General features: G+C 44.1%; 1 protein-coding gene across 3 annotated transcripts; it reads right to left on the bottom strand.

Moving 5' to 3' along the window:
* Positions 1–36,026: 36,026 nt before the first annotated feature.
* Positions 36,027–46,162, bottom strand: LOC120739220 (cell wall protein RTB1-like). Of its 3 annotated transcripts, XM_040040913.1 has the most exons (7): positions 46,070–46,162; positions 43,916–44,020; positions 43,519–43,602; positions 41,777–41,905; positions 41,320–41,448; positions 38,863–38,991; positions 36,027–37,978 (listed from the first exon to the last, which is right to left on the bottom strand). In XM_040040913.1, the coding sequence occupies exons 1-7, from the start codon at positions 46,101–46,103 to the stop codon at positions 37,629–37,631; spliced, it is 960 nt and encodes a 319-aa protein (XP_039896847.1). In that variant the 5' UTR covers positions 46,104–46,162; the 3' UTR covers positions 36,027–37,628. The 3 variants fall into 3 exon arrangements, with proteins under 3 accessions (XP_039896847.1, XP_039896846.1, XP_039896848.1); XM_040040912.1 differs by lacking the exon at positions 46,070–46,162 and having other exon boundaries at positions 43,916–44,462; XM_040040914.1 differs by lacking the exons at positions 38,863–38,991; positions 46,070–46,162 and having other exon boundaries at positions 43,916–44,472.
* Between the last annotated feature and the right edge of the window lie 25,927 nt (positions 46,163–72,089).

The following is a 72,089-nucleotide window of genomic DNA, read 5'->3' as shown; positions in this document are numbered from 1 at the left end:
CAAGGACAGCATGCCGGTGGACAAGCCCCTCCGAACCCATGGCCGCACAAAGGGTAATATTACCCCCCCCGTTGGCCAGGGACCTCAGTGATGGCTCTTTGGCCAATGATGTTACGGCCTCTTTGCCTTCGTGTCTGCAGGTTGAAGCCAGCCTCATCCAGGAAGAGGTAGTCATTGCGTCCAACTGTAATATCCTCTGTGACAATGTGAAAGTGCACAGGTGTTCAGAACAACAGTCAATCAGGTAGCACAGGATTGTCCAGAAGTAATGTAGGCCACTGAGCAACACAGTATGTCCACTGACTGTACTGTGAACATGTATACTTACTTGCACATACTCGTAACGCAGGTCTTTGTGTCGCGCAGAGTGGCGCTCAAAGGGAACCCTATAGACCTGTTTCATCCGCGTCTTTTGGCGCCGGAGAACTCGGTCTATTGTGGCCAAGCTGACATCAACAGTGCTCTCAAAGTTAACATTATCGGCAATGACTCTGTCTCTGATCTCCTGGAGTCTGATGAGGTTGTTCCCACGAACCGTATCCACAATGAGGGTTTCTTTAAATATGGCAACCCTCCCACCTCTATGTGGCTTTCTTTCAACTCTAAAGAAAGAAACATGTGTTGTCACATGTGTTACAATACAGTCACAACTGATTTGAAACCAATAGCCTACTTTCACAGGTTTGTAAAACTGTATTGTGACAAAGAAAGCAATCGAGTACCTGTTGTGTTGTCTGAATGCCCTGATAGTGGTGGCAGCGGTGACCCTACTCAGGTTTGGACGGACTCTGAGTCCTGCTTCAGCCTTTGTCATGCCACGGACGATGACACGGTCAATGACTGTTGCTCGCATCTCGTCCGTTTTATATTTAAACAAAATTAGGTGTGTGTGTGTGTGTGTTTGTGTGTGTGTGTGTGAGAGAGAGACTATTCAATGCAGAAATGAGAGGAGACATGGACAGACAAATAAATAATGATGACAAAAAGATGATGAAGAAAAAAAGAATAAAAACAGTAAATGAAAGGAAACAAACAAATAATAAAAACATGCATAATAGAGTGAAGATGGGGGGGGTCATTAGATCAGTGATGCAGAGAGCAGGTGGATCTCTGAGGGGAGGAGGGGGTCTGGTGCTGTGGTGGGTAACAGAGCCGTTTCTTTCTGCATGAAGGCGCACTGAGTTTGTCCACGGGAAATGTGGACCCGTATAAATTACGGCAGTAATTAGTGTGTTTGTTTTGAATCATGGCCTGCCAATATGGTGCCACGCTCCCATAATGCACTGCGACGTTACGTCAACTCCAAAGTCCTGTAGCTCTCAGGAAGGAGGGAAGAAGCAGGAAGCAGTGTTTAGGTGACACTGAGGAGGAGGAGAGAGAGATAAAGCTTGCAAACTCTCCCTGTGGGGGTTCAAAGATGAGCTGTGCCTTTTGTTCTGACCTGTATTTACAGAAGTGCTGTGCTGTTCATCTTTAGACACTGAGCACCAGCTGAAGGTCCTCTCTCTGTGCATGAGTATAAAGGTGTTGACTACCGCTGACCGTGTCTGCAGACTTTGTTAATTATATTTCCACGACACTGTGAAGGATTTTGCCGTGAGGTGAGCTTTTCCTCCTGACATTTCACACCATGTGTGTGCCCACTCGTCTGTGTTAGTGTCACACAGAACGACACCAGTCAGGACGGGTTCACAGCCATCATCGCACAAGGTCACCGCGATCCCCGCCTCCATCTGTCACTGCCGTCACGCACACTCGTGCACGGGACATTATTCAGCCCATGACTCCAACGCCCAGCACCCGTTTCCCACACGCACACGCGCACACACACACACACACACACACACACACACACACACACACACACACACACACACACACACACACACACACACACACAGTTTCCAGCATGCACAAACAGATGCAGCCTGCCACTTTACGTCCATCTATCTTTGTCAGATCAGACCTCCAGTGATGAGGTGACATCCGAGGGCCATCACAGAGGAAAGAAAGCTCCCTCCACCTCATACAGCATGTGTGTGTGTGTCTGTGTGTGTGTGTGTGTGTGTGTGTGTGTGGGTGCACTGATGTGCTCACACTGGCACATTGTGGGCACTCAGCACAACCTTTGCAAGAAGTGACAGACAGGCTGAGGATGGAGAGAAATGCACGACACATTTTTAGAATTAAGGCAGACGTGCAGGTGTGTAAATCCAACGCTCCCTTTAAATTGTGTAGTGAAATAAGAGCATGCCATTTTTACAGCTTTTTCATTTCTTTGCAAAGTAACTGAACCCAGGTACGAGTAGCAGGTAGAGCCAGTGTGTAGTGTGTTTAAAGTGAGGAGCAGACATAAGAAATGTTTTAAGAGCTGCTGGCTTGTTTGTCAAGGACGCCACTGCCTCGTTCATAAAAGAAACAAGAGAAAGTAGATCCAGAGCAACATGCCTGAGGGAATTAGGAGTAGTGCAGGGATTTGTAGAACGATCTTATGTGTGGAAAGGCCTCCGGTATGTTTCAGAGGTTTTCTACATTCATCATAAAGTCTTTATGAGAGTCAGGAGTTTGAGTTTTTTCACTATGAAGGGCTTGAATCTGAGCCGGCTGGATTTTCATGTATGACCTCATGAACAGCTTACAGATCATTTTGGGTTAAAACTTCTTTTTCATTTGAGCGTTTCGGGTGGAGGGGTAGATCCAGGCGGAGGTTTCAGTGGTGTTATCCTCAAGCTGTGAGGGAAGTGAATCTTTACTGGATAAAACAAGCTGGTGTGCTTCCATCAGCGCTGCTCTCTGTGTTACGTCCTGTGTGATCTTATGAAGCATGCTCCAACAAGCAGCTGGATCAGGGTGGGGTTGGACATCATTGTTTCCCTTCTTTTCAGGTGGGGGCACTGATGATGTGCTCTGGCTTCTCTGCTTGTAACAGCATTTCCTCATTTGTTTCTATATCTGGGTGAGCTTGCTCTGTGTCTGTGTCTTGCTCGGTGAAGGGTCTGTGTCGCCTGATCCTTTCAGTCTGTGTTGTCCTGCGATCTATGAGTTTCTGCCTTTCTGCTCAGTAACGGTGCTGACTTTGTTCTTTTGTGAGCGATCAGCATTAAAACTCTCGCTGCTTCCTCGACAGGACAGGCGAGTGCAGCAGGACACTGACTACAGAAGGTTTCAGAGCTCCTGCTGAGTCGTGTCGTGGAGCAGCTGTGCTGTTCCAGTGTCTAAAGCCTGACTGATTCAAATCCATATAAATCAGAGACTTCAGAGTTTAACTTCAGAGTTTGGAGAACAGTAAACTCGTTCCAGATGAAATGAGCGAAAGTGTCTCACATCATCAGAAGACCAACAGCGTTCATCCTCAGGAGCTCTGCTGCCGACTGCAGAGCATCCAGCCGTCGTTTAGGTCTCCGAGCGTGGATCAAACAGAGCGAGCCGGTCGGTTAGTGAGCTTCAAATAAATGTAACACGCTTTCTTCTGTTCCTCTTCTGTGGCTGATGCTCACCCCCAGGGCCCGTGTGTGTATCAGCACCTGAACAGGTGAAAGAGGTTAAACGTAGAAGTGGAAACACCTCAGGGGCCTGCAGGAGAACATTTGTTTTGTTCTGCTCCAAAGCAACGCGAGTCTTTGAACTGTCACAGCTTCACTGTACAGCAGCAGATAAACGGCGGTCTGACTGCAGCAGCAGTTTGAATATGAGGAGGAACAACGAGGCAGCGATGGCTGGAAATGTGTTAGAAGACTGGAGAAGTGGGGAAATGCTGCCTTCGAGGCGAGCTTTCATGCTTTTGTGTGTCTGTGTGTGAAAGCCTCTTTATGTAGAGCTATGTGTGTCGGCGTCATGTACAGCTGAGGTCTTATGAGGGTTTATATTACAGCTATTAATCAGGCTGAGCAGTCGAGGGCGTTTTTGCAGTCTGTGCTTCTCCATCTCCTCGTTTCTCTGGTTCTTGACAGCCCACCACAGGCTCTCAGAAAACACCTTCAGTGTCCACCTCGGCCACACTATCCCGTCTCTGTGAGCTCCACGTGTGAACACTGGCTGCAGCTCAGCTAACGTCTGACTCTTTGAAAAGTTTAGCAGTCATGACTCAGATATTTTAATAAAAAAACATTTTCTCTTCTCGTTGCTCTGCAGGATTATCAACAAACCAAAAACTAGAAGCCATGTTTTTACTTTCAGTTTCTAATGTCACAGAGCAGAGGTGTGTGTGTGTGTGTGTGTGTGTGTGTGTGTGTGTGTGTGTGTGTGTGTGTGTGTGTGTGTGTGTGTGTGTGTGTGTGGTGTTTGCTACAGAATATGATGAACTTACCCTAAAACATCAACCCTTGTCCATTTATTAACATTCGAGTGCGGATATGAAAAATAGTGACTGAGAGCTGAGCTGATGGGAACCAGGAGACAACCACAGGTGACCTCTGAAGGAAAATGTATTTCTCTCCGTTTCAGCCTGACCTGGCTAATATTATTATTTTGGCGATGCAGCTGATGGCGCCATCACACTGGAGTCAAAATGGGATGGCAACATTTTGCCACAAGGAGAAACTGGTGGTTACCTGTGATTGTATTGAATTGTATTTGCAAGCACTTGCAGCGAGCAGTGATTGGTTCACACAGGTCGCCTGATGTCACCTGACATCTGAGCTGGACTGACCGCCATCGCTGTCAGTCAGGCTCGCAAACACCTGCAGTATAATTTCTGAAGACTGCTCGTTGCAGCATGATGACAGTCTGCGTCTCTGCAGAAGGTTGCCTGCTGCTTCCTCATGAAAACCTCTGCTGCCTTTGTCAGCGTGCTTTTACATTTCTGTCCTGCAGCAACTACGACGTGATGATCAGGAATAATGACTGTATTATCACAAACACAGCTGCGATAACTTGCCGCCTCCAAACTCTGGGGAGGCCCTTTGGCACACTGTTAAAGGTACTGGAACCAGAGGCAGCAGAAGAGCATATCTCAGATTGTTTGTTTCAGATGAGACGATGGAAACGAGGCGAGCACACGGAAACCTGCAGTTGTTAAAAGACATGGAAAAGGATGCGTCCTGAAAGGCTTCACGCCCTCTGTGCCAAAAAGTTGGAAAAGTGTTTTTTTTATGTTTATGATATTTACATGATTTGGGGCTTAAAACCATCAATAAACAAACCAGCTTCAACATGAAGGAACAGGATGTTTCAGGAATCCTTCTCGCAGCAGGTGAACACAGCCGTGGACATCTCCGGCCTCCACCCAGTCACTGCTGCACCCACTCACACGGTTAGTTGACTGCTGCAGCTTTTGGTCCTGAATCTCTTCTAGTGTAGCGTTGCTCTGGCTTGCAGATCTAACAGGTCTGCCTCTACGCTTTGCTCTTTCTGGTTTATTTAAACTTCATTTTTTTCCTCACTAACTGGGCTATTGTGGCTAATGCTGCACTCCTTACCGCTGTCGTAGAGATTCTAGGAACAAAGGAGCTGAACAAATGTGGCAGATTCATCCAATCATGAGTCCGTGTCGATATCGTGGCGCAGGAGCCTGAATGAGCTCTGATGGACGGCGGAGAAAGTGCCGCAGATTGTTGTTAATTTGCTTTCCTCATGTCGTCCGCGTGTTTCCGCCGTGTGTCAGCTTCTCTAATCTTCCCTCTCAGAATGAATGCAAATCCAACAAAGTGAAAATCCTTTTTCTAAAAGCTGCTTTAATGCTTTCACTAAATTGGCCTGAATTTCAAGTGGAATATCTGAAACCTGCATTATTCTGGATGAGCACAGGACCACGTTATAAAGTCAAGGAAAGAATGTCCTAATAGAGATTAACTCTGACATGTGACTAATGTAAAACAGCTAAAGCGAAGAGACCAGTCCCATTTTTCCAGTGCTTAGCAGGTTCATAGCATGTAACAGGCTGATATTAGAGGCTCTCAGCAGTGTGTGAGGAACAAACGGCTTGATTACAGTCGTTGTCGATTCGACTGAATAAAATCGACTCGAGACTCTTTTATGTTCTTTTAAAGATCAGAGGAAATGAAAGAAACGATTTCCTCGCCTGCTCTCTCTGTGATCTGACTTTGTGCTCTTTTGTTATATTTTTACAGTTTTTCCTCTCAGTTTGCATCGTCTCTTTGCAGTCTTTACTTTTTACATCTACTGCAGGTCAGTTCATTAATCAGATGTGCGTTTTGTGATGTCAGACAGTCCCATCTGAGTAACAGACTGTCTGATTGGCTAATCAGAAACTTGTATATTTCATTGCCTTGGCTGCACAGACAGTCTCACACCATCCCTGTGAAGGTTGTAAGTTCAGTGAAACATCTGCTTAATTTGTTAAGTATGAAGTGATGACAACTAACTGAAAAAAACAGAGAAATGCTGTGGAAGTAAAATCATCTTCATTAGAAGCTCACGTCTGCTCATCTGTTCAGACAACCACAGACAGCTGACGGCCAAACAGAGCATCAAACATGGATCACGCTTTTAGCTGTGAGGATCTTTCAGATTGGAACATTTAGAGACTCGGCCGGTGATTCTGATTACTTGAGAAGTCTCTTCAAACACTATATGATTTCTGGGCGCGGCGCTCAGCCATGTGAAGCAGGAAATGTCACTGTGTCCCGGCAAACATCACTGCAGCTGCTGTCAGAGCGTCCCAGTACAGAAACTTGCACGTTATCAGGTCAGTGTGGATTCTGCATCAGAGCTTTTTGTGAGGTTCCTCGAGGTTTTTCAAAGTTTCCTGTTTAATACCGACTCTAATGTTAGGAATCAGCCTCTCTCGCTTCGAGTCTACAGCCCTGCTTTGGGGAGACAAAGCTCCAAACCTTTGCTTAGATCTTAATTTATAACAAGTCTGTTTGAATTTGCTTTATCAGCAGTTCCACAACAGAAGGTTGAACAATGGTTTTCTTGGTGGATGGACTTACATGCAATCGGTCTGCTAATGTACCCATAAAACATGCAGACACAGGCAGCGGTCAGGCTGGTGGGGAAACAGGGAGCTTTGAATTGGACTCTTCAAGTAATACAAAGCATTGCAGAGTGTGACAGGAAAGCCCGACAACCAAATAATAAAACAGATTAACAGCAGAAGAAACCTGGGAGAAGCTGAGGACCATGGTCTCAGACTAAGAGGTGCTGATTCTCATTCCCACACTGCCCCACACCTCTGAGGGTGAGGCGGAGGAACCACCTGAACTAAACAGAACTACATCATCTGCAAGAAGCAGACATGAGATCCTGATACGGTCAAATGCTTTCAACACATCCCAGAGAGGATGAAGAGCTGGAGTTCAGCAACCAGGACAGAAACCACAGTGTTCCTCCTGAATCTGAGGTCGGGGCAGCAGGCGGACGCTCCTCTCCAGCACCCCGCGAGGCTGAGGAGTGTGATCTCTTCCACTGGGATCGCTCCCTGGTTCTCCTTCATAAAGGCTGGACTCAGCACACAGATTTAGCTGTTCTCTTCCTTGAGGAGACAAAGTGTGGCTGAACTGTGAATAATGCAGAGTTATCCTGTTGGAGAATCAAACTACAGAGCTGCAAACGCACAAAGTCCAGCTTTTTGACAAGTTTCTTTCATTTTCTGTGGTTAACACTGAAAACATCTCTCTGTTGAGTGAAAATGAGTGCAGTTTAATTCAGCAGTTAGTTCTAATTGGACTCATTTATTCTTTCAGCACCATGTTTCTGTGCAGCGCAACGCAGCATCGTTTACAAAGGCAAACATGAGGCGTGCGCCATGAATAAGGAATTAATTGCTTGAACTGAATTAAACATTTAGATCACAGAAAGATCTGTTTGTGTAAACTCAATCACACCACTGGAGGTTAGCGAGCCTCGTGCTTTGGTGAAAAGTGCCGAACGAAACATCAAAGTAAAAGCAGGAGGAAGACGGGCCCACGTCAGCTGATACCTGTCTACACAGGGGACTGGGGAACCTCATACAGTGTGCACCTTCTGCAAGCCACTCTGCAACCCAGCTCCTCCCCTGCCCCTCCTCTGATGGAATCTGTCCAGGCTGATGCCTGCTCGGCTCTTTGATGCTCTCGTGCTTCCAGAACTGTCAAATATAAATAAGTGCACGTGTGCAGGTGCGGCTCACTCAGGCTGCCTCATTAAACAGAACAAACAGAAATGTTTTGGCTCGTAACGTGGAATTGGTTGACTTTTAAGAGGAGCTTGCTTTGAAAGAAGCAGGAACAAAACTACCTGGATCCAGACACAGAAGAAACAAAAGCATGAAAGAGCCAACACACACTCGTGTTTAAGAAACAACCAAAATAGAAAGGCGCTCTCCTCGCCCTGCCCCGCCTCGGGCTGTGAAACTCCCTCACACAACTTCTTTCAGCTGCCATCTCTCCCGATGCCGCCGCCGCCTCGACATGAAACGGGAGGAAGAGTACGCAAATCATCCCGAATTCTGTTTGAAGCGTGACGTCAGTGGGAGGATGACGCCGGGAAACATCAGCCACGCAGCAGGAGAAGAGCAGTGAAGAAAATTTAAGAGGAGACTGAGACACAGAAACAGCAAAACTGAATAAACCAAATCTGGATGTTTGCTCAGGAGAGCTGCTTCTGCCCAAACAGGCCCGGAGATCTTCTGAAGGCACCATGAATATTTCAGCAGCTTGGAGATCAGGGTCAGACATCAAGGAGGAAGATGCCTGCACTGGGATAAAAGTCGCCGTCCCTCATACGTCCCCGGCTTCGACTTTCAGCCGCGTGCCAACACTCCAGGCGTTTGCGCTCGGCTGTGTTTACTGCTGTCGTCCACACGAAATGTCTCCACGTTTATCACTGTGATTGACTTTATTCAGCTCCTACCGGACAGGCCTCGTACCCGTGTTCTACCCCGACATTAACAGGCTGCTGAAGACCTGGTGGACGTTAAACTGCACGTTTCTGTTGAAAAATGTTTCTGCCTTTCAGAACCAGAAAGCGTCCCTGTGAGACGTGACCGAGGGCTTCAGATGTTTTATTAAAAAAAGGAAAACTGTTGAAGGAAAACAAAACGGCTCATGAAGAAGAACAAACAGCAACAGGAAGACATCCAGACACTCAGAGAGTCCATCACTGTGTGTGTGTGTGTGTGTGTGTGTGTGTGTGTGTGTGTGTGTGTGTGTGTGTGTGTGTGTGTGTGTGAGAGAGAGAGAGATAATAAGACAGACAGACTGACCTAAGGCATAAACAACATAAATGCACAATGATTGTCTTTAAATGTGTGATTATGAGAAAAGAGCATCACGGCCTGTGATACGGTCAGTGAATAAGTTTGGTAAACACGCACCTGTATTATGCAGGAAGCCACACACACACACACACACACTGTTCTGAAGCGGAGTAAAGGGCGGAGCTACCTGGCAAACAGGGGGGTAGCCCGGCCCCTAAACCATGCCCTGCTCTCTGTTCAGAGACGTGGAAACAGAGACTGAGAAAAAGAGTTCAGTGACCTCTTCCCGGTCTGCTCCTCTTAAATGTTCACCCCCAGGTGGTCATCGGAAAGAATCCAGAGACTTTTCAGTTCTGGAAGCTACGTCAGGTGTGCAGGTTGCTGAATACGTAAACCTGATGAAAGCAAATCTGTAGCATCAAAGAGCTCTTCAACGTCTGTCCTAAAGTCCAGCTAACGGACCTTTAACCGCCTTCACCCACAGAGAAAACTCCTCCACACGTGCACGCTCAAATTGATCTTCACCAATTCCTCAAGTTTCAGTTCATAATTAATAGAAACTTCACACAGTCACTCTGTGCGTCTTCCTCCTCCCGGTGTGTTTGATTTTTCCAGGACGTTCCCAGCTTTTCCCTCCATCTCTGTAATCCATCTCTTCTGCAGCAGCACGGATCGGATATTTATTATCTGTGGGCTCAAAAGAATCTGCCTACAAGGTCTGACAAAGAGGGGAGGGAGGGTGGGACGGAGGTCGGGGAGGGGGGCAAATTAGATTTTGGCAGGTATTATCCATTTCCGAGACATATGAATGTCCAAGGACATCGCTTCCAGGGTAAACAATGGCACGCGAGGAGGCTGGATAAATAAAAACGGCAGCAGATAAACTGCGGTGATGATTGTGGACTCGGTGAGGAATGAGCTCTGATATGGAGCCAGTGGCTGAGGGTGGGGAGGAGGTGTCGAGCGGTTGGTTTTGTTAATGATGGAGGTTCATTAGGAGGAGTTCTGGTCGTTAGTTTGGGGATAGTTTTTCTTTGCAGTGTTGTGTATTAACCTTCAAGTTGTACCGACTTTGGCCTTATTTGCAGCTGCTGTCTGTCTAAGAGTAATTACTGCAAAACTTTTGGAAATGTTTTGGTCGAGTATGTGAGACAGCAAGCAGCACAAACAAGCCCCGAGCTCGGCGTTAGAGGTAATGGAGAAACGAGCTGATGCAGAGCACAGCAGAGCTCCAATCTGCAGAACAACCTGGAGAGAAATGTCCCAATACGACCGTCGACGCCCTCCGAATAAACGAGCTAATCACACAACGAGAGGTCAGCTCGCACGTCAGCGTCTCTGTCTGTGGTTAACGTTCACATTTGATGTGTTTTGTAGTTAACTTAGATCTGCCTGAAATGACTGAGAGCACAAAGACACAGGATAATGCTTTGTTCAAATGTGTGAGTGATGATATTAAAGCTTCGATGACTTTGGAAGAGAGAGGAGGAAAAGCTTATTTAAACACGGCTGACAAAGAAGAAGCTTTTTCTGATGCAGACACATTTTTATTTTGGCCCTTCAAATGAAGAATGAATCACCAAGATGCAAACAGCATCAAAAACACTCATGCAAACGAGACCGAAACAATGACGGTGACAGACAGCCGATGAGACGGAGAGGAAGACGAGCAAGGGCGAAGACGAAGGAGTGAAGGCCACCGAACTGCCAGCTGGACCTCTGCAGACCCCACACCCCACAGACTCCCACTGTCATGCTTCCATCACTCATGTCCTGCTCACTCACCACAGCCTGCTCATGAAGACTGACGGGGACTTCCAGATTTCCACCAACAGGATGATAAAGTCTGAAGCCATTGTTGCCACAGTAATAATAACTGTAATTCATGAGAGGCACCGACACTTGTAGACCTTCATCCATGTTTTATATACAGAGGGAAACCTGTATTCCTTCCACTGGCCAGCAGGGGGCGACTCCTCTGACTGTAAAACTACAGAGAGCGTCTGCTGATCTGAGCTCGGTGAACTTCAGGTCAGACTGAAGAAAACATTTTGAAATTTTGTTCCCGTCAGTCAGAAAGACTGAGAGTGTTGGTAAAGGTGGGACCTTGTTAATGACAAGTCTCCATCATATGCCCGAGCGCTGCCCCTTACTTTACACTCAAACCCTCGCTCCATACATCCTGTTTCAGAACATCATTAAGCTCCACTCAGCTCCAGACATGAAAGCCTTTACATGAAGCAGCACCCTCAGAAGGAGACCCGAGAGAAGAGCACCAGTTTACTCTTCCATCTCCAACGAGCCTTCAGACCTTTGAAAGGGAGCACGAATTCTGAAAACGCTCACAGTGCAGCTGCTGGAGCCTTCAGATCCAGATTTAAAGCTCAAGACTTTCTAGAGAGAAAATGGCTTCAACCTCGAGCTGCTTCAGACGTACTGACTTCAACCTAACTTCTGATAAGACTCTCATTTCCTAACACGAGTAACTTCAGTGCACATTCAGATAGCAGAGACGGCGTGCAGATCTCTGGATGTCTCAGGGATGCCTGTTTAAAACGGCTCAACATTAACCTTCAGTACGAGTCTGAGCTGAGCCTGCAATCCATCCTCAGCCCTAAACTGTGACGTCTTTACTGGTGAGCAGCCTCCGCCGTGATGTTTATGAACTGTATATGCCGCCGTAAAATCCTGCAGGCTTTGATGAAGTGCTGATGTTCACTCTCAGACTCTTTCACTGAGCTAATAAACAAGCAGCTCGGATTATTTTAGTCTTGATATTAAAGTTATACTGTGTGGAGTTGCTGGGGACAAATGTACAAATATGCACAGACTGATAAAGAGACACTGAGCCTGGAGTCATGAATCAGCTTAGATCATCTCGTGAGTTATTACAATTCACTTTTATTGATTTTTTCACATCATGAACTCTAACCCCAACATTTCAGACTTCAACAAAATAAAAGATGAAAATCTTCACTTGTAGTGTGTCACGATGAAATGATGAGAACACAAAATGTATAGATATTTATGGCCAATAAAAGCATGTCTTATTTTCTGGGCTTCATATGGACATTTTTCCACTTGTGTCAGTTTATTGTGATGCCCGATGATAAAAATGTAACGATTGCAAACACCGAATTCTATTTATCTTACAGTTTTTTCTGATTGCTTAAGCACATTTTTTGTAACTATTGGCTAATTTTGCAAAACTCTACACACAAATAAAAAAACCTGTCACCCAATTATCAAAACATTGTAGTTCTCTTGCAAAAGCGAACACAGCTAGATTAACCCTTCACACCTTTGTAAAAATGGTGTTTTCGTATCAAACAGTACACACAAGCCATCATCTACTAAGCACACAATGCGCCAACTGCACACTGATGGTATGAATACAAAACACATCTGGCTTTTGCTTTCTCTGTGTACAGATGTCAATTTGAGGTCACACCTTTGTCATAGTGTCATGTAAACATACAAGGATCCAAACGTCAAGTATTGGTGTTTATTCACACTCATCAAAACCAAGACAAAGTCAGAACACAAAATAGGAATTTCACAAAAAAAAGGGAACAAAAAGACAATCAGCCTACATCATGTCGTCTTTCTGGGTCCGGCCACAAAATTTCGTCCACATCGCATGCGATATCCTCCAGTCCAAGGCACCGGGGAAAATATCTCCTTGAATGCCGTATCCAGGCCTGACATGATGCCTGGTCAATATCTCCACATGCCTCCTCCATTGCCTGTAAAAGGGCTACCTGTTGATGAGGATGACGGTCATACACTTTCCAGCACCAGGTAGGGCCTCGATGGGATTCAAGAATGGAGAGTATGGAGGGAGGTTGAGTGCCATGAAGGATGGGTGGTCTGTAAACCAGTTGCGGACCAAAGCAGCCCTATGGAAACCAACATTGTCCCATATGATGACATATCGGGTCTGCTCTGGTCTCTGAACAGTGAGCATGTCATGCAAGGTGTCCAGGAATGCAATAATGTGTGCAGTGTTGTATGGGCCTATGGTTGCATGATGGTGAACAACACCATTTTGGCTTATAGCTGCACACATGGTTATGTTACCACCACGTTATCCTGGGACATTGATCCTGGTTTTACTGAGGTTACAGTTTTTTACAGACGCTAGGACACATTTCTCAATACTTAGGTCACGTTTGCAAAACTCCTCACACAGTGAGCACAACAGAAGTCTATGTGGGCTAAACTGAGGATCAGTTATCATTGTTTTGGCACAAAATGCATTCAATGACTACATCTCTCAAATTTCATGAATTATCTTCTCACTCAGACACAACAACTGCCAAAAATCTTTGTACGGACAGGACATTTTGCATGTGCTTACATACTGTTTTCAAAACTGTTAAACTTATGGCCAAAACAATAACACAATGCAAAACTTGAAAAGACAGCAAAATGCAACAGCAATATTTTATTGAAACATATTTCCAATCTAAAAATGCAGTTTAACCAGCCACAGCTGATTCCCATTGTCTACACAGGTGTTACACCTTCAATTTCATTACAAAAGGAGACAACTGCTGAATAGGTTTTTTTGTGATGTAAACATGGACCCAGCCAGAAATGGAGAAGACCGAGTAGATTAGCATTACTATTGTATGTGTATCAGTGGATGGTGTGTATACAAATTCTTGTATTTTGGGATAACTTAGTGCAAAAAAATAAATATACATAAACAAATATTAACGAATTCTGCATGATGTCTGATTCATTCCAGTAACATATATTGAAATTATAAACAGAGATGTGTCCTTGTTTTACACAAGAAAACACTGTGTAATGCTACATGTTGTTAGTGTTTTTTAGGTCATTGTTTTGTGAGTGACAAAGTGTGTTTGTCGGCTGTCAACCTTTGCTAGTGTTCTGGAAGAATGAGTTTATTTGAGACCTGGATGAAGTGTTTTGGTAGTTGTAGTGCATTTTGAATGTGAAATGAACTGCTTTGCCAAGCTGACGGTCAGTTAGGAGGATTGTGTGAAGAGTTTTGCAAAAGTGACCTAAGTATTGAGAAATGTGTCCTAGCGTCTGTAAAAAACTGTAAAACCGGCCTCATCTACAAAAAGTAGCTCATGTCCCATTGCATCTGCTTCTAGTTCCATCACTCTCTGGACAAGACAAAACAAATGCAACACATCAGGCCCATGCACAGCACTACAGTATGCACTTCCAAATTCAGAACCAATGACACTAGCTTACCTGCACATAGTCATATCGCAGTTGCTTTACACGTTCTGTGTTTCTCTCGAAGGGAACTCTGTAAATTTGCTTCATTCTTATTCTGTGGCGCGCAAGCACATGACTTAGTGCAGAAATGCTTGCATTGTGTATAATTTTGAAAGATGGTGTCATTATCAATTATGCGCTGCTGTATTTCACGCAGTCTTATTGCATTATTGGCAATCACCATGTTCACTATATGGGTCTCTTGCTCTGGAGTGAACATTCTGCCTCTGCCCCCAACATCTGGACGTCTAGCAATTCTGTAAAGTAACAATTTCAGTATTTTTGCATGTATGGTACTGTTGTGTTTCTCATTAGAGTATGGCAGTGCTACATAGTACTAACCGATTCTCATTTCAAAATGTCCTAATGATGCTTGCCACAGTGTAGCGGCTCAGTTTAGGCTGAACACGTTGGCCAGCTTCCCTCAGGGTCATCCCGTGGTTGATGACATGGTCCACTATTGTAGCTCTGATGTCATCAGTTATTCTGTTTCTTACTCTTCTTACCCTTCCTCTTTCCCCTCCTCGTCCTCTTCTTGCTCCTCCACGTCCTCTTCCTCCAACTTCTTCACCTCCACGTCCTCTCCCTCGGCCTCCTCTGATTCTCACTCTTCTCACTCTTACTGCTCCTTCCATTGTACTCCACATAGACAGCTTACCTGTGGCCTGTTTATAGTGCTTAGGCTGATTGCAAAGTGAACTAATTATCTAAAACAGTTTTCACATGTGAAAGTGTGCCAGACAGTTGGCAAATTAGTGTTAATGATAGCCATACATGTGTATACTTTTGCTAGGAGTGTGTTGGAAATTTGGTAATTGGGTGTTGTGCAGTGAATTGTGCCTACAGTTTTGCAAAGTGTGTGTTACAAAATTGCAAACTGAGTGCAAAGCAGTTTTTGTGCTTTTAGTTTTGCAAACTCAGTGAGTGGTTTTGCTATAAGTCTGAATAGTTTTAGAAATTGTGCTACAGGAATCACAGTTAGGGTTTAAGCATTCAGAAAAAACTGTAATAAACTCACAGATGTTCTAAAACTTCCAACCTAAAGAAAGAAAATAGCCACCAGCAACCAAAGTTCTTCCAGCTCTTCAGGTTTCGGTCTCTGATCTTTCCAACATACTGTGGCTACTGTGCAGGAATCTCGCAGCCTGCGCGGTGGCAGCCAAACTGTGAAATATTAAATATTACATAAAGGGGTAGAACTTCAGCACCATGGACAGCGCTGTTTTTGGTGGGGAATGTACACAAATTCAGCTGTGTGCACTTTGATAACACACACACTCTCACACACACACAGAGCTGAGACACCTGATGCATCTACAGCTGAAGGAGTGTGGCGGTGGAGTGGAGGCGGGGTCGAGTGTCTGGCTTCAGAGGACTGCCTGAGGTGGAGAGAGCGAGGAAGCGAGAGAGAGAGAGGAAACAGGGATCCTTGGAGGCGGGGTCACACACCGCCATGCTGGGCTGAGAAGGATGTTAGAAACTCTACTTTACTCAAACATCTACATTCATTTGTATCCCATCAATGTCTTTCTCAATCCGGTCGTTCAGTCTGACGTCACTAGCCGTGTCTGGGTCTAAACTCCGCTGCAGGTCCATATATCAAACGATCACTATGGCATTACTGAGAGTTGAAAAACTGTCTAAAGTCTTTCATCTTTAATAAAATGATCAGCGTTCTGCTCTACCAGGTGTAACAATTGAGTTTAACATCCAGGCATCCATGAAAACGGAATTTATGACATTTAACGGAGTTAGAAGTTAGCAGGGAGTTAGCTCGCTAGCTTCTATCTAACTACAATATAGCATGTCCTGACTGCGGGGTTTTGGAAACAAATTAAAACGTACAGCTCTGCTATCACTTCCAGCATAAATGAAGACAGAAAACTAAACAGCAGTGATGTTTGTAGGGTTACTGAAGTTGGGCTAGCTGGTATATAATGATGTGCTACGTGACCGCTAGCGACACAGCTATGTTAGCATAACATAAACAAGCTAACTTTGTTTTCCACTCGATAAAAGTTAACGTGAGTGTTCTCGGTGGTCAGGAACAAATGTAATCGCATGGCAGGATGCTGTAAAAGGACCAAACTTCAGCCAGGAGAACAACTGAGATAATCCATCCACAATACGAGGTTAGTCATTCATATACTGCTGCATGGGCTGGGCTGCAGTTACATCCTAAGGTTTTAAAAACTGAGCTTAAATAAATGATTAGCGGTAATAAAAGCCGAGGGAGGTCAACAGTGATCACTGACTGTTTTAGGAGCTTTTTGAGATCAAATAGAAGAAAATACAAAACATTAAACATGTTAACAACACAAAAGCCATATTAAACGCAGACTACTTTAGGCCCGGAAGTAGGATTCGTCGCGTCATCACTTAACAATCGGATAGTCGTTAGCAGCAAGGACATGAGGGAAAGGGGAGAGAGGTCAGAGGTCAATGTCTGAGAGAGAGACTCGCTAATACAAGCTGCAGCTGGTGGGACGTGAATGTGTTACAAAACTAAAACAAAGTGAAACCATAAACATCAGCACCAAGCATTCAGCCTGAGCTTCATCATCTGTTCATGAACACCATCAGAAGCATTTCTAAGTATGTTCATAGAAAACAAACTAACTCAGGTGTGAAAAGTCAACGAATCACTGATTTCTGTACAGATCTGTGCATTCACCCTGTTTGTGAATGAGGCCCAGTGTAAAGGATCAAACTGCTGCGATGGTCCAGTCAGAGTCCAGATCTCCACCTGACTGCAACGCTGTGGTGGCACCTTCAGAGAATGTGGATGCAAACCTAGATGAGCTGAAGCAATGCCACGAAGACGAGTGGGCCAAAACTCCTCTGCAGTGGCGACAGAGACCGATGAAGAAAACTATCACTGCAACTTGTTGCTGCTGAAGAAGTTTCTACAAGCTGCTGAATAATGAGGTGGACCCTAACAGCCTGGATGTACCCACAGTGACTTCACCTTTGCTGTTTAAACCAGGTGAGACAAGCATGCACCACATTTAGCAATTTGTGTTTTACAAGGCAGTCCTCAATCATCCCCGGCTTTATTTTCCACCTCTGACAGGACCTTCATTTCCAAAACAAACTCCTCAGGCAGGGTTTACTTAGCTCAGAAGAGTCGCCCCCTGTTGGACATCCAAAATAATGTACTTTTAGGTACTTCAGTAGTGGAAACAGACTCCACCCTGGCCCAACAAAGAAAGAGGCAGCAGATGCTGCCTCAGTGCATCATTCAGTAATTGTGCTTTATAAAATAATTATTTACAAAGGTAAAATCCCACAAAGCTGGAGCTCGTGCACACAACTCCCTCTCAAACTGAGGAACACGATGGCACACATGAGCAGAACACATTAGGTGAAGCTGCAGCTTTGCTGTTTGGGAAGTTTTATAATAAAATGTAAAATTAACGCATTAACGAGCTAACCGTGCTAATGCATTGACGCTGTGATCAGCTCTGTAATGGAGATTTGTTGCATTAATGCAGTTATTATAGTGCTAACGTCATTTTAATGAGATTATATAAATAATTAAATATTTTCATAGTTTGGATTGAAATTGTTGCTGAATTAAGTTTTAATTCAAGTGTAACTTAACGTGGTGACTCTGGGGTAACGGCATCTCTTACAAGCAGAAATAATATTTCTGTGAATGAGGCAAACAAAAGCAGCTCTGAGGCTGCAGGTTTAATCATCTCTCCATCAGACACTCACTCAGCCTTGTGCTGAAAATCAGCAAGAAGAATGCTTTTCCTCCTACAAGCTCTCAGCACGATGATACACTCACTCTGCTGAGCGAGATCGATTGTCTCGCTGTATATTTACGCCGAGCTGGATCAATAAGGCAGATTTAACGGGGCTTGTTTTTATGCTGCAAACATATGAGTAGTGTGTATTGAAGCATGTCATGAGAATGCATACACACACACACACACAGTCAATGCCTTGTATTCATACTGCCAACATGCACACGTGAGATATGACTGCAGGTTTTTGTTCATTGACTTGAGTTGTGCACAAACACTGAGCTTTGGCCCGGTTTGGCCATGTTTCCTTCTCATATGTGTGTTCTTCTTCTGTTCCCATTATCCTGCAGATTTTAAAGCGGCTCTCACTCTGAAGTGCTGGAAAGTCACATGTTGATTATTCTCTCATTTCACCGCTACGTGTTTACCACTGACCTGAGCAGAGAGAGTTCGTCTGCATGGTGGTTTAGCCCTTTGGGACAGCATCAGTAATGGTAATGGAAGCGCGTGATCCAATCAGAGAGGCATTAAAGAAGCGCCAACATGCTGAAAATCCAATTCTGCTCTAATGTCGTGATAACAGGAGAGGAGAGGACGCTCATCAGCACATCATTTTGTCTCCAGAGAGCGTCTGAGCCCTCGCACAAATGAATCCCAACTAAACTCTTACAATACACACAGCTCAGCAGCAGATGTGTTAGATTAACCATTAGCCCGTCTTATTGTAGGTATTTATGGCATCTAATTGAATGAAACTAAATGGTAATTTAAGAGGTGTTGGTATCTGTTCCCCGGAGCCTTGTTTCGGTGTATCTGTGATTAATGAAAATGCAGGTCTGCTGCAGATTCAGCTGTGCTGGTGCACGACAGCTGATCACTAAAACGTGGAAGCTGTTCTGATCTGAATGAGCTCCAGAGAAAGTGCGTAGCAGTAACGGAGCAAAGCTGAGTCACCGAGCCCAACAGCTCCGTGGACTCACAGACGGAGAGGACGCAAATCCAAAAAGCAAAAGGCGCCATTAACATAATCTGTGCCTGGACGTCTTCCTCCTCTTACCCCAACCAGTCGCCGCAGATTCAAGCTGCATTCATGTTAAAAAGGAGTCTTGTCTGATTGTTGGGGTTGCTCTGTATTATTGTCATGTCAATTTAAAACACCTTGAGGCAGCTGTTGCTGTGATTTGGTGTTATAGAAATAACATTTAAAGTGGTTCAGTTTGTTCATGTTCTCTGTTTCCTGTTCTACTGTTTGTCTTTTGTCTCTGAGCATTATGTTCTACTTCCTGTGTGTTATTAGTCAGACTTTGTTCAGCTGTGTTCGCACCTGTTTCTATCATCATTAAACAAAAAACATCATTAAACCCTCAGTTTCTCACAGTTCCTGCTCTTGTCATTGTCTGATATTCAGTTCAGTCAGCTTATGTTCTGTCCGTCCAGTCCTCAGTCTGCCTGCAAGTCCTGCATTTGGGTCCTCTCTTCTGTCTGTCCACACACCTGCTGACAGTTCCTGTGTGTCCAGGAGTGAACATAACGGTGATCGTATGCCCAGGGAGCCTAATTCATGAGCAAACTTAACTAACGACACAGGAAGAAATGTAGAGCAGAAACCCCCAAACAGAAGAAATATCGTTCACAGCACCGCTTATCTTCAGACAGACGTGAATATTCACTTTATCTCTCATATCAGATGGTCCACAGTGCAGAGTGTGGACAAAACCCGGATTCAGCAAGTTGTGTATAAGTTTTTGTCTGCTCCTTGAGTGTCACATGGATGTTGTCTTTGTGCTGCTCTGATTTGCTCTGGAGGAATTTAAGCCCGACCCCAGAATGGTTAGATAGACGATCATGTATATATTGGGTTGGTTCGTGACCAGTTCTGGACATCTATACAACATCTGAAAATTGTGACAATTTGTTCTCAATTTGGATGTTCAATCATGACCCAGCTTGGACGTCAATATGGTGTTCAACATTTGAACTTTGCACTGGCTAATTTTTTTGGACGTCATGTGAAAAAGCTGGACGACAGAGGCTATAGAAGTGTCTATAATGAGTCAAAGTTTGACAGTGAAAAGACATCCACAACTGTACGTGGAGGTCATACGGACGTCAACATGAGACGTTCAGCAGACGTTGAGAAAACAACGTCGCCTGCCGTTACAAAGCAATTACTACACCAAAACTCTATGTCTAAAAATGCCTTAAAAAGACGTCACTTTGCACTGGGTTCAGTTTATCTGGAGAACATGAAAAAGTCATTGTTCCAATTCAAGCAGGTCACAAACACGAGCGTAGCCACAGTCCTGTGTAATTATTAAAACCTATATTGGGCATGCCATTTAAGCTGCTTTGCATCCCAGCTCTTCTTTTTCATGCCTGTCTTACTGTGTCACATTTGTTTTGTGCAGCCTGGCTGCTGCGCTCTCACCTGTTTTCTGCATATTCAAGTAGAAGATCAGGACGACCCTGAACAGAAACATGGGTCCAAATAAAAACGACTGCAGACAGAAACAAAAGGGTCCTTCAGAGCTCATTCATAACTGCGACAGTTACAGTGTGGTTATTACAGATGATGGTGAAAGGTGGTTGTTCATAGAACATAGCTGTTCATGTTTATATATATATATATATATATATATATATATATATATATATATATATATATATATATATATATATATATATATTAACACACACAGCACAGAACAATAGATAAACACAAACATCCAAACACTGCCTGAAGGCTGAGATTCACCAACTGCCTGCGCATTGATTGTCATTTAATTAAACATGCATTATCTTGTGCAGTATTACATAGACAGACACACACACACACACACACACACACACTGCTGAAGGGTTAAGCAGCTTCGGGGAAAGGTCACATTTAATTACATCCTGTGTATCCATCTCTGCGGCCTGAAACAATTACGAGTTAATGGAGAAAGTCACAGAGAGCAGCTCCTGAATGACTGTTGAATAATAATGTGTCACAGCTTTTGTTTTTTTATAACTCACCTGTTTAAATTGTATTAAAGCTTTATTAAATTAAAGTTCCCAGTTTTAGGGGGCGTGGCATCTTTGACTAACAGGTGGATAGCAACACAGGTAGCTGTAGCTGAAACTGCCTCCTAGGCTTCACATGAACTGGACCTCTGGACCGTGTTTGTGCTCTTGGAGCCTTTTGGAGCATTTAAATTGCATCATGTGACCAACAATACGGCTGCTGTGAGGTTGCTGTAGTAACAGTCTCATCTCTTTCTCACACACGCAGCTGCTAGCTTTCCAAATGAAAGTTGCTGTCTTGTGTTTGCACAAATGGGACAGATTAAATGCCAGAAATCAGTTTTGTTTCTTGTGTGTAAAGCTTTTGAGTGGAGATGGATCTTACATATATTTTTATTGCATTAAAGGACAAGAGCGTGATGGTGAAGTTCAAACTGCATCCAGGACATCTGTTGTATGAGTTGCATGTATTACACTGAAAACTTTCTTTGCAACTATCTGCACAGACAGCACGCTAATGCTAAGCTAGCCAAGAACCCAGAGTGATGATAAAGGTGAGTGCATGCAGACTCCAGCCCACCTGCCTCAACTTCAACAGCCAACAAAGGCAGTGATGATCAGTCAGGCCACACCCACCGTTTCTACCTGTTCATGTTTATGTTTCTCCAGTAAAATCACCATGACAACCGCTCGTCTCTGGGCTGGGTTACATCTTTGCTTTGTGCTGTCAGTGCTCATTATTTTTGTCATTATATATTGATCTTATTAATTTATACTGTTAAGTCATAATTATGAGACAATTCATTTCATATAAAGTAGTGTAACTATTTTTTTTCTGAAATTAAGTAATTAAGTAGAATACTGCATTAAGTGACGAGTAATGTGTAATACATTACGTTTTCACCCCAACACTGATGATTACAATGTAACAGGTTTTGTCTGCTACACACACTTCAGCCTCCTCGCAGATTAAAACTGAGAAACCTTTAATTGGACATAGAGGTATTTTGTGTGTATGCAGAAGTATGTTGTGCAACTGTTTGACAGCTTTGTATTTTACACCGTGTATTAGGCTACGTTCACACTGCAGGTGAAACCGCATCTTTTTTGACTGTGCGACCCGTATGCGATCATGGTATGACAGTTTGAACAGCACAAATCTGATATTTTCAAAACCGACCTGGGTCAGACAGACGGCAATTATCAGCGCCGGAGAAGACAAACGAGAAAGCGTGGCGGCAGAAGCTGAGGTTTTCTCTCACATCCCAAACCCACCACTCCTGGCTCCGACTCTGTCCATATATACCTCTGCACGGAGGGAGCAGCCACTGCTCCAAACACGGGCATTGTTAAAGCACGGGCTCTCTTTCTTCACGAGAAACGGGCTAACACATATACAGGCGCCTTCAAAGTAAAAGCTGTTCATCAATGCTTCAACAATACATTTCAAAAGGTACAACTTTTACTTTGAAGGCAAAGGGTTTTTTTTTTAGACCTCACGCGTGTTTTAACCAGAAGGTTGCCGGTTCGATCCCCTGGTCTCTCTGTCCTGGTCGTTGTGTCCTTGGGCAAGACACTTCACCTGCCGCCTACTGGTGTTGGCCAGAGGGGCCGATGGCGCGATATGGCAGCCTTGCTTCTGTCAGTCTGCCCCAGGGCAGCTGTGGCTACACCTGTAGCTGCCTCCACCAGTGTGTGAATGTGAGAGTGAATGAATAGTGGCATTGTAAAGCGCTTTGAGGGTCTCGAAAAGCGCCATATAAATGTAATCCATTATTATTATTATTTTTTCTCAGTGTCCGTCTTTCTCTAATTAATTTGTTAAAATTCTTTCGGTTACGACTGCAGAAATTGATAGACTGCTGGAACAACAGTTACTAGCTCTGTAGCTGCCATTTTTACTTCCGTAAAAGACCGCGTTATGTGTGACGTCTTCTTTTGCGCATGTGGCCGCTTTGAGCGTCCACACTAGAGCGCGTTTCCTGTCACATTTTATTTGTAGTGTGAACGAGCAGACAAAAGAATCGGATTTGATTGAAAAATCTGAATTGAGCATTAAGACCTGCAGAGTGAACGTAGCGTTAGTGGATGGAAGCACATTTTTAAAGCACATTTTGCTTGTAAGGTTTGTTGATGTGTGCGCTTTTTTGTGTTTCCCACACATTTGTGAAGGAAAGGAAATGTGAGCTTTCTCCTTCAGCTTTAAATCAGGTTAACTTTGTAGTAGTTTGACATATGTCAATGAGTGTGCTCACAGAGGCAGGTAAACATGTGTGTGTGTGTGTGTGTGTGTGTGTGTGTGTGTGTGTGTGTGTGTGTGTGTGTGTGTGTGTTAGATACATCCAGCCCAATTTATGGCTCGTCTCTGATAGCAAAGTCATTTCACCAGAGCCGAGCCTCCTTTCATTCTTCCCACTAATCACTTGCAATTGGCCAATTAAGCCCAATCACTTTCACAGACCGACACCCTTAATGTAATGAGCCCATCATACCGACCCACCCCCTCTCAATCACAGCCTCACACTGGGATTTTCCAATGTGCCTAATTACATCCACATTCCAAGCATGGCATCTCGCTGCATCAGAGCTTCTGCTCGTCTGCGAGAGAATAACAGAAATATTTTGGTATTCAGGCGTTGTGCTCGGTTGAAGCGCCCGAGGCAAGGTTGGGCTAAATTTGAAGTTTTTAAACTTTAGAGTTTCCAGGTTTGTCTCTGGGATCCAGCGTATAAAATTAATTGTGATGCAGCGCACAGCATGACCCCTGAGAGGTTTTCTTCATATCCTGCTTCATCGATAAGCCTCACGACGTGTCCTTGACCCTTGGGAATGATGTACTTCTGATCTCAGAGCTGATTTTTTCTTTTGCTAAAGCCGTGACTGTACAGATTTAAAGGAGCATTTACAAACAGCAAGTCTGTCTGAATTTACCATTTTAACAGAGCTCATCAAGACCTCAGTGGGTTATCTGTAGCAGACTGCAGTATTACACAGATAACTGACTGAGATCTTATACTCATCAGAGTTATGAGACTGTCCTCAGTCAGAATCAGGGAGGTAATCTCTCTCTGGAGCAGCGAAGGAGTCTCAGCAAAACCCTCATGTTCATTTGGTTTAGACGCTGGACTACAAAAGTCTGAACGCAAACCAGCTCAGATGGCATTCCCTCCCGACTCTGAACATATAAAGTTTCTGCCTCGTCAGATTTGAGGACTTCAGCGGGACAGAAGACTGACAAACAGATCCACTCCACCCCTGACTAAGGAGGCTCTCGTTTCATTAAAATACAGATTAAAAAACATCAGAGAGGTGATGCTCCGTGGCTGAGGTCAGTGAAAGCACTGCTGCTGGGAGCCAACCTTATCTGAGTGCATATGCATGTGCACGGAAACAAAGTTTGTCTGGAAGAGGACCAGCATGCAGGACTCACAGGCTTAAGTAAAAGAAAAAGCAATTTTGGTGGGTGGGGTGGGCAAAAAAGTTGTCTTTGTCAAACCACACCGAGCAGAAAATGAACCCCTGGACTTGGATTTAAATGGACTAAACCAAGAAACCTGAAGACTGGACTGAGAGTGTAAAAATACGAAAACTGAGGCCAGGAGTCTAAATAATGAAACGGATCCCAGAGCCCAGACACAAACCTGTAGCGTTCCTGTCCACGATCTCTGCTGTTTCCGTCAGCACGTGCTGGACATGTCTGCAGTTTTTTTGTGTGTGCGCTGAAAGAGGCTGAATAAAATCTGAATCGACGGGTCATTTCAGGCCTTTGAAGGATAATTTCAGTTTATAAGCCATCCATTAATGTTGTGTCTCTGCGGGTCATGCTAACTTTGCATGCTCCGCCTCTCTTTAATGGATCCCTAATGCAGTTAGCCAAATGTCCGTTCCACACGGGTCATTTCTGTATTATTCCAGGCGCTCCGAAAATAAACATTTAAAATGATTCATCAGGTTTCTGGAAAGCTGGATGGAGCCTGTGCTTTTTGCCCAGATATACACGACTGCTCATTTACCAAATCTCTGCAGGAAGAGGTGGAGCATGCAAAGCTAACAAAACCAGAGAGACACAAAAGACACAGCAGGCTGGAGCAAGCTCAGATCAGACCGCCGCCTCTGCAGTACAGGGCTGGATAAGCAGGAGAGGATGGGTGGATGGGTGGATGTTTGACTGTGTGTATATTGTGTCTTTGTGTGTTGCGTGGTGAATGTGTCTGGGCTGTCAGAGCCGTTACCTCTGCTGTCCGCCAGCACTTTAACCCTGTGATGCAAACTGATGAGTGTTTGAATCAAAGAGCTGCTGCACTATTACCAATGTCCTCCTAATATGTCACTTTTCTTTTGTTCTGAGAAGTTTCAGTAGATTCTGAAAATGTTGGCATTTATTCAGCCCTCCATCCACAAAGAAAGTTTCACATTTTTAACTCAGAAAACAGGGGCGGCACGGTGGTTAGCACTGTTGCAGCACAGCAAGAAGGTCCTGAGATCAATTCCACCATCAGGCCGGGGTCTTTCTGTGTGGAGTCTGCATGTTCTCCCCGTGTTTGTGTGGGTTCCCTCGGGGTACTCCAGCTTCCTCCCACTGTCCAGACACATGCAGCTTGTTGGGATAAGTTAATTGATTAATCTAAATTGCCCATAGGTGTGAATGTGAGTGTGAATGGTTGTCTGTCTCTGTGTGTTGGCCCTGTGACAGACTGACGACCTGTCCAGGGTGTACCCTGCCTCTTGCCCCACGACCCTTTTCAGGGGATGGATGGATGGATGCTGGAACACTCTTTGGTTTTTGGTTGTAGAAAAACTTCCACGGCGTCTTGGTCCAATAATAAAAGAGAATAAATCTTGTAGTAATTCATGGAAAAAGTGTGTTTTTCCCCCCACTGTAAATAAATGTAGTTCTGGAGGAGCTTCTCTTATTAACGCTTCATCCTGTTGTTGTGCTTTTTTTAAAATTTTTATTTCATTCATTTGCTTTGTCATCATAGTCAGTGCTGGTCTGCAGGTGTCTCTCATTAGATTCTCTTCTTAACGACCATCTTCTTTATAGTTCCTCATCAGTGCAGAGCTCTTCATCAGGCTGGACTTTTCCCAGTACCAGTGAGTAACAGTGGCAGGTTTCATGCTGGTACCAAAGCCCATTGTGGGCCATGTGCATCTGCCCACAGTGGCCCTGCAAAGGCCCGTGTTCTGGTAGGTTACAGGAATCTGCCAGTGTAGCAGGCCAAACATGATTTTAGGTTTTGTGGTTTTTGACTTTGAAGGCATCGAGTTGTTTATACACGCTTTTCTGTCCGGTGCATCTCACTCATGACATTTACAATGATTCGGTCATGCTTCCCCCAAATCACCTTGAACTCCCTTTCATGACTGCACAGACTGATTGTGATTCACCTGCAGAGAGGATACAGAACCACCCGGGCATAAACGCTCGCACACACAAAAATACACACAGCGAACCGTCCGTGTGTGAACGTGTGAATGCACACCGACACTGGAGGCAGAGCTCCGGTGTGTCAGCTCACCTACACCGACCCTGGCTCGTTCCGCTGCCGGAGGAAGATTTCTGTAGAGAAAGTGAGACGCAGAGAAGAGGACTGCCTTTCTTCCGCTTGTGGCCCTCGTGCTGTGGAGCTGGATGGAAAGCTTTGGCTCAAATGTGCCCATGGCTGTTTTCACCATCTCTCTGTCTGCTTTCCTCTCAGCCTCAGACTCCCGAATGAGTTGGAGAGGAGCTGCACATCGAGAGGAAGGCCAGTGAGCATCACTGTGACCACCTCCAGCTCCCGGAGGTTGCTGTGCATCCTCAGGTCTTATCCTCTTCATGTACTGAGGAAAATTTAGACCCAAAATACAGACTTAAAGAAGTGCAAAGTCACTCAAAAACATTTCAGATTTTTTCCAACTACAGGCATGCAGGGCTGGTGTTTTATCCAGCTCTGTTTGGGCTTAACGTGGATTTTCTGCATCACTTTAAGCCAGGACACACTTGGAGGAGGTTAATTTGGGTGTCTGCAGAGTCACAAACCAACAGGAGCCTGTCAGGGATTAAAGGAACAGCTTTGTTGTTCCCCTCAGCAGACAGAAGGACCTCTGGTGACTTTATTTAAACTGCCCACAGTGAGTCAGTATGTCTGGACTGTGGTGTGTGTCCATTTGTAAATAGCACTGAAGCAGAATTGTCCAACTGCCTATTTGTGTTTTGTACGTTTCGTCTTGTTTATTAAAGTAAGGAGCCGTGGTTTGGCTTAGTTTCATGTGGGGCTTAGAATAGCTTGTTTTGTTTGTCAGAAATTAACGTCACGTTTAACGGTAGTTTGGCTGTGACTCACTGCTGCCTCTGCTGGACGTCGCAGAAACTGCAGCTTTTGGCTGTGAATTTTGATGCTACTTATGGTAGCAACTGATGTTGAGATGCCCAGACAGGAGTGAAATGAATGTATCAGCATTGTGTTTTTGTCACCTGCAGAGGAAGTCTGCATTTAACCCAGACTGCACAGTCTTGAGCTCAGTGGAGTCGAGTTTTAAAATGCAGTAAGCTTCCTTATCTGTGTCACCAGGCCACGCAGATTTGTTAAACTCAGCACAAAACGACGTCTTTATTTCCATCCAATCCAAACTTTAGAGGGTAAATAACAGCTTTAGAGGCACTGAGGCCGCTTTTCAACCTGTAACTCCACCAAATCTGATGCAACAGAAATGAAGCTGCACAATGAGGCATTCATTTCTGTCACACCAGAAGCACGAGCCCTCTTCACTGAGTGTTTCACACTCTAACTTTTGAAAAGTGCTGCCGGTGGCGTTTTTCTAACACACTGACTCCTGGTACAGAGACGGGGTTCAAATCCAACTCAGAGAGCAGCATTTTTCTCCAGAAACACACTCAGCACTCTGACTGTGTGGAGTTTTATGTGAGATTTTCCACAGCCATCTAAGTGCTGGAACAAAACAGTTTTTCCCCAGCAGAACACAATGAGGTCAGCTGTCCTGCTGGCTTTCTATCAGTCTTTCATGATGTCTCTCTCTCTTTCTCTTTCCATCGTCTCGACTTTAAGCGGCCCTCACTTCACAGAGCCAGATCGATAAGGGGCACTTCAAAGTGTTCTTGGATCCAAGGGCTTCTTTGAAAGATGCAGGAGGCAACAGTTCTTAATGTGCACCGCATCCACTTGCATCAGCATTGCTGCTGTGGCCAAAAGACATAAGCCAAGAGAAGGATGTGAAATCAGGTGAAGAGGGAGAGAGAGGTGGGAGGAGGCAGAGCTGAAGGAGGGGGGAGGGGTTTAAACTGGAGAAAAATGTCAACATGTGAACCTGCAGGTAACCAGACCCACCTACGAATGGATGACCTCTGTTTAAAGACTTTTGTTGTTTTTTCAGTCGATTGTTCAAGTAAACCTGTCGGTCATTAGCACAATTACTGAAGTCTGAAGCAGCTGAAACACCTCCAGCTGCCTCAGCTCAGCAGGTCTTTCCTCAGAGATCCTACATTTCTGACACAGTCTGAATATGTTCCAGCTTCTCACTGGTTACAAGACTTTAAATGATGATGTAGGGCCACAGTTTCAGAGCCATGACTAAAGATATGACTGCGACTCCTTCATGTTTGTGTGCTGCTGTTTTAGAGACACATACGGTATGATTTCCAGTAGCAGAAGCTGCTCGGTGTTGACAGGTTTACTTATTGTATTTTATCATGAAGAAGGATCCGCAAACATTTTGCTCAAAAATGATTACATTTAAACTTCTTACATTGATCAGTGGTTAGTAGAGAATGATGGTGCTAAGGTCTATAATTATAACATCTGACTATTAAAAGATAAATGCAGTGTAGAAAATAAATAAAAAAAACTCCAGCATCACATCAGGAAAGTCTGATATAAAGAATTCACCTGAGCCAGTGGTTTGATCTGTTTGGCCTGACAGCAGGTCAGCAGTTTCAGGAAGAAGCAAAACAACATTTATTTTATGTAATGAAAACTGCTCTCTACACATTTTATGGTCCCCTGCAGAGTATTACTCGCTTTTTCAAAAAATCCTGTTTATGACCATCCAGTCGTTTCCGCTTATCCTTTTTCCAGGGTGGAGGGGGGGCTGGAGCCTGGACTGTGGAGCACCCAGAGAGCACCCACGCAAACACGGTGAGAACATGCAAGACCCCGGCCTGATGGTGGAATTGAACTCAGTACCTTCTTGCTGTGAGGCAAAAGTGCTAACCACCACCGTGCTGTGTGACCATAGTAATGTCTCATTATTGATAATTAATAGTGTGCAGAGTAAAAGCAAATGTCTCAAAGGGACTCCTGCAATTAGACACATTTGTTGTAACAAAACAACTCACTTGTATCTTTAGATGTCATTCGGGATGGTTCAGGGTCAGGAGTGGAGGTATGAAAGTTGGACACGTGACTGTTGAATGAGTAACTGCGTCACAGGTTTGATTTTCATGGCCGGGCAGCAGGATAGGAGATGAAGGAATAAGTGAATCAAACAATATTTTATTTTATTGGAAAACAATTTGTGGACAAAACAAACAAAATAAAACAAACTATCAACTTTAACTGAGTCCTGTCAGTGAAATTGTTGGCTGTCTTTATAGATAAATGGGTTGTCATGGTCCTCAGTCTGTTGACTCAGTGCTTTGTATTAAATAATATTATCTCGTGTCCTTGTTCATTCTGGTTATGTTTTCAGTTTAGCTCGTTCCTTAGTTCCTTAACCTAGTTCTCAGGTTTTGGTTCTGTGCTTGTCATGGTCCTGGGCCATGTTGGCCCAGCATTCTTAGTTTTCTTGTATTTTGTTCCTTATGCCGTGGTTCCTAGGTTCTGTTAAAGATGTTCCTTATTTGATTACCCCCTGTGTATCTGTGAGCCCTCCTTTCCCCTCGTGTTTCATTCAATGTTTTCCCCAGCCCGTTATGTCTGTGCTCTCTCTCCTCCTGTCTGAACCTCTGTGTACTTCCTGTTTTACTTTGACAGTCTCTCGTCAGTATGCGTCATGTTGTGCTCACTCCTGCCCTGTCTCGTTACGATTATCTGTGTCAGCTGTGTTCCCCGTGTGCTCCCACTTCCCTCGTTAACCTTCTGTGTATTTATGTGCATGTCTCCCTCAGGTCAGTGTTGCGTCGTCAATGTCTCCTCCCTGAACCTGTGTGCTTTTCTGTGTTCCCTCGGTCCTCAGTTAGCATTCCCGGTTTAGTTCTGTTTCATTGTAAGGTCTGCAATAAAGCACAGATTTTGAGTTCAGTTCCTGTCTCTGTGAGTTTTGCGTTTGGGTCCTCATCTTCCTCCACACAGCTAGTTCATGACAGTGCTACCCTCTGTCTAGTGTCTAGTCATCCCTGCCCGTGTGTTCCCTCTGTTTTTTGTCAGTATTCTGTCTCTGAGTTCTGTCAGTGTGTTTCCTGTTTTACTTTGAAGAGATCTTCGACTCACACCCCTGGTAGAGCTTCAACAGCATTGCAAGGGAATCTGGGCACACTGAGTCTGAATGGACCGTGTTTAGTGGTTGGTGCCTGTTGTGGTGGTGACCCTGAACCAGATGGTGGACGCCGGAAATGAAGGGATCAGGCTCAGTACAGATACTGAAAGACTAAGCAGAAAGTGACTCTGGCAGTAGCTGAAGAAAAACACTCTTGGACTGCCTCAAAGAGATTCTGACAAACCTTTAGGCGACTCAGGAGGGCAAAGCGGTGCTCTACCTACACTGTGTAATACATTTGGTCAGATTTCTAGAAATGTGAGCTCCTCCATCCAACATGGGATGAATGCTGTCTCTCCTAACAAGATCAGGTTTCCCCAAGAAGGTTACCCGATTAGCCATAAAGGTGGGAAGTAGAAATTCAAGGTATCTGTATTTTAGGAAGAGAAAGAGGTTATATTTAAAGGTAAAGACTGCTCAGTCGGATTTGATAAACTGGAAAAGTAAAGCTTGTTGTTTTGTCATATTGTGAAACATGCTGTAAAAAAACTGAGGAAGACTAACTGTGATATTTAAAGGCTGCATGAGAATCATCTGCAGGTGCAGGATAAACAGTTTGCTGCACTGTGATGGATTTTAAGTAAAGAACAGTGTGACTGGTGCACAGTGGCTGTGGTTAGATGGTCACGTGGTTCTCAAACTTTTCACAATGAGTACCACTTATTAAAATATATGGCTCTTGAAGTACCACCCTTTATGATCTACATCAAAGTACAGTAGTATAGGCCTATTTAACACCACATACAGTTTACACAATCTCATATATGAATGTTATTTATTTTATCTGTCATAAGCAGGGTGTGACAAATGATAACAACAACACGTGTACGGCATTAAAACAAGGTGGGATATCCGGTCTTTAAGTGATGAATCCTGCTTCAGCCCAAACTACTCTGCACTTATTAAGGCTGTTGTGTTTTTAACATGCTTTAATGCACTGAATCTTGTTCCATTTAATCTCAACAAGCCCCTAAAAACAGTCAGTGATCACTGTCAGCCTTCTCTCTGTTTTTATTACCACTGTTCATTTTAACGCTCAGTGTTTAAACCCTTCCGATGTGACTCCAGCCCATGCAGCAGTATATGAATGACTAACCTCGTATTGTGGATGGATTATCTCAGTTGTTCTCCTGGCTGAAGTTTGGTCCGTCTACAGCATCCTGCCATGCTTCATCTTCTGCTTTGCTTTTGTGTGGGAGCCACGTCAGAAGTCCAAGCATTTTTTTTCCCCTTGCAATGTCTCTGCACTCCCCCTAGGGGGCGCGCCCCCCACTTCAGGAACCTCTTCACTAGAGGGAGCCCATGTACCACCAGTGTTACGCGTCCCACAGTTTGAGAATGACTGGGTTACATCAAGTGTAGCAGAGATTAATCTGAAGTTTAACTGATGATACTGAGACTCACTGGCTGAATTCCACCTTCATATCAACTGCATACTGTCTAGTATACTGCTGGAGTAATTCTGATAAAAGTTGTCATTGTTGTGTTTAAAACTGTAAATCTTGTCCTGAACTGCATGTTCAGATATTTTTCTGGCCCTCCCCTACATCTAGGATGGTGGGGGATGCTATTAGCTATAGTGTTTAACTGTAGGCACAATTGCATGTAAGGTTTTGGTTTCTTTATTTAGTAATTAATGTTTACGTCCTGCCATTTATGGGCACACCTGTGCGTGTACATGGTGGACCATTAAAGGGGTTAGGCCATATACGGGGGTGAGGGGAGATGCCCCTGTTATGACCAGGGATGTTGTTAAAACGGACACGCACTCGCACGTGCATATACACACACTGTGTCTTAACTTTTATGACACACCACAGGGGATTTACAATGGGGTGCTTATGTGTTCAATGAATAAAAGGCTGTGAGGGGAGTTGGCTAGGATCAGGTGAGGAACTTCAGGATCCTGATCCGATCGGCTTCCCTTGCAAGTTGATGGATCGGGCTGTGATTGTCTTGCTTCGTTCATGATAAGTCTGAGTCAGCGAGGCCTGCGAGCGCAAACCTAACATATACAGACAGCATAAACAGAGTACTGTGAGTGTGGAGGATAGAAATCAGACCGGACAAGTTATGAAACATCTGTAAGATTCATTTGTGTAAATCCACAAAGAGCAGTAAACTTCAGCAGCAGCTCAGATCACCTGATTGTTTTGCAAAGTTACACACGATTCAATATTGATTTTAGTGACCTCCGATTGGCGTAACCGCGTGTCATTACTGCCGACGTGAATTATGATTTTACTGAATTTACATTTAGCCAGCAGTTTTAAATTTCCCTCAGTGTCGCCTGCTCTGGCGCCTGGAAGACAATGGACTATGGTGCTGGTGTCTCTAGCTTCACATGACTGAGAACAGAATCACCAATTACCAGAGTTTGTTAACTGGTGGGTGTGTGGCAGAATGGGGACTAATTATTAGACATATTTACAGGTTGGTGGTTGTTTAGGACCACATTTCCTCCTCACTGTCACACAGCCATCCTGTTTCCCAGCTGCTTGGAACAATCTGCCGGGAAAGAGTTGTCAGGGACCAGGATTAGTCCTGCCAGGCTTGGTCATGGTCATGACTGGGGTTCCTATGCAGTTTCCAGCAGCCGCACCTGGTTGCAATCTGGGACAATCAGCGAGTGGAATACTTAAGGCCAGCATTGTCAGCTGTGCTTTGCCAGTTCGTCTGCTAACCTTGGGTAATATGGGTCTCCGTTGACACTCATGTGTAGTCTCCCTTGTGCATACTTACTAGAGATGGTATGATACCACTTTTTCATGTCGGATACTGATATCATAAATTTGGATATCTGCTGATACTGATATGAATCCGATAGTGTATTTTATAACCAATAAACTGTTTTTTTAATATCTTGCTGCATTTTTGTATAAGTTCATACTCAAGTTTAAAAAAAAAAACAAAACACTAAAGCTATTCTGTTACACCTGTAAGCAATCTAATAAAGGTAAACCTGCACCATCCTCCCTATTCTGGTGTTTTAAAGAGTACTTAGGGAAATATTAAGCAACCTAACTAACAGGTTTGCCAACTCCCAGCAAAAAAGAATAGGGAACCACCCCCCACCTCGTGATGCTTAATCAACGTAATCAACTTTAATTTAATGCACATGTACAAAAAAAATCAATTATTTTTCAACGATACTTAAACAGACTCAACATCTTTCTTCAGCAGAACTGCAGACTGCACAGATGGTTCCCAAAGGAAAAAGTACTATAGCTTACTGGGGTATATTAGACTTAACAGTTACTATATACAATAATGGACTTCTATACATTTTACATCAGATTCAAACTGGTTGTAAGATTCAGATAATTATTTATTAAAAGCTCGACATTTTAAATGAGAATAAGAAAGAAAAGTATGTCTTTGTGCCCCCTTTTCCCTGTTCATGCCCTATCGGCCCCCCTGGCTAAACCCTGCACAGTTACCAGCCGTCAGCTGCGTAGAAAAAGATCCTGGAGTAGAAAGTAATATTAAATAAATTCTAACAACAGCTTATCAAGCTTAAACGTGCTGCTGTTGTTCAGCCGCTGGTTTCCTCTTTCTGGTGCAAAGTGGGCCAAAAACAAAGAAGAGAGACGATCAGCTGATCATTGATCAGTTTCACATTGAAGTAGCAGCAGGAGAGAGAGAGAGAGGCAGTCCCTCCATATCTCGGTTGTTAAGCTTAACGTGGGAATGCTTTACAAACATTCAGAGATGAACTTACACACTTGCTTTACTTCTCTGGGATCACTTTCTCGGAGATGAAATGCCGGTGTTCTGGGAATCCATTCTACCTGACAAACCATCCTACCTGTTGTTTCTGCGCATGCGTAAAACACAAAATTAAGTGGCGAACCATCCTGGCTTTATGAATATGAGCTACAAGCATACTCTGATGGGCAAAGTTAAGTGACAAACCGGCATACCTACTTAATTTTGTGCTGGAACTACTATGTGACAGCAGGAATGTGCATAACCTACGGTAGGACATTTTGCCAAAGTAGGATGGTTTGTCAGAACACCGGTTTGGTAGTGAGGCTCCAAATGCACAACCAGACCGCCAACAGGTCTCGCACGCCACAGCCGCTCTATCAAGTTACGCATGCTGCCCCAACGTGCTGAGGTTATGAGCTGAGTTACGCCATGTTGTAAGTTTTATGAGGTGCTTTTGTGATATTTAACGGATCGGATTACATCTTTTATTTCTCTCCGATATCCGATCCAGTAATTTAGGTCAGTATCCGACCGATACGTAATATCGGATCGGCCCATCTCTAATACTTACCTGTGCTTTTCCCTGTGTTACTTGGAGTACTTTGGACCTGTCCACTCTTCACCCTTTAGCAGTTGGAACCTTCCTTCTTTGAACGCTGGACTACTCCTGTATTGGCTTCCCTTCATCGGCTCCCTGTTAAATCCAGAACTTCAAAAAATCAGGCCCCATCTTATCTTAATGACCTTGTAGTACCATATCACCCTATTAGAGCACTTCGCTCTCGCTCTGCAGGCCTACTTGTTGTTCCTAGAGTATTTAAAAGTAGAATGGGAGGCAGAGCCTTCAGTTTTCAGGCCCCTCTTCTGTGGAACCAGCTTCCAGTTTGGATTCAGGAGACAGACACTATCTCTACTTTCAAGATTAGGCTTCAAACTTTCCTTTTTGCTAAAGCATATAGTTAGGGCTGGACCAGGTGACCCTGAATCCTCCCTTAGTTATGCTGCAATAGGCTGCTGGGGGATTCCCATGATGCACTGGGTGTTTCTTGTTCACTCACTGTGTGTTCACAGACCTCTCTGCACTGAATCATATCTGTTATTAACCTCTGTCTCTCTTCTACAGCATGTCTTTATCCTGTCTTCCTTCTCTCTCCCAACCAATCACAGCAGATGTTGCAGTACGACTGAAAGTGTCTCAGATGGAACTTTTAGCCACAGTTGCTCCCAAATTTCAGCCTCTGTTGTCTGTATAATTTTCACTCCAGATCAACATGGTGCACTCAAAAAACATCTTTGCCCTCATAAACGTAAAACGATAACTTTCAGTAAAATGCAGCTGAAAAATAGAAAATCCAGATTTTATGTATTCATATAATTCATAATTAATATCTATTATATCCTGTGTGGTATAAAATAAAACTAAAGTAATAAAGTAAGTTTATGTTCAATTTGTACATGGAACATTTACACACAATCAAGTCACCATTTTGTACATAAATGTTTATTCGAGGATACATTTCTGCGCCAGCTGTGAGAGTTCAAATCAAAAACGGCACCATCACAATAAACTAGCTAGCAGTAGATATCAGTAGATATCAGTAGATACTAAATAATAAACGATATTGTGCAGCACGCAAGATAGACAGCGCACAATGTGCTTTGAGGCATTAAGTATTATTATTTAAACTCTATAATATCATTTCATTTAATTAAAGTGGCCTGAATCCTCATGAAGTCAGACTCTGACCTGCTGACAGCCCTACACAGCACACACAGTTAGCTGTAGCCCAGTTTAGAATATTTCAGCTATTAAAACACGAGTGAAATAAAGATTTGGAGGAACTCCACCAACATGAAATCACATAACGGAGTTCAAACTCACGTAATTTCTCCTCGACGTCTCTCCTCGATGTGTTTGTGACTGCCTTCAGATGAACTCAAAGATCTTACTTTGCACAGATCAGGATGTGAATATTCAAAGAAGGAGGATTCAAATAAATTCAAATTTCTCCCTGAAATACTAACTGGGGGAATTTTGATATCATTTACATAACACAAAAGGAAGAAGGAAAGAAAACAGGGAAGTTTCCCTGTTTGTGTGTATCGGTGAAAAACTGTCCACCTCCGGGTTCAACTCATCATCACTTAACAGCTTTTTGTACCCATCAGACATTTATCATAAAAGTAACATAGAAAGAAACAGGAAATGCTTAATGCAGTGCACTTATGTAGATATGTGGACAGGAAGCTGCCACGTTACACACGATTTTATTTGAACTCCGTAAAGAGCTGTTGCTAAGAGTTCCCAGGTTTGGGTGTTTTCTACAATCTCTGTGTGCAGAACTGAAGGACTGAGAGACTGAGGAGGAGAGACTCATTCATCAAACTGTAAAAGTTCAGTTCAATTTTATTTGCACAGCGCCAAATCAAAACAACAACAGTCACCTCAAGGCGCTTTATATTGAAGATAGACCCTACCATAATACAAACAGAGAAAAACCCAACAATCATATGACCCCCTATGAGCAGCACTTTGGCAACAGTGGGAAGGAAAAACTCCCTTTAACAGGAAGAAGCCTCCGGCAGAACCAGGCTCAGGGAGGTGTAACCATTAAGCCATATGTGGGTTTATGTTATGGTGTAGTTTAGTTTTTGTAGCTTTTAAGTTAAACATAATGTATGTGTGAGTTATTTGGAAAGGCAACATCTGTTAGTTTCTCACAATTTGTCAGTTTAACATCTGGCTAAAATTAAACTCAACACTAACACCAGACAGAGTGCAAACCTCTGTTTACAACAGAAACATACATGGAAACGTGAAGCATGATGCAACATATTCAGTCTGATTTCCATTTGTGGGGAAAAGAGCTTTACAGTGTTTTGTGTTACATTTTGTATTGATATGAAGACAAACAGTGCACTGCAGTTAACCCAGGTTTGAATCTGACCCACAGCCCTATGCTGCCTGTCTCCCCTCGGTCTTATCAAGTAAATGCTAAAATGCCCCCTAAAATTAATTTTTAGAAACATTCAAAGTGAGTAAAAATGAAGTCACTTTGATAACAAACATATTTTTTAAATTCTTACATGAATACAGAAAATAACACACACATTTTATTATGAGGACAGAGTAACCCAGCCTTAACCCCCCAAAAATCATCATTGTGAAAATAATAATAATCCAGGAATAATGAAGAAAGTCACGAAGATGTCCCTGTGACTCAGGAGCAGGAGACAGAGCCATGTCTTCAGAGAGCACCGCTTTCTCTCGTTAGGTTTAAATCCTACTATGTAGAACAAATGAAATTAAATGTCTCATTTTTGCTCCCACTGAACCCCCGATAATTGTGCTCTCTGCTCGTCATCATGGCTCCAAACATGTCAGAGTCCATAGTCGTTCCTACTGCGGTCCAGTTATAGCACATAATCCGATCATTGACCCAGAACCACAAACCCAGGGTGCGGGAGTAGCGCAGGCCCAGCCAGACGTAAGGCGTCGAAGCCTTGTTTGCTAAGGAGATGACGCTGGTCTTCACTTCAGCGCTGGTGATGGAAACCAGGTCAGTGTGATTCACTCTGCAGTAAGTTAAGGCGTCCTCCCAGGTCTTGTTGTCTTTGATCAGGATCATACCTGCCACTAACAGACACTACAGTTAAACTCAAGTGTTTTAAAAAGCAGTACTAACTAGCAGTAGTACTTCTTGCACAGTTTTGGCCTTTTAAAGGCATGTGGTCCTAAACTTTTGATCAGCTATAAAACAGCCTGTTTCAGTTCAAATGTTGTTTCCAATAAACTGCTCAAAAAAAAGCGAGTTTTCTTTCACGCCTGTTTCTTCTTGTTGCATGTTGAAGCTCTGCTTGGAACTTTGTTACGATCCACACATAGAAAATATGACTTTTTAACATTTTTCAAGTGGTCTTAAACTTTTGATCTGGACTGTATTAACAGACATTTGCTTCAACACTAAAAGGGAATATTCAATTTATTCACAATTTCGGTACCATAGAGTAGTGGTCCCCGGCCCCCGGGCCACGGACTTGTACTGGCCGGTCAGAGTTGAGGCTCGGGTGTGAAATTTATGGTTTTCAGGGTGACAAAGTGTGACAGTTGTTACATTTAAACTTTTTAAATTAATCAGTGGTTAGTAGAGAACAATGCTGCATATTACAACATATTACTATTACAAGATAGACACTGAAGACTGGGACACATTCAGTGTGTGAATGTGTGTGTAAATGGGTGGATGACTGAATGTAGTGTAAAAGGCTTTGGGGTCGATAGTGACTAAGTAAAGCGCTATACAAATACAGGCCATTTACCATTTCACAATCACTTTTCTACCCCTTATTGCACTCCTGATTGCACAGTATTATACGCTTTTTTCCCAAAATTCCTAGGAATATGCCAGTTATAATGATAAAGTCTTATTGTCGATAATTAACAAAAGTGTGCAGAATAAAAGCGAATTTCTCAAAGGGACTCCTGCAATTAGACACATTTGTTGACATAAAAGAACTCACCTGCAGCTTTAGACGTCATTCGGGATGATTCAGTGTCAGGAGTGGAGGTATGAGGGGTTGAAAGTGTGACAGTTGTTGACTCTGAGGCTGAGGTTTGATTTGTTTGGCCTGACAGCGGGTCAACAGATCCTGGATAAACGTGAATCCAACATTATTTTATGGGACTGGACCATGATTGTTGTAAAAAAACATCAAACGAAAACAATCAAAAGCTCTCTCTACAGTTTTCAATGTGCTAAGCAGTTGACAACCAAATTTATTTATCTATCAAGTCAGATAACATACACCAATTATTTAAACTGCAGGAATGTCTTAAAAATATAAGAACCTGGATGACGTTTAACTTTTTGCCTGTAAATTCAGATAAAGCTGAAGTTATTTTACTTGGACATAAAAGTCTTAGAAATGTGGTCTCTAACCACATATTTAAACTGGATGGCATTTCTGTGGACTCAAGCAACACTATGAGGAATGTAAGAGTCATTTTTGACCAGGATATGTCCTTCAGTGCACATACTAAACAAAATGTGGAACTGCTTTCTACCATCCATCCATCCATCCATCCATCCATCTTCTTCCGCTGATCAGGGGTAGGTCGCAAGGGGCAGCAGCCTAAGAAGAGAAGCCAAGTCCTCCCTTTCCTCAGCCACCCATCCAGCCTGTCCGGGTAAACACCAAGGCGTTCCCAGGCTAGTCGAGAGATATAATCTCTCCAGCATGTCCTGGGTCTGCCCCGGGGTCTCCTCCCGGTGGGACTGCCTGGAGCACCTCACCTAGGAGTCATCCTTGTCAGATGCCCGAACCACCTCAACTGGCCCCTTTCGACATTGAGGAGCAGCGGCTCTACTCTCAGCCCCTCCCGGTTGGCTGTACTTCCTACCACATCTCCAAGGGAGAGACCAGCCACCCCTTGGAGGAAGGTTGCTTGTATCCGCGATCTCGTTCTTTTGGTCACTACCCACAGCTTGTGACCATAGGTGAGGGTAGGGACGTAGATCGAATGGCAAATTGAGAGCTTCGCCTTTACACTCAGCTCTCTCTTTACCACGACGGATCGGTATAGCGTCTGCATCATTGCAGCTGCAGAACCAATCTGTCTGTTGATCTCCCGCTGCCTTCCCCAGTCACTTGGGAATAAGATACCTGAGATTGTTAAACTCCTCCACTTAGGGCAGGAACTAATCCCTGAACCAGGACAAAAACCGCATTGTTGTTCTTGTATCCGAGGTTTGACTAACAGACAGACTCTCCTTTCCAGCATCTTGGCATAGACTTTCCCGGGAGCCTGAGGAGTGTGATCCCCCTCTAGCTGGAACACACCCGTCGATCCCCTTTCTTAAAGATGGGAACCACCACCCCATTCTGCCAATCCAAAGCTCCCGCCCCTGATCTCCACACAACATTGTAGATGTGTGGCAACCAGAACAGGCCCCTAAAAATCCAGAGCCTTCAGGAACTCAGGGCAGACCTCATCCCCCCCTGGAGGCTCTGCCACTAAGGAGTTGTTTAAAGGCCTCCTTGACCTCGTCCCTGGAGATTTGTGGGTCATCCCCCTCGTCCCCAGACTCTGCTTCCTTCACGGAAGACGTGCCAGTGGGATTAAGGAGGTCCTTGAAGTATTCCTTCCACTGTCCGACAATTTACTCAGTCAAAGTAAGCCGTGCTCCACCCACACCATACACAGTGCAGGTAGAGCACTGCTTTCCCCTCCTGATTTCCCTGACGGTTTGCCAGAATCTCTTCGAGGTAGTGCGAAAGTCTTTTTCCATGGCCTTTAAAAGGGAGTTTTTCCTTCCCACTGTCGCCAAAGTGTTTGCTCGTAGGGGGTCATATGATTGTTGGGTTTTCTCAGTATGTATTATTGTAGGGTCTACCCTACAATATAAAGCGCTCCGAGGCGATTGTTGTTGTGATTTGGCGTTGTATAAATAAAACTGAATGGAACTGAACTGATAACAAAACCAATCACCAACCTGCGTCCTAGAGCGTCCTGGTGCCACCTGCAACTATGGAGGATCTTATGTTCAAACATGGCGTTCGTTATTGCCAAACTGTGGTTTGCACAGAAGTCCAACAAGAAAACACCGCTCGGGTTCAGATCCGGGAGGCCGTTCCTCCCAATCACGACCCTCAAGGTCTCACTGCCGTTGCCCACATGAGCATTGGAGTCTCCCAGAAAGACAACAGAGTCCCCAGGCGGAGCATCGTCCAGCACCCTACACCAGGGACTCCAAGAAGGCTGGGTACTCTGAACCACCACTCGGCGCATAAGTGCAGACAAAAGTCAGAATCCCTTCCCCGACCCAAAGACGCAGGGAACAAATCCTCTCGTCCACTGGGAGAAACCCCAACATACAGACAGCAGCCGAGGGGATGCTAGGATACCCACATCAACTGTCGTTGTGATTTGTTGCTCTATTTGTAAAATTGAATTGAACTGAATTGAAAAGAACTCACCTGCTTGATTAGACGTCATTCGGGATGATTCAGTGTCAGGAGTGGAGGTATGAGGGGTTGAAAGTGTGACAGTTGTTGACTCTGAGGCTGAGGTTTGATTTGTTTGGCCTGACAGCAGGTCAGCAGATCCTGGAAAAAAGTAAACCCAACATTATTTTATGGGACTGGACCATGATTGTTGTAAAAAAAAAAAAAATTAAACGAAATAAATCAAAACTGTTTTCTACATGTTTCTACAGTCCCCTGTCAGTCACATGCCCCAAGAATGTTCATCACTTTTCTACCACTTATTGCACTCCAGATTGCACAGTATTATGCGCTTTTTCAAAAAATCTTGTTTATGTCGGTTATAATGATAAAGTCTTATGATTGATAATTGACAAAAGTGTGCAGAATAAAAGTCAATTTCTCAAAGGGACTCCTGCAATGAGACATTTTTTGACATAAAAGAACTCACCTGCAGCTTTAGATGTCATTCGGGATGATTCAGTGTCAGGAGTGGAGGTATGAGGGGTTGAAAGTGTGACAGTTGTTGACTCTGAGGCTGAGGTTTGATTTGTTTGGCCTGACAGCGGGTCAACAGATCCTGGATAAACGTGAATCCAACATTATTTTATGGGACTGGACCATAATTGTTGTAAAAAAACATCAAATGAAAACAATCAAAAGCTCTCTCTACAGTTTTCAATGTGCTAAGCAGTTGACAACCAAATTTATTTATCTATCAAGTCAGATAACATACACCAATTATTTAAACTGCAGGAATGTCTTAAAAATATAAGAACCTGGATGACGTTTAACTTTTTGCCTGTAAATTCAGATAAAGCTGAAGTTATTTTACTTGGACATAAAAGTCTTAGAAATGTGGTCTCTAACCACATATTTAAACTGGATGGCATTTCTGTGGACTCAAGCAACACTATGAGGAATGTAAGAGTCATTTTTGACCAGGATATGTCCTTCAGTGCACATACTAAACAAAATGTGGAACTGCTTTCTACCATCCATCCATCCATCCATCCATCCATCTTCTTCCGCTGATCAGGGGTAGGTCGCAAGGGGCAGCAGCCTAAGAAGAGAAGCCAAGTCCTCCCTTTCCTCAGCCACCCCTCCAGCCTGTCCGGGTAAACGCCAAGGCGTTCCCAGGCTAGTCGAGAGATATAATCTCTCCAGCATGTCCTGGGTCTGCCCCGGGGTCTCCTCCCGGTGGGACTGCCTGGAGCACCTCACCTAGGAGTCATCCTTGTCAGATGCCTGAACCACCTCAACTGGCCCCTTTCGACATATTTCACAAATATCTAAGACTGCGTTCTTCCATTTGTGCAACATCTCTAAAATTAGAAATAAATTCTCTCAGAGTGACGCTGAAAAACTAGTTCATGCATTTATTACTTCCAGGCTGGGCGACTGTAATTCATTATTATCAGGAAGTCCTAAAAACTCCCTGAAAAGCCTTCAGTTAATCCAAGATGCTGCAGCAAGAGTCCTGACAGGGACTAGAAAGAGAGAGCAGATTTCTCCTGTTTTGGCTTCCTGTTAAATCCAGAATTCAAAATCCTGCTCCTCACATACAAGGTCTTAAATAATCAGGCCCCATCTTATCTTAATGACCTTGTAGTACCATATCACCCTATTAGAGCACTTGGCGCTCGCTCTGCAGGCCTACTTGTTGTTCCTAGAGTATTTAAAAGTAGAATGGGAGGCAGAGCCTTCAGTTTTCAGGCCCCTCTTCTGTGGAACCAGCTTCCAGTTTGGATTCAGGAGACAGACACTATCTCTACTTTCAAGATTAGGCTTCAAACTTTCCTTTTTGCTAAAGCATATAGTTAGGGCTGGACCAGGTGACCCTGAATCCTCCCTTAGCTATGCTGCAATAGTTCTAGACTGCATGATGCATTAAGTCTTCTTCAGTTACATTTTCCACCCACTTTGTGTTTGCACAAGTCTCTGCAGTCAACCATTAGTTATTATTCATCTCAGCATGATTCTGTCGGAGGTTTCTTCCTGTTAAAAGGGAGTTTTTCCTTCCCACTGTCGCCAAATCGTTTGCTCATAGGGGGTCATATGATTGTTGTGGTTTTCACTGTTGTTTCTATCTTACAATTAAATTCAATACAACACAATACTAAAATCTTACATACAGTTGTTGTGATTTGTTGCTCTATTGAATTGAATTGAACTGATTTGAAAAGAACTCACCTGCAGCTTTAGACGTCATTCGGGATGATTCAGTATCAGGAGTGGAGGTATGAGGGGTTGAAAGTGTGACAGTTGAATCGGAGGCTGAGGTTTGATTTGTTTGGCATGATAGCAGGTCAGCAGATGTAGGAAAAAGTGAATTCAACATTATTTTATGGGATTGGACCATAATTGTTGCAAAAAACATAAAACAAGAGTTAAAATCAACACTGCTCTCTAGAATTTTCTGTTGCTCATTTTAGACACCCTGACAGCTTTTCTTCCACTTCTGCATGCAGATTGATGCACACGTATTTCAGTCTTCTGTTTATGCGGGTTACAATTATAATCCATCATCGTAAATTTCTCAACGGGATCCATGCGTTCAGAAAGATTTTGTTTGACATGAAGAGCTCACCTGCTTCTGTAGATGTCATATGGGATGGTTCGGGGTCAGGAGTGGAGGTATTAGGAGATGGAAGTGTGACAACTGAATCTGAAGCTGGGGTTTGATTTGTGTGGCCTGCCAGGAGGTCAGCAGATGCAGGAAAAAGTGAATCAAGCATTATTTCAGTTGGCTGGATAGTATTATCTCAAAAAAGAAAAAAAAAGAATAACAAAACCACAACAACTAATAACTATCAATTCTGAATGTCTCCTGTCAGTCTCTGGTCAAATTGGTGCTCGGTGAAGGACCAGAGAAACAACGATTCAGATGATCCAAGCGGCAGAAATGAGCTTCCTCCAAAGGGTGGCTGGTGTCTCTCTTGGAGATGGGGTGAGAAGTTCTGTCATCCAGGAGTGGCTCAAAGTAGAGCCACTCCTGGATGAAAGGAACTTTGAAAGGAACCAGTTGAGGTGGACTTCTCTGCTTAGGCTGCTGCCGCCACAACCTGGCCCTGGATAAGTGGAAGAAAAATGGATGGATGGATGCAAGGCCTCTCTCTTTTAAGTTCCTGTTAGTAATAGTAATAATAGATGCCGTGTTGAGGCTGTCATCTTTAGCATCTACATGGGTGTTAAGATCACCCACAACAATTTTTATTTTTATTTTATTTGAGATGAGCATTATATCTGATAAAAGCCTGAGAATTAAAAAAAAATTGTGAAAGGCCCAGGTGGACGATAAATTCTAACAAATAAAACTGTTTTTTGTGTTTCATTTGTGATTTTTTTGTTTAAGTTGGGTTTTTTAGTATGTTTTTTTTGGTTTGTTGTCTGGGAGCAGATAAAGTCTCTAAGGGGATGGGTTTTAGGGGGATAAAAGGGGAGAAGAAGCAGGGAGGACTGCAACTCTTCTTTTTTGTCCCAACTCTGGATAGTAAGATTTTGGAGGATTTAATACATTTGGTTAGATTTCTATGGGATTAATGCCATCTCTCCTAACAAGACAAGGTTTACCCCAGGAGGCTACCCAATTATTCACAAAGCCCAGAGGTTGGAAGTAGAATTTCATGGTATCTGTACTTTAGGAAGAGAAAGAGGTAATATATAGAGGTAACAACTGCTCAGTGGGATTTGATAAACTGGAAATGTAAAACTTATTATCCATCCATCCATCCATCTTCTTCCCCTTATCCGGGGCCAGGTCGCGGGGGCAGCAGCCTAAGCAGAGAAACCCAGAAATCCCTCTCCCCAGCCACCTCCTCCAGCTTATCCCAGGCCAGCCGAGAGATATAATCTCTCCAGCGTGTCCTGGGTCTGCCCCGGGGCCTCCTCCTGGTGGGACATGTCCGGAACATCTCACCCAGGAGGCGCCCAGGAGGCATCCTTGTCAGATGCCTGAACCACCTCACCTGGCTCCTTTCGATGTGGAGGAGCAGCGGCTCTACTCTCAGCACCTCCTAAAAGGTCGAACTTCTCACCCTATGTCTAAGGGAGAGGCCAGCCACCCTTTGGAGGAAGCTCATTTCCACCACTAAAGCTTATTATGTTTTGTCATGTTGTGAAACATGCTGTACAACAAACTGAGGCAGACTAACTTTTATATTTAAAGGCTGCGTGAGAATCATCTGCGGGTTAGTGCAGGATAAACAGGTTAGTTTGCTGCACTGTGATGGATTTAAAGTAAAGAACAGTGTGTGACTGGTGCACAGTGGCTGTGGTTAGATGGCCAGAGTTATGTTACATCATAGCAGAGATTAATCTGAAGTTTAGCTGATGATGCTGAAATTCATTGGCTGAATTCCACCTTCCTATCAGCTGCATACTGTCTAGTATACAGACAGCATAAACAGTGTGCTGTCAGAGTAGATGATATAAATCAGAGACGACACATCATACCAGCTCTTATTTTCTCTGATAAAGTGGTACTCATACAGCTGACATGTGAACAAGTGACTCTGACCTAAAAACATTAGAAATGTGAGAAATTGTGCTGACAGAGGCAAGACGGGGACAAATGTACACTCTGGTTCATCTACAGCTGCTGATTGAGCCACAAGTGATTTCACACACAGTGTTTTGTATGCAGACAGTGTCCAGGTTAAGTGGAGAGATGGTAGATAGAGCTGATCAACTAAAGAGAAAGAGAAGAACTGCAATAGTGGCCGTGGTGAAATGATCCACTTACCAACCAGAATGAACAGAAACAGACTCCACTGCATGCTGTGTCAGATGAAATGTTTCACTGTGCAGTGAAACAGATTATTAGCAGCTCTTCTGTACTGCACATGCCAGAGGAAGATGGACATAGGATCAGTGAAATGTGCAAACCATCATCAAACAATGCACATCTGTTCCCATTAGAAATGTATTATAAAGGTGATACAGACGCAACAGGCAAGACTTAACGTGATGTGAAAGGAGTCAACACGAGCAATGATGTTACAGCAGTTATTACAGTGTTGTTATGCCATCAGAGAAGTGACAGAGCTCAAATTTAACCTGTTTTCAGGATAACATTCATCCAAGATCAACACAGTGGACACATTTCTGTCCCAGCAACATATAAATGTAATACTGATACCAGGTAACCCCAGAAAACAACAAACATTTGTACATATGACAGTAATATCAGAGAAGTGAATTATTTTGTTCTTGCTGCTGACAGTCCTACACAGGGTTAGCTGTATCTGAGTTGAGAATAGTGCCGATATTAAAACATGCAGTGAAACAAAAGTAGTGAGAAACTGCACCTCTGCAGCTCCACCAACATGAAATCTCATAACTGAACTCACACTCACGTCTTTTCCCGTCAATGCGTTCCCTCGATGTGTTCAGAAAGACAGAAAGATGAACACAGATAACTTAATTTGCACCAGCCAGGATTTGAATATTAAAATTAAAGTGATATCTGCCTCTGATGGAACAATAAGTTCTGTGGGAACTTTGTGCAACTGACAGACACAATAATGCAGCAGGAACAAGGAAAGAAAACATGGAAATATATCTCCGTTAGGAGCGTTTTGTAGTTCGACTGGAGCTGAAAATTAATAATTTATTGCTGCCACCTTAAAGGCCTGAGGTACGTAGCCCATTAATAGAGACATATTGAGTACTGGTAGGACTTGTTTAAGCAGTGTTGTAAATCACGAAAGTGCCCCTTAGAGAGTTATTGGACACTGCACATCTGCATTAACGCTTCACATTAACAGGTTCTGGGGTTGTACCTGTTAGTCAGCTGAGGTCATGTGACATATGTTTGCGCTCCTGCAGTATTTCCATCCCAGTTATTCCACATTTGAACTTCTAATTGTTATCACTATGTTCCACAGATGCTGCCGCTGTACATATCTCTGTCCACGGACCAATCACAGGCACAGATGTGTGAGCTAATGAGTCAGGTGAAGGAAAAGATGGATACAGACCAGTATATCATCGTCAGGGGCCTTTCTTCATGGAGTCCTTCGTTTCTTTAAAAGACTTGATCAGTTGCTGTATTGCAGAGAGAGTTTTCATCAAAGGGCAGGACTTTGATGTGTTGCCAAACACAAGTTCAACTGCAGATTTAAAATGTGCAGATGTGCAGGGGTCGCATCATCATTGCTTACAGCTTTGATTTTTAAGTGCTCACAAACACCTACTTGTGTGCATTTGACCCCTGACCTCACCATCTATAAAACTGCATCCAGACCACTGCCCACAGCTCACAGTGGGCAGTGGGCCTTTCCTCAGATCCTTCTGAGACTGCAGGGATGCACTTGGAGGCACAGAAATAAGAAAAAACTCATAATCAGCCCAAAGCAATTCACAAATCTTCAGCTTCGTCGCCTGCTGTGTGACGGTCTAACTCATTAGTAAACTTCACGACTTTTAGAAATACTATGAAATCCTGATAAAAAGCAACAGAACACAGTGAGCTTCGTCCAGTAAAAGTCAGAGAATCGTCTCTGCAGAGAGAAAGTGTCACATGACCTGAGAGAAACTGGAGCGATGAGCGAGAAACATCCGGGCGACCACATGTAAGCAGGAGAAAAGACATCATCTGTGAGCCGCTCAGCAACAGTTTGACATGTCAAAGAAAGCTACTGGGTCAGCCCGCTCGCTGGAAAGAACCGACAGAAGGTGAGAGTCCAAGCAACAAGACAAACATGCATTTATGTAACGTGTTGGCAGTTTTGTAGCTGCTGTCATTCACACAGAAGCTCCTGCTGCTCTGTCTGAAAATAGGAACTCCTCTCTCTGTGTTTGCACTGCTCAGAGGTGAGGGCAGGATCGACCTGACTGAAGTGGCAGTCATACTAACAATACATGAAAATGCAACAGAAAAAGAAGCACATTCAACAGGACAGACAAATGTTTTTGTTTTAAAAAAGCTTCATCGTCCTTCATCGTCACGTTCTGCGCGATGCCTTTAAATTCAGATGTTGACACATTCAAGCTGAGATCTCTCTGGGAACTATAAACAGGTAACGTTAACGAGCTCCTTCACCTCGTCTTTTCATCACGACCAGCCAAGTTTAGGTCAAGCTAAATGAATCAGAAACGTTAAATATTACCGTTAATAAGATTAAAATCAAAAGAGAAACACACACACATGGCTGGATATTACTGATAAATCTAGTCTTCTTATCTTTTATCCTGTCTTCCTTCTCTCACCCCAACCAATCACAGCAGATGGCCCCGCCCCTCCTGAGCCTGGTTCTGCTGGAGGTTTCTTCCTGTTAAAAGGGAGTTTTTCCTTCCCACTGTCGCCAAAGTGCTGCTCATAGGGGGTCATATGATTGTTGGGTTTGTCTCTGTGTGTATTATTGTAGGGTCGACCTTACAGCATAAAGCACCCTGAGGTGACTGTTGTTGTGACTTTGCGCTGTGTAAATAAAACTGAATTGAATGCACTCTCAGCTATTAGCAGTGATTAAAACTACAGATGCTTTGAATTAGAGCTCCTTTACTGTCTCTTAGTTCCACACATTACTTCATAAGTTTGAGGAAACACATTCAAACCAAGGCAAACATGCTACAGGAGGAAGCTGTGACAACTGTATCTGTACGTTATTAACAAATAAAAATATAAAGACATGTATAAAAATATGTTTTAAGGTCTTGCAGTGATGATGCTGTTCACAGATTGTTGTCTTTGGTGTCTCAGGGCTGAGGAGATGCTGGTGTTACTTTCACTCTGGGGTCAGACTTGGGCAGTAAAAAGTGTTTGGTAGGTTCAAACACACCCATCACAACACTGACCAAAGAGCTTCATGTGCTGCAGACAGCAGGGTTCACACCTGAGACACTGCAGCATCTTCAGAGGAGCATCAGCACTTTGGACTGAAGCAGACTGGAGGAAATGTTACGCTTGTACAAACTAAAGCTGCTGCATTTATTTCAGCCTGCAGAGCCACAATGAGATGAACCTTTAATGAAGTTCCACTTTACACTGTTTCTCTAGTGCACGTCAAAGCGTCAGCAGCTAAAATACGAATGCTACAAAGATTTTTGTCTTTTTTAAACACATTAATGTTGTAAAGAGTGAGAAAAACAAACCAGATCAATATGAGACTCTCTCCTCGGCACACCCGTACTCTGTTTTTCACACCGCTGACAGGTTGGTGTTCAAAGCGTCGTGGGCAGAGGAAGGCAGGCAGTCTGAGGAAGAGTCAGAGTGTCAGGGATAGAGGTGGTGTCAGCCGGCTGCTCTGACATGTCGGCCGAGCTGCCTGCTGAGAAAAGAAAGCAGCAGCACAAAGATAGAAACCTGCAGCACAGCGGACGCCTTTCTCTGCCACAGCGATCAAATCCACAATTCACGATGACTTTCTAAAAGGCCACTCGAGCGGCTTCGTCCCTTCAGATTTATGAGCTGGTCACGAAGCACTCGGATCCGACCCTGAGCGATCGGTTTAGTTGGGTTGGACTAAAACGAGGGCCAATTTCTAATCATCTGAAGTGAAAAACATAAAGAATTAAACTAAAACCTAATCTTCCCTGGATTCCCACCATCTCCTGTCCTCGTTTGAATCACAGCTGCAACTCTGAAAGCAAACTACAGAATTTTTTTATCCTGCAGAAACTGTTTTATAATTCAGATTATTTTTGAAGAGCAGCACAGCGTGTTTGAAAATGGCCTTCTAGGTTTTCGCTCTCTCTCTCAGACGTGGATGCACAGCTCGGAGACTCAGATGTAACATCTATTCTAACAGATTAAGTCGTGTTCAGGATTTATTTCTCCTGGGACGCTTTGAAGCTCATTTATATGAGCAGGTTTTGAGCCACTGCTCAGAAACTGCTCTCAGGCACGTTTGCAGCAAAGCTTGTCTACATGGAAAAATGGTTTACAGTATGGACTGGTTCTTATATAGCACTTTCTGCTCTGACTGAGCACTCAAAGCACTTTATACAACTAATTCATTCACCCAGTCACCCAGTTATGTGACTTAATGAGAGTAACGTATTCTGAATACTTTGGATTACTTATTATATTATCATGCGTTTTAAAACTGCATGAATGTCCTATTGCTGTGTGATTTATTACTGTTACTGAAGGTTACATTAACTCTAGACTGTTGGACTTGATGGATAGCATTAACAACCGGCTAGCTAGAAATAATCTTGTGAAAGTAATACCAACTATATTTTTTAATTACTTAAATACTTAAATATTACTGATACAGAAATAGTTTCTATACGAGGTCGCTGCAGAAAGTGCAGCCTTACCTAATGTCCACCTACTGTTACTCATTTATATTAAGATTTAAACATCTGGTTGGTGTTGGTGTGGAGAGTAACCTTCAGTAATAGTGATAAATCACAGGCATTAGAGCCTCTTAATGTGTGTTTTGTTTTGGTATCCACCGGCGTGGAAACCAAAAACATGGAGTTCATAACCGTATGAAACAGTGTAATCATTTATTTCAACAAAGTAACTGTAATCTGAATAACACCTTTTTAGACGGTAACTGTAACGGAATATAGTAACTTATATTTTGTATTTTAAATTCGTAACAGCAGTACATGTGTTCCTTTACTCTCCAACACAGCCTGTACTGCCTGGCATCGTGTTGTGGAGTGACTGATGTGTAGTATCCTGTACTTACATGCAATTTGTGGGCAACATGTCAGGTTTTTGCAGAAAACAATGAAACAAGTACCCAGTATGTGTTATATAGTGAATAATGTTCAAAGACCCTGTACTTACATGCAATTTGCAGGAAGGTAAAGGCTACACAAGATATAAGATGTGGAAATATTTTTTGTTGTCCCAGAAATTTACTATGAAATAAGCCAGTACTTAAAATTACTTAATTTAATTTTATGTTATTATTTTGTTGTTACCTGTACAAAACTTGTTACACGAAATTAAAGGATACTTGTGGGTCATGTTATAAAGGGTTACCAGTGTTTGTATTAAGGTACAACCAGCAGGTTCTCCACTAACTGCAGCGTTTCGGCTTTGATTCTGGCTGCGTCTGAGCCCAAGGACACTTTGAAAGGACACTGAACAAACATGTGGGAACAATTAAGATAAATCTATAACAATCAACACTTGAATAAGGTCTAAAATGGAGATTGTGGACAGGAATTCGATAACATCACATCTACATCCTTTTCTTAAGAAATTAAATGTGAAAAGTTTCAATAATTATATCCCTGAGCACTCAGTCACCTCATGATTCAGCAGCACTCCCTCAGGAACGTGAAGTGTTGCTGAATCATGTCTCCTGTCTCTATTTGTGTAATCATAGTTTCCTAAAATCATAGTTTCCTTTGTAAAAGACACTCTGCTGGCATCAGTCCTGTCCTTGTCTCTGATTGGCCAAATGCTGCCAGCACCGCCCCTTCCATTCAGACCTACATTCAGGATTTGATTTTTTTATGTGTGTGGTTGTTTTTTGTTCCACACCTCTTTCCCTCTTTCCGTTGTTTTTCCAAATGTCTTTTTGTTCAGTTTCTGAATCTTTAATTGTGTTTTGCTTCTAGTTGTTTGAAGCATATTTCAGTTTTGTTGTTCATGTTCAAGCTTTTTAGTTTTAGTTTTATTCAATGCTTCTGTTTGTTTTGCATTTTTCAGAAGCTTAGTTTTGATTCCCAGTGCGGCTTTTAGAAGTGTGTGTCATGTGTTTTTGTCAGTTTCCACTTGTGACGTGATCCAACATCCGGACTTGATCCAGCATTGCCCAGCTGTGGGTCTGTGTCCTTTTCCACTCTGTGCTGGTAAACGAGCAGGTCTGATGCTTAACGAGGGTCATGTCAGAGAGCTGAACTACTCTCTGTGACTGCACCCTCTGTTTCACTGAGCTGCTTCAGCTCTCACATCCATAACCACGTGTAAGTGTAAGTATCCAAACAGCGTCCCGCTCTGTCCTTTGTGTGATGCGTACTGCGCACGCCTGTGTGTGCAGAGGAGAGTATCTGTGACTGAGGGTCAGGTGCCCCAAAGACGAGCTAATCTTACCCGTGTTATTGTAAAGTCTTTACTTCCAGTACAAACCTGTAGGCGCTCTCCATTTACTGTACTGGAAGCTATCGAGAAACAGAGGGGCTCGTTTTTTAACTCTACTTCCCTCTGTGATGCTAATGCAGCCGTCTGATTGGATCGTTACCACAGTTTGCCTTCTGTGCTCGCTGTGAGTGGGTCAGACCTTCATTCCCACGCTCTGGTGACTTTTCCCAGAATTCCTGCAGTGCCTCCTGTGTTTGTGACAGAGACTAAAGGAAGCACACAAACAGCAGTAACGGCGGGCTGCACGCAGACTGGACAACATCATTTCATACATGAGCACACTCTGTGTCTTCCTGTTTGCTTCCTCAGCCGAGTGGGGAAAATGACTCCCAGCAGGGCGCCGGGTCGAGCTCCTCGGCTCGCTGTAAGTGTGGGGTTTAACATTCACAGCAGAGACGCTCCCTCATTAAGATCTGTGTGATCTGACAGCAGGCCTGTGACTGCAGAGGAGAGCTGATTGTGCTGATTCTGAGGAGCAGCAGCACATATGAATCTCCAGCTACTTTACACACACACACACACACACACACACACACACACACACACACACTGCAGGGGTGTCTGATTAGATCTGGTCTGCAGAAGGCTTCGATCAGTTTGCAGCTCCTCACAGCAGCGCCCCATGCTGCTCCTTCTTATGTTGCTACATTTTAATAGGGCGGAGATTTGAGGCGCTCGGCTCGTGCATCAGAATTACAAAGCGCCGGGGCGATTGATTATGCATCGCCTCTCCAATCCTCCCAAGAAAACTGCTAAACCAGTTTTGCCACATGCTGAACTGCACCACATCACTTGTGACCGTCTAACTGGCGGTGATATGCATTTAAATTGGCTGCCATCTCTACAAGTGGCCGGCGAGGAAGGAGTTTCCACGGGAAGAAATCCCGCCGTCCATTCTGCTTCCTCAAATCAGGTCTTTTATTATCCATTTGTCACCTCTGAGACAGAGTAATTCTGCCCGAGCACCGAGAGGTCCTGGAGATGAGCTGAGGAAAGGTTTCACTGAATGGTTCCAGGAAATAGTCTGTGGTCGTGCGCGCTCAGAGATCTGCAGCTCAGGCAAATAAAAATCATAAAAACTTTATTAGTGTAGCTCCTGCCAAGACTCAATGATTTAAATAAAAACACAAGATAACACTAAGAATTGTTAAGCTTCTCATCCCCATTCAGTATATATACATCCAGCGGCCACATTATTAGGTACAATGTCTTTGCTGATGTCACAGAAGAATAAACAAGACTCAAACCGACGGCTTTGAGACGATAGGAAGGCAACAGAAACTCAGATGATCAGATGGCTGTCAGGGGAACCTGGTGTGTTCTTGTTGTTTACCTGTCTCTGTTTACTGTACAGTTTTATGTGACCTGCACACGTCATTTAGCAGCTTTACTATAACCTGGCATGTTTAGGTCTTATATTTTTGATGGACGGCTCCCCGTTAACACATGTTGTACCTGTTAAAAAAAACACAGTTGGAAACTGAAGCTCACACCCTGGTCCAATCAGTCAGGATCATGAAAGCACGGATCTATCGAGTATCAGCATTCAGGCTCCTGGTGGCGTGATGATGTGGGGGAGATTCTCTTGGCGAGCTCTGAGCATCGTGTAACCCCCACAGCCTACAGCTGCTGTTGACCCCGCCCATCCATTTGTGACTACAGTGTCCCATCTTCTGATGTTGCTTCCAGCAGGAAAACAATCCTCGTCACAAAGCTAATTTTTATTGATATTTTACACAAAAACACGATAGCAGGATACAGGCAAACAGCTGTAATAAGTAACAAACTATTTATTGATACTATTATAAACTCACAACATTGTAACAGAAGTCGACAACTTGAAATAATAGAGTGCATTTTGGTGACACTCTGAGATACAAACGACTGATTGTTGATACTCTGTCTCATCAATATTTAGGAGGCTGTCCACCAACATTTAGCATTTGGGACAAAGTCTCTGGTTTCTGAATATTCAGAAATTTTATTTGGAATAATAAAAGACCGAGGCTCAGACTCTCCTTACTCTACCTTCCATATGAAAGAGGGGGTTTACAACTTCCAGACTGAATGTGGTACTTTTGGGCCCAAATCAGAGCGGCAGCGTTTTGCTTTGTGAATGAGCAGACTCCCACGTGGGTTTCTGTCTACAGAAATTAAATTCCCTCTAACTTCTATCTTTATTCAGCTGACAGGAAGACACTAATTAAACAAACTAAGAACCCCTTTCTGAAAAACACTACGATGATGTGCTTTGAAACACTTGGGGATGGAAGAGCCCACACGTGAAAGTCTTTTGGGAAAAGATGATAAATCTTGATCCCAAAATATGTATTTTAAATATGTAAATATGTGTAAAGATAAAAACATATGTGGACTTTCTCAGTGGCTTAATGGACTGACGTCTATATGAACTCTGGAGAAAATAACTTAAGAAACAAGCTGGACAAGTTTTGGGCCATATGGTCAAAATTCTACAACTTTTTGGAGAACTGCAACGTAACGCTGGATTTGACGGCATGAAGAGCTAATTTCATGCCTGTCTGCCCCCCTCCCCCTCTGTCGTGGTTTGCTTTATTTTTGTTTCTATCATTATGTGTTTTGTCATTATTTTATCTTCTGTTCACGGCGTAATATGTAAAACTTGTTAAAACCAACAAAGAATTGTGTAAAAAATTTTTTTAAAGGATTCAGTTGGTAATCCCCTTCACTGAAGTACAACATCGTCTGCATACTAACAAACAGGGTTCAGACGAGAGATTTGAGTGGCTGCGCTGAACAGAAACAAATACATGAATATATTAAAAAATATCAAATAAATGAATATTTTCAAACCAAACCACAGATTCAGTCTGAAAAAGTTTGTTTCCACTTTTAAATAAGCAACCAAATGCTCAGCAGCAAGGACGTTGGTGTGAAATTATCCCGGGTCTGAGGAGGTTTTCTCAGCAGGAGTTCAGCGATCACATTCTTAAAATAAGCAGAGACAGAAACGGGTGACATCGTAATTACAGAGAGGATATTTGTCCTGACAGTTAGTTACTGTTAGAAATGTGGCGAGCTTCATTAATCACTACAGAGTGTCACAGAGCTTCAAAGAAACAGCTGTGTCCACTGCACCTGGACATGTTTGGCATTCACTGATAATCACTGAGGATTTGGTGAAATGTCAGAAACACAGAACAACGATTCAAACGCAGAAATGCTGCAACAATTTTAATAAAATGTACCAAAAAAAGAATTTAAAAAGCCAGAAAAACAGCTGAATAATAATAATGTGTTAAAATTCCAAATATATGTTTATAAAGTATCTAACAAATATTTAATAATAAGACGGCTTTGCTTCCACGCTGCTTCCTGCTCCTCTGTGTCTCTAACATGAACATCATGTCTGAGAGCAGAAACTCATCAGGACGCTGAGCTGATCCTCCTCAGCTTTAATTTCATCGGCTTCATGTTTCAGCGCTGAAACCTCTGAGACGTCTGTTTCTGATGCTCGCTCTGTGACTGCAGCGAGCTGTGCGCCTCTGCCTCTTTGTTGCCTTTCCCCAACATCTTTCCTGCATCACCGCGCTGCTTTGCTGAGTCCACGCTGTCTCGCGTCTGAAAGATGAATCGCCTCTGTATTCCTCAGGCGTGTCCTGCGGTGCCTCAATAAGGTCGACAGTCTTAAATCAATGGACTGTGCTTGAAACTCGTCGGAGGGCAGCTTTGATTCACAGGACCGAGATAAAGTGGAGGCCCGCAGATGCAATCAGGAGCCCCCCCACACCGAGCGTGATGAGTGTGTTTTTGAAGCGAGAGTCTCGTGTTCACATTACAGGTGGAAAATCGCTCCGACTTCAGTCGCTTTGTTCACCGTTAGTAAAGGACGCTGCAAATGACTTGAATCACTCAGCTGTGATTCACGATTCAGGACAAAAGCAGCTCTGCAGCGCTCTCATGTACGGGAGAGTTATCGCCTTATGATGCTCTCTGTGACTTTACTGATCCATTCATGTGCTTTTAACAAGGACGTAACCTGCTGTGAGTCACAGCTCAGCTCTGATGCTGCTGAGTGCAGCTGGATTACATCTGAGTCAAAGTAACTCAATAAACTCTGCTGAGCAGCAAATACAAATAAACTCAGGTAACTTAATGAGGAGTGGCACTAACCTGAGCGCGAGGCTGAATGGAAACACAGACTCTACATTTAGTGGAACATTCAGAGTCAGCACTCGTCTTTATCATCTTTATTATCCTCGTTTCTGCCTCTGCATCAGCAACGCGCCTGCAGGAGACTAACTGCAGGACAGGAGGGGATTCTGCTTTTTGTCTTATGTCAGTTTTGGGAAATACATCATGAAGCGACGCAGCACGAGTGAGTCTCGTAAAGGCTCACACATGTTAGAACGCCGTGGCTAAAAAAGAGGCGGCTGTGATTCCACGGACATGATGATAACCAGACAGAACAGCAGCTGAATCAGAGCTACGAGCAGGTTCAGCCTCCATTTAATCTGCTTAGTGTGCTCGAAGCGTTCAACACAGAAGATACAGACATGAAACCCTGTGTAGGTCTATGGAACCTGAACACAAACAAGCAAAACAAACAAACAAAAACACGCATATTAACTGCAGGCCTGAGTGAGTTGTTTTATAAGCCCCTTTCCCATCAGTACCCACTCACCTCGTCTCGGATCGACTGGCTTTCCATTACAATTGAGCACCACCTAATGTGCATGGTTGTCGTCATAGCAATGCTGCCAAGCATCCTGTGATGTAATTAGTATGCGACACAGGCACTATTACAGAAGTGGACGTCCACCTTTGTTATAGCCACCTGCTCCTCGGTCCGTGGAACACGGCGTGTTTTTGAAGCTATTTTCTTCGTTTCCTTGTTTCAGAAATGGTGGTTTTGATTTTCAGGTTCAAAGCGATCCAAGCAGGTGCTAAAACGTTCAGTGGCGTCATTCGATGAGTCATCAAAGCGTCTTGTTCATGAAAAGGAAAACCAACATTTTTTAAAACCCAGCAACGAGGGAAATGGCTACGCAAAACAACGGATCGACGTCCACCATTGTTGGAGCGTTATGGTAAATTATGGTAAATGGTCTGTATCTGTATACAGACCAAGTAACCAATGCTTTACACTACATTCAGTCATCCACACACTGGTGATGAAGCTACATTGTAGCCCCAGCTGCCCTGGGGCGCACTGACAGAGGCGAGGCTGCCGGACACTGGCGCCAGCTCAGGTGGCAGAGCAGGTCAGCCGCTAATCAGAAGGTCGGTGGTTCGATCCCAGGCTGCCTCCTGGCTGCATGTCAAATATCCTTGGGCAAGATACTAACCCCGTGTTTGCCTACTGGTGGTGGTCAGAGGGCCCGGTGGCGCCAGTGTCCGGCAGCCTCGCCTCTGTCAGTGTGCCCCAGGGGCTACAATGTAGCTGCCATCACCAGTGTGTGAATGTGTGTGTGAATGGCTGAATGTAGTGTAAAGCGCTTTGGGGTCCTATGGACTAGAAAAGCGCTTTACAAATGCAGGCCATTTACCATTGACCACCACCAGTAGGCAACGGGTGAAGTGTCTCGCCCAAGGACACAACGACCGAGACTGTCCGACCCAGGGCTCGAACCGGCAACCTTCCGATTACAAGACGAACTCCCAACTCTTGAGCCACGATCGCCCCATGTCATGGGATGCTTGGCTGTGTTGCTATGACGACAGGCACACACATTAAGTGGTACTCGATTGTAATGAAAAACCGGTCGAACCGAGTCGTGGCGAGTCGATCCGAGTAGGCACTAATGGAGAAGGGGCTGTCGTTTCAGTGTGAATAGTTTCAGTGTGTTGTTGAACGTAGGTACAGATGTAACTGATCTCAGGTCAGCAGGCAGCTGAGGACCATAGTCACTGACAGGGCCTTCAACAGACTGAGATCTGATTCTGGGAGCAGTTCAAAGACCGGTCTGACTGGACTGGAAAGAAAACATTTTCTAACCTTTCATATATTTTCTAAGTGACAGAAAGCAGTTCTTCGTTGTTAAAGGCAAATAATAATTTCCACACAAACACTTCCGTTTATAAACAGTAACTCCCGCTGTGTCTGCTCATCTTCATCTGCATCAAACACTCAGCAACATTTCTCCGAAGCTTTAGACAACGTGTCCGAGTTTCTGCCAGGGTGGTGATCGTTGCCACGAAGAAAATCAAGGAAGACCGTCACAAAAAGCACGAGCACCTCCTCCTCCTGTGCAGCGAGTGTAGAATCGTGACTCCGACCACGTCTCCGTCAAAGGGCAGGGACACCTCCGGGACTCGCAGCCCCAGCTAACCGCTGCATCCATCCCGCCGGCACCACTCAGACACCGCAGCCACTTAGATAGTAACTGAGCTCATTTTCCAAGAACAAGCTAGTCAATTATGAACTCTATTTGCTGCCAATCCCGACGGGAAGAAAGGAAAACACAGAGTCAATCAAGTGAACGATCGCCTCCCTAAAGGAAACCCGAGGCGATGGCGGAGGGACACACTTATCTCACTAATGTTTCCCAGTCAGCAAAGCAAATCCCTGCTGACCGCTGGAGATAAAGAGGACACAGAGGCTCCACTCTGGGAGAAGGTAAATCAGTCTGAGGTCTGGTGGCGCTCAGCGAACAGAAACAAGACTGACTTTCCCCCCAAAAAGTAACTTTAGAGGAACATTTTGTCTGGGTGTGCTAATGAGTGTCTGCAGGGTGCTCTGTTTCAGGAGGAGGACAGATAAACCGCCGCTCGCCGCCTGCAGCGGGCTGACTCGGAGGGGCGCTGAGCGATGATCCGCGGGTGGCGCCGAGGTCAGGATCAGGCTCTGAGAGTCTGCCGGGCTGATGTTCATCTGCTCTCTTTTCATCCTCTCCACGGTCACGTGGTCGTGCCCTCGCCCCGAGAGCGTCACAGCTGTGAGTGCGCTCCCTTTGAAGTGCCACGCTCACACTTCCAAGCTGCTGGCAGGTGTTTGTGCTTGTTAGAAGTTATCTCTCATCCCTCCCACGTCTGAGGATGAGATGGAAGAAGCAGGAGCAGATGACAGTCGAAGGCCCTGCACCGTGCTCGTAGGAGGAAACCCGTGTAGAACGTGCAGGGTCACGCCTTCCTCTGGTTATGAGTCCCTTTATGGTCGCATTTGTTTTAAAAAGGCACCAGAACAGCTTTCAGTGGTCAGCAGGGCTAAAGGGGACGTGTTTCCCCTCATACAGCTCCTTGTTAGTGGTCAGTGCATTCAAACCAGCTTTCTCTTCACCTGACCGAGGAGCATCTCTAAACTAGAGAGTTAAAATATGAAATCTTTTTGCACTCACTGCAGCAGCACGAAGAATAAGTGACATCCTCGGTGTGTGTGTGCAGCGCAGGCTTCTCTACTTTGGGATAATACCTGTGCGAGTGGATCAAAAGCTTTCATCCAGCATGCCCACCTGAAAATAGACCCACGTGTGGTGATTTCAGCGTCTTTGTGAGCTGGACGGATACGCTGATGCTCCGTACAGGTTTGATGGCTCACATGTGACGCTTCATGTGAGCAGCTGTTGCACTGTTTCTCTTGGCTTCCGTGCATTCGTCATGCTGCAGGTTGTGGAGTGTTTTCAGGAGGTTAAAGAAGTTATTTGTGTAGCTTTGTGGTGCTGACACAAACACGCAGCACTCGTTGGATGTGACGAGGAAAAGCTGTTCACCCTCTGCTGGGCTTTTGGGTTTTGTTGTATAATCAGCGTTTGAATGAGGTGTTACTCATCCAGAGTAAATCCAGGAACTCGGTGCTGGTACATCATCAGGTGGTGATTAAGGGAGCGCTTAATTAGTTTTCGCTTTGTCCTGTATTGGTGGAATATTTCAGCAGTTTCAGTATCACTCCGTCTCTTAATTTAATTGCGGGAAGCTGAAAAAACAATCGAGATTAAAATGGGGTTAATGATACAGCTCTACCTTAAACCACGATTGTTATGATTTTCACTCCACATCTGGTCAAAGTGCTGAAGCTGAGCCAGATGCATCGATGCAGCCGACAGACCACGAAGCCCAAAGGCAGGAATGTTTATGGAAATGAGCTGCTCCATGTTTGGTCCTGATCAGCTGGTTCCTGCTGTGTTTCTTTGTTTTTCTGCAGCAGATAGTGAATATTTATTTATGATCGATGCAGGAGCCAATAAGCTCACACAGTGTTCTTCGTGAATTATAGTGTGACGTGTAATATGTGAGTTCTGGTCAGTCTGTGTTTTAAAGGCAGCCTGAGGTTGTCGGAGGTTGGGCTGAAGTCAGAGGGTGAAGCTGACCGAACACTCATTCGTTTCACTGCAGCATGTGGCAGCAAGCCGACAGCTGAGAAATAATCCAAAATGAAATCGAGCCGATGCCACCGGTGTGTCCTCAGCATCGCTTACACGTCCCCGTCAGAGTTTTTAGTGAGAAAGTTTCTGCTGCAGAATCATTTTCTACATTTTTTTATTAGGATAAAAAGAATCAATCGATAGAAAGAGAAGAAAAAAGCGCCTGGAGAGTTATTCAATACAACACAAATACACAACACAGCAAATATAACACACAATAAAACCAGTTCCATCATACTGATGATCCGGGAAATCATTCAGAGAAAGAAAGAAAGAGAAATACAACCAGTAAAAATGAACGATGCGATTACTGGAAGGCTTCAGTTTGAATACTGACGCAGAAAAAGGTGCCAGTCAGCCAAACTTCCTGTTCCATGTTTGTCCTTCTCTGATTGGTTAACACCTGTGACTCCCATTCATGCTGCTGATTGGTTCCCTCTGACTTTGCACTGACTTGTGATCGTCCCAGGTCCTGAACAAAAGCTCCCTGCAGAGCTCGCTGCTCTGGTTTTTCAGCAAACTGGGTAAAGAATAAAAGGTTCATCTTGGAACCGCCACCAGTGTCTTAATCTGTGCCAGGCGACCTTCATGTGTTTCTTCTCAGGTGACTGCACCTGAACAAGTTTACCTGAACCTCTCTGGCCTCAACTCTTGTGTGTTAAAACAATCCTTTGACTTTCAGGATCCTTTTTCTTTGTTGGGGTTCCTCAGATAGTTCTTGTCAGGAACGTTTGACCTGATCGGTCACATTTAGCTTTTTTTTCGTTTTTATTTTCACTTTGACTCACTGGTTCTGTTTAGACACTAAAAGCTACTCAGGTTTAGGAAATACACCTCGAAAACAGAACGTCAGCACCCCTGTGAATTGATGCTCGCCCAGTTTAAACACCACTCTCCAAATATGGCAGCCTTCCCCCATGTGACAGTCCCGCCTGACGAGGAGTAAGGCTTAAGTTCCAGGACACTGCCACCGTCTTGGACTGCTAAGCCAGGGTTGGTGTGGCGACTCCAACTTTCCAAGTGGGGGGCTGAAAATTCCAACTGGGAATTTCCATCCTGAGATCGGAAACATCTTTGTAACCAGAGATGGGCAGCGTTACTGTAATCCGATTACTTTTTTCAAGTAACGAGTAAAGTAAGGGATTACTATTGCAAAAACGGTAATTAGATTACTGTTACTTTCCCGTAGGAACGCTGCGTTACTGCGTTACTAAAACCATGATTTTTTGCGAGAATGTCTCACGACAGTGACGTAAGCGAGTGCGCCGTTAGTGACAACAGCTGTGTGCAGATCAACAATGGATCATATATCGAGTGCAGAGAGAGTATGAGCGTGCAGCGTTTAAAGCGTGGAAGTACTGACCTTACTTTGAGTTTGATTCCATAAAAAGTGACAAAAACATTAGTGTCCGCTGTGCGTGGGAAGAAAACTTCTTTTTACAGCGAAAAAAACCCCTAAACTTCCAACAAGCACCGAGTAGCTACGACGTAATGGGAAACTCACAGAGAAACTCGCGGATTCTTCCACTGACCGCGGCTCACCTGCACCAGGGTAACCCTCCGCCTACCCCACTCCTGCTTTACAGGTGAAAATAGAGCAACAGGACCGCTGAGTCTGTGACTTTATTTATTTTCTGCTGTGTTTTACTTGCATCTATTTGAAAGACTGAGTGTAAACACACAAAATATTTTATTTTATGAGCTGGAATGTGCAGAAAATAGGTTTAAATGTTAAACTAATTTCTTCCAGTCAGAGAATGTTGCATATAATTAAATGTTTGCTTGATGCATGAAGTTAAAAGATTAAAACTAATAAAACAAGTTTTAAAAAGAGACTTTTCCATTTGATTACATTTTGTATGATGGATTATGTAGAAAAAGTAGAATTGGGCTGAAAGATCTATCACTTTATCACCTCTTCAGGTTGTAAATCGTGTTTTTAAAAAGTAACTAAGTAACTAAGTAATTAATTACTTTTGAAAATAAGTAATCAGTAAAGTATCGGGATTACTTTTTTGGGGAAGTAATCAGTAATTAGTTACTGATTACTTTTTTCAAGTAACTTGACCAACACCTGAACCCTGTTTCAGAGGACAGCTGTCTTCACTTATAAAATATCATAATAATAAAGACCAGCGGTGAAGAAACAAACTGATATCAACCAATTTTAGACCCCAAGTGACGAAAATAAGAAAGAAACACGAGAGAAAACGTCTGCGTGCTCGTTTTGTGCATCTGTCAGTTTGCCTGCTGTCTCTTAATCCTTAATGTTTGGACGTGCTCAAACAATTTGAAGCTCCCAGATGGATAACTGTCAGAGTAACGGTCAGAATGAACCCATCATGCAGATGAAAGATGCGACGGATGCAGGAAGAAGTGACATTTTCTAAGAGGACTTCTCCTGCAGGGAGGAGCAGGAGAGTGCAGCACATTTGCGTGCAGTATGTTGTAGCGAGCTGAGGATAATGTGAAAATAATGGCTGCATCTGTGGACACAGGTGTTGGTTGTGGAGTTTGACTGCAGAGCAGTGATACAGCAGAAAGTGCTGCCTCATGACTTCCTGCTCTCCTTGTGAGAGGCTTAGAGGAAAAACTAATCTCCCCATTCTTCATGCTTTCCCTGCACATTTGAATCGGTGGAGGGTGTAACCCGCTCAGGCTGGATGGCATCACGCATTGTGCAATATCCCATTTCTACCTCTGTCGTGTTTGTTTTGCTGTGTTCATGCATCGCATCATCATCCCAACTCGGCAGCTTAATCCTGATCCGGCACGCACCTGTCTGCTCGCTCAGTCAGGAGCACTTACAGCAGCACATCTCACAACGCTGAGGCTCCTCGAGGGTTAAACCCGTCTGAGATGAATGGGCGGTAACCAGGCTAATGAGCATGACAAAAGTCGACTTTGATTGCCAGTCTTTGTCGGTGGGAGGGAGAGCAATTAGCATCACTCCGACAGTCCATCAGAGCCTCTGAAATTGGATTTTGGTGCAGACCGGTGCTCATTACAGCCTCACTGACACAGCGTTATTGCTTATTTGGTAAAGACGGGGATCAGAAAGCTGTACCTCGCCTGCCTTATGGTATACGCACAAGCATGACTTGCTTACGGCAATCAGAAAATAAAGAGTTCATCCCTTAAATTTCACAGCAGACAGTCAAAAACAGCAGCTCGCTGACAGGCTGAGCTGAGAGCTGAGAGAGCAGACGGACGGAGGAGCTGCAGCTCCATCTAGTGGCGCCCAGCGTCACTGGAACTCAGTCTCCACCTTTAAAATCAGTTTATAGTGCTTCAGCCTCACGAGGCCTTCAAAAAGTAAACCAATCAAAAATTAGAAGGGTGCCTTTGTATCACCGCTCCTCTACAGAGATGCTTTTTGAGTCCATCTCAGTGAAATGTTTGGACCTACTGTACAGTTCAAGCTAGACTCTGGTTCTGCTTGTGTTGCAGGTCAGGAGCACAATAACGAAATGAAGACACATCTGTGTGAGCGGCCTGTACTCACCTCGCTGCAGGGGTTTCCAAACGATGTGCTGAAGCACGTGCAGGTGTGCCCGATGTTATTGTTGCATTATCCAGCTGCACAAAGTTTGGATGTTAATGTATTTTACAGTTTCAGTACTCGAGTTCATCACCTGCTGTGAGAACATGGCGGAAAGTTCCAAATGTAGATTTAATCTTTTCAAACACACAAGTGCTGTTTCATCAACCGCCGAAAACGAGGGGACAAAGAGACACACATACGTCTGTGTGTGTGTGTGTACCTGGCCAGGTGTGGCCTCATACTCCCAGCAGTGACACCGACTCTGGTCAAATGCAGACTAGTTGCAAACAGCGAGAAAGATGAGGAGGGCATGACGAAGTCAGCGTCTCCACCTGAAACACCATTCCTGCTTTGGGGGTTGTCTCCTTGTTTTACAGTTTAGCCCTGAAAGAATGCTCCGCCTCCTCTGTGTGCAAAGTTTAGCTCCGCCCCTCATTACAGCATGACGCTTGATTGTGAACGCATGCTCTTTGGAGAATAGCAATAAGCTGGTAATGCTTGGAATGCAGTGAAACAGTGATGAGATGTTTGGTGTCACCTGAAACGTGCTGCCGTGTGTTTGTGGGGAAGTAAACGAGACGGCAGCTGTTTCCTGTTTCCCTGACGGCCCGACGCCGCAGAGCAAAGAAAGCATCCGATTCTTAAACAGCAGCTCCTGTTTGTTAGACACCATCCTGATTCTGCACGAAGCTCAAATCACAGCCAGGAGGTTAAACTGTAGTGTGTGTGTGTGTGTGTGTGTGTGTGTGCGTGTGATGTGTGTGTGTGCGCGCGTGTGTGCGCGTGATGTGTGTGTGTGTGTGTGTGTGTGTGTGTGCGTGTGGTGTGTGTGTGTGTGTGTGTGTGTGTGTGTGTGTGTGTGAGCGTGTGTGTGTGTGCGCGCGGGGGCGTGATGTGTGTGTGCGTGTGATGTGTGTGTGCGCGCGTGTGCGTGTGATGTGTGTGTGTGTGCGCGCGCGTGTGTGTGTGTGTGAGAGAGACAGATGTTGTGGTTTTTCTGGCTGTTTTTATGTAATCTGTGTTAGAGATGGACCGAGCCGACATTACGTGTCGGTATCAGTCAGATACTGACATAAATTACTGGATGGGATATCGGAGAGGAATAAAAAATGTAATCGATCCATTAAATATCACAAAAGCACCTCCCAGCTCATAACAGCACGTCGGAGGAGTATGCGTCTCGTGATAGAGCGGCCGTGGCGTGCGAGACCTGTCGGCGGTCTGGCTGAGGATTTAGAGCCGCTACGTGCTTCCAAAAAGTGATTTCCAATGTTTCCGTGTATTTTTTATGTGTAATATCTCTACGTATGTTGGTAAATAGACTTCGGTGAACAGCGTTTACAAAGAGGTTATATATAGAATTAACAAATTATCTGTTTTTCAAGTATCTTTACAACTCTGTGTTATTGTACTTACATTATAACCACTCCGGTCCTTCGTCCCCACTTAAATATTTTACAGAACTATTGTAATATTTCTGCTGTGCTCTTGGCCAGCTTACTCTGACAAAAGACATTTTAATGTTAATTAGATTTTTTTTAACTGCATAAATAAAGGTTCTATAAAAGTCACTGCCAAAAACTGATTGTGGCTTCCACCGTGTTACACGAATGTAGTTTGTGGCTCCAGATGACTTTATGTCGTCCATGAGGGAAGCATTTGAAATGTGTTTCACATATTGTAGCCCAACAAGTTACTTTTAAATACGAGCAATCAGTTTTTGGCAGACAGTCACTTTCATCTCAGAGAAAGGTATCCCAGAGAAGTAAAGCAACAGCAGCACCTTTAAGCTTGAAAAGCTGTTAGAATGTATTTAATATTACTTTCTACACCAGGATCCTTTTCTACGGAGCTGACGTAACTGTGCAGGGGGGCAGGTAGGGCATCAACAGGAAAGGGGGCACAGAGAATTACTTTTCTTTCTAATTTTCATGTCTAGCTTTTAATAAATAATTATCTGAATCTTAAAACGGAACTTTTCATCTGATGTAAAATGTATAGAAGTCCATTACTGTATATATAATATACCCCAGTAAGCTATAGTACGTTTTCCTTTGGGAACCATCTGTGCAGTCTGCAGTTCTGCTGAAGAAAGATGTTGAATCTATTTAATTACTGTAGAAAAATAATTGGTTTCTGTGCATTTTTTTTACACGTGCATTAAATTAAAGTTGATTATGTCAGTTAAGCATCACGAGGTGGGGGGTGGGGGGTGGTTCCCTATTATTTTTTTGCTCAGAGTTGGCAGCCCTGTTAGTTAGGTTGCTTAATATTTCCGCTAAGTACTCTTTAAAACACCAGAATAGGGAGGATGCTGCAGGTTTAGGTTTGTTAGATTGATCAGTTTTGCTGATCTGTGACATATTTTGGCTGCAGCGTATTTCTTGCACACAGGTTTAACAGAATAGCTTCAGTTTAGTTGTTTAAACTTGAGTATGAACTTATACAAAATGCAGCAACATATAAAAAAAACATTTTATTGATTATAAAATGCTCTATATCAGATTCACATCAGTATCGGCAGATATCCAAATTCATGATATCGGTATCGGACATAAAAAAGTCGTATCGTGCCATCTCTAATCTGTGTACATAATTGTGTGTCTGATGCAGAGTTGTGTGTGTGTGTAAACAGAAAAGCAGGATCACTTCAGCTCCTGTATGTGCGTCACACACTTTGCCTTGTTTGTCATCTCCTCCTCACGGTGAGTGTTCAGCAGGATGCTCCTTAATGAGGTTGCCTGCCACATCGATCAGGCCTGGCTTCAATCCCCGAAAAGATCTAGCTGTCAAATTATCTTCCAGCAGCACGGCCTCACCTCGCAGCTACAGTAACACAGCACATGTAAGTATGTGGAAATGAAAGCATCAATCCAGGCGGGACACCTCTGTTCCTGAGGGGTGACCTTCCTGGAGCTCTGAATGACGCTGAGACGGCGAGGAGGCAGACCGTAAAGTCTGAACGGACCAGGACGAAGAAAGAAGCAATAAAAAAAGAGGCTTTTTTCTATTTGCATGAATTTTCATAACAGTCTGCTTTCTTGTCATGTGGGAGGAAGTTAATATCACCTTCAGCTCAGTCATACTGCAGTAAAAATGGGACGGTGAAATGTGTTTGCTCTGAATTTCTGCCACTGCAGAAACCAGCGGGTGTCCAGAGGTTGCCGGTGCAACACCCTCCACCTCACAAGCAAGCACCTAAAAGACATCAGCTGTTCACTGACAGAGTTTGGAGGTTGGAAACCTGCAGACAGCTGAGACTGAAGAAGACACCTGGAGGATGAAACGTTTCTCCCTCTGAGAACGACCAGATACACAGAATCAACTTCCATGTGTACGCAAACACAGAATTAGGTTCAGGCTCTTTCTTTGCTGTCACTTAACACAACAGGCAGACAATACCAACAGGTGCGGCACATTTATCTTTATATCTGTACTGATGCAGAGAAATAACAACATCATCACAAATGTTGGACTCTGACAGAAAAAGACAGACTGAGCTCTGATCCAGAATCTTCTGATGATTTTGGGGTTTTGTTCCTGTTGTGATTTCATGTTTCTAATGTTCACACGATTATTGTGTCTCCAGCTTTCCCTTGTCTGGTTTCCACTTTGTGTTATTTTGCTAAATATTTCTCCAAGTGCGTTTCCTGTCGTTGTCTTTTCTCCAATTACCTGAAAGCTTTCCACCTGTGTCTCATTCAGTCAGCATTTATGCAAAGAAAGTAGCCGTTGGTGTGCTGACAGTATTCTTCCTAAACCCCCTCCTCTCTAACCTGGAGCTGCATGCATCTGTAGAAGAAGTCGTTGCATCGAATTCTTCGCGGAAGCATCCTTGAGTCTTAAAGTTAAACCTTGATTCATGCAGCTTCACCCTTTGACTCATTTTCTGTTTCCAGCAACGTTTGCATCAATAAAGAGCTCTTTATGATTCCTGCTGCAGAAACTCTCCTCTCTCACTGACGTCTGCTGTTTGATTCTTTTACCTGCTCGAGCTTTGTGACGATTCTGTGTGTTTGATTTATTTCTGCTGGCTTTTCTAGTTTTGGACTGTTTTGATTGTGTCATTGAGCCATATCGTGTCGCACTGGGCCAAGACCAAGCTTGATTCTTGTGGGTTAGCTAATCAGGATGTGCCCATCTCTATCTATTTCCATTCTTGAGCAGCTTTGGATGATGTATAGTTGGAAATAATCCTTCTTTGTCTGATCCTGGGCCTCAGCCTGGCTCCTCAGTCCGCCCTCTCTCTGAAACAAGCTGTTTTCCGGTGTTTTGCTGTAATAGAGGTGTAATTGGACACTAATCATAGATCAGCGTAGTTTGGTGTCGTGTTTCCTCTTGCAGTGTTTGTTTCAGTCTGGCCTGTGACACGCATGTATGACACATGTCACGGCTCCATCAGCCACGTTTGCTGCTCGTCGTGCAGGAATGTGCTCTCCGGGAGTTTGCTGTCTCTCCCCTCTTACATGATGCATCATTTGATTGTTCTGTTTCCACCCTGCAGCTTGAAAATGTGTTTTTTCCCTGCTTGTTCTGCTTGGGGACGCTGGATCGCTTGTTTGCACAAATAACCCCATTTAGTGTTAAATTAATACAGCGTCAGAATCAGAGAGCACATTTTAGGCATCTGAGCAGCTGCACTTAGTCACTGCTGCACATAAATAAAGGAGATGCAAATGGTCTCGTCAGATGTGACGGAGCCATAAAGCTCTGAATAATCACACCCAGCACCTGCTGATGTTTCTGTGCTCTCAGGAATCCAAACCTGTCCACGTTCTGTCTTCACCACGTCCAGCAGCTGCGTGCTTGGCGTACCTCGTGGATGATGTGCATCGCTCCATCCTGAAGGCGACTGAACAGGAACACAGCGAAACTTTCCAGAGGGCACGTGATTCGCTCTCGGGCGACTTGGGCCGAACTTGAACTTTGATGGGACACAGGCAGAGTTTTCAAAGCGTACTTTTTATTCCTGCTGAAATGGTGCTCGGGTTATTTGTGCAGTGAAATTAGCCTCCACAGGAACGTGACTGCTAATCACAACGAGGTCCTTCACCTGACGGGCTAATCCGGGTTTTTGGATTTGCTCCGTCACCATAAATCCAGACGTTTGACATCCACCTGCAGTGTGCTTCCACCCACCACACCAGGTCTCGCTACCATCTCGTAAACCTTCCCTTTCACCCTTGTTACAAATCCTCCCTCGTCTCCACCCACTCCGCCCTGCCTGCACTCTCTTATTCACCTCTGTTGTGTTGCTTTGGACGGTTGATTCCAGGTATTTAAGCTCATCCACCTTCGCTAGCTTTACCCCCATCCTGAACCCACCTGCCACTCCTGCTGCACACCTCACCCCTGTCTCTCTGCCCTCATACACCTGCACCACCCTCACATACTCCTCTGCTCCTCATGCACCGTTTCTCTCGTGGCCATCGTTGTTAACCCAACTGATCTGGTATAGAAATCTCATTCTGGATGATCTGCCTGTTGAATCTGCCAAACTCTCCCCATTTATCTGGGATTCTGCTGCACATGAGCTGATGGCATTATTCTATTATTGCCACCAGTCTGAGAAAGTTTAAATTGAGTTTTTCCCCATTAAGTGTTGGCTGCCCTGCAGATTGACTGGCATATTAATCTGAAAGCTATTTGTATTCCTATTTGCTCAAAAACAAAAACAAATGAATTAAAGGAAAAAGTCTTCAGCAGCAAAGAGAACGAATCAGCTCTGACGCAAATCACACACCCTCGAAACAAAACCAATCGTCTGTGTTCCAATTAGGAGAAGAAACGATTTGCCGCGCGGCCCCAGAGGAAAGCAACATGATTACGTTCATCATTTTAATTATGCATCATTTAGCCTCAGCAACAAGCTGCGTTACCCTAAGTGCTCTGGGAACAAACATGTGTATTATTGCTGTATCTGAAACAGAGATCTCTCGTTGTTCTTTGAAATGTCAGCGCAAAGGTCAGCGCTCATACGTTCTCCTCGTGTTTCTCCACAGGGCACGGAGAGGCTGAGTCTGAGGGGAAAATCAAATAACACTGCACGTTATTAATACGAGGCTTGTGCAGCTTTAAGTGGAGCAAACACTGAAGCCCCCTTTTTTTTTGCTTATCAAATAAATAATTGATCGCTTTGTTTTAAAGTCTTTTTTTACATGATCTGTTTGTAATCGGAGCCTCTGATTCGTGGATAATCTGCCCCTTTTTTCCCCTTTTAGTAACATGGTTTGTAGTGATGGTTAAAGTTATTAAGATGGAAGTTTGGAGGCGTTTGGGTGCGGTCAGTGAGGGTGAGTTGGTTGGTCAGATAAAGAGTGGGTGGAGTCTTACAAAAGATGCAATAAGATGACGTTACTAGAAAAGCAGAGACATGATGGAAAGGTCTTTTTATTTTTATGATAGTGAAGGTTACAATTTTATCTCTTTGTGGCTCAAGAGTTGGCAGTTCATCTTGTAATTGGAAGGTTGCCGGTTCGAGCCCCGGCTTGGACAGTCTCGGTCGTTGTGTCCTTGGGCGAGACACTTCACCCGTTGCCTACTGGTGGTGGTCAGAGGGCCCGGTGGCGCCAGTGTCCGGCAGCCTCGCCTCTGTCAGTGCGCCCCAGGGTGGCTGTGGCTACAATGTAGCTGCCATCACCAGTGTGTGAATGTGTGCGTGAATGACTGGATGTGTAAAGTGCTTTGGGGTCCTTGGGAACAAGTAAAGCGCTATACAAATACAGGACATTTGCCATTTTTACCATGAAAATGTGTTCATTTCCTGTGAGCTGGTCTGTCCACAGCGGAAGGGTTAACTTTCCCCGTGTGGCCGATGGAGCAGCGTGAAGCATCTGTTTCCTCCTGTCGGGTATCAGAGGGAGGCCGTGACACCGCTGTCACAGCCTCATCTGAATAAATGATTCATGGCGTCGGGGTGAAAAGCTGCAGAAGCATCCCTCAGTGTGGAGAGGGACACAAAGGTACAGGTGTGGAATCAGATTCTCAACATGGAGGACGGTGATGGGTGGAGAGTGACGGTGTGCAGGGCGGGACGTTGATGAGAGGAAGACAAAGTCCCAGAGAATTCACTCAGAGAGGCTAAACTGCTCACAAACTCTGCATTAATGACACGAGCAGACGGAGCCGAGCCAATCAGGTGAGCCGTACGCTGCTGAAGATGGTTCCTCCAACAGAACTGAAGGAGAGCCCAGAAACACCCCTGCAGGAGGTTTCTGAGGCGCCAGGTCTTTAACTTCTCTCACTCTGATATTAATTCACAAAAACAGCCACATCGAGCTGCTTTACTCTGACGGATAAATCCCACTGTGAGTCCGCTGCTGCCTGCAGAGGACAGAGGAAAGGAGATAAAGTAGGACATAAGTGCTGATGTATGGATCTGGGCCACCGGCTCAGAAAAGTCCTGCTGAAAACTGCAAACAAAAGAAAAGAGGGTAAAATGCAAAGATTGGGCTCCTAGTTTAAACAGCAACTCTGTCATCCTGCCCTCTAGTGGCAGCAGGAGTCATGACAGAAGAAGAGTGGGAGAGGTTTCCGTGATCAGCTCCTCTCAGTAAAGATATGAGGAGCGAGAGGAAAGGAGCATCCTTTGGTGAGAAATCTTTTCTTCTCATCCAAACATCCAAAGTGCTGCACAGCTGGATCACAGCTCAGGCTGGGTCACTAGACAGACTGATGGGTCGGTCGGTAGGTAGACGATAGATAAATGGTTTAATCCCTCTGGTAGTTTACAAGAGGGATAAAACCAAAGAAAAGATGAAGTTAGTTAAAAAGAGTAAAAGTAAGACTGGCATTATGCAAGAGAATATAAACTAAGAGTTTATATCAA

The sequence above is a fragment of the Simochromis diagramma genome, unplaced genomic scaffold (genome assembly GCF_900408965.1).
Source record: "Simochromis diagramma unplaced genomic scaffold, fSimDia1.1 OVJJ01000296.1, whole genome shotgun sequence".
Lineage (NCBI taxonomy): Eukaryota > Metazoa > Chordata > Actinopteri > Cichliformes > Cichlidae > Simochromis > Simochromis diagramma.
The sequence above is the reverse complement of the archived record's forward strand: the minus strand, read 5'-3'. Positions and strand labels throughout refer to the sequence as shown.

Bases quoted from the DNA above. Each gene is read 5' to 3' on its own strand.
- LOC120739220 (XM_040040912.1), bottom strand. From the start codon at position 44,063: ATGCTTGATTCACTTTTTCCTGCATCTGCTGACCTCCTGGCAGGCCAC. The intron at 43,603-43,915 runs GTGAGCTCTTCA...ATCAAACCTCAG, and splicing joins TATGACATCTACAGAAGCAG to CCTCCGATTCAACTGTCACA. The intron at 41,449-41,776 runs GTGAGTTCTTTT...ACTTTTTTCCAG, and splicing joins AATGACATCTAAAGCTGCAG to GATCTGCTGACCTGCTGTCA.